Here is a 55116-nt window from a genome sequence, read left to right as displayed (position 1 = left end):
ACAATATACATAAAAATTTAAATTGGCTACTCAATTCACTGAATTACTTAAGTAGGCCTACACTCAGAAAAGTTTATACCTAAAATAATAATGTAAAATTTTTCTTGATTTTTCTGATATCACTAAACGAATGCATTTTAAAATGGTTGTATATTGGTTAAATTTACAAAAGCTCTTTTAAAGTTGCCATTTTATTCAAATAAATCAGCCAAATTTCGATATTTTTGTGAAGGGAAAAAAACAGGAATTGAGTTTTTAATCGAAGATTAACAAAATGCTATAAAACCGAAGGATTAAAATTACAAAAAAAGACTTAATTTTTATTCATGAAGATTAATTACTTTAAAGTGAGTCTTACGACATTCAATTGAAAGAATTTTCTCTTAACTGGTCGAGTTATTTAATGGTCTTTTATCTAAACTCACTTCATGATAAGCGGATTTTACACTCATTAAAATTATTAATGGGCTTAAAATATGTTACAACTTAAAGAATCAATTTAAAAGTTTCCTTCGAATATGACTCAAATGATCTATTTTATGATAATTTGATTAAAATGATGATAACTTTTGTTTTAAACAACGATTTTAATTTTGGTGTATCTTTCATATCTTCGTGACGAATGACTTTAATGCGTCTTATGACTTTAATTTTCATTAAGTACAGGTTTTGGTTGTTACAAATTTATTATTCGTTTCAATTTTTTTTGAGTATGAAAACAAACATATTAAAAGTAAAATCTAATTAGTTTAGTGTATATAAAAACGTAGATAATCAGCTTAGGAAGTTTTGCTATTTTCGTTTTCATGACATGAAGAGGCGTTACTGAGAAAATTTCAAAGACAACATACCTTCGACTCTATTTTCTTTATGTTCGATTCAAAGTTTATAACCGACATTAGGCAAGTTTTACGCGTTCAGTTAGTCATAGACTGCGTTCCATGTTTCCCGGGGTCTTTCTCGCATAACACTTTATAGGGCCATTAGTCAAACGGGTTCAGAACTTAAAACCCTTAGGCTAAGCTGTCGCAACATTATATCCCTAGATAAATGTTTGCATGTTACAACTCAGTATTATTATCTTTTGAAGTGGTTAGACTGTCAGTTATTTTTCGAAAATATTATCATTGTTTGTATAATGTATTTATTATTTAATAACTAAAATTCAAAGTTTTGATATATTTATATTCATAAAGTATATGTATTTTTCTTTTTTCGTTATTTTCGTGACGGTATAGTAATATTTTAACATGTAGATTTAAATTTAAGCTTTCCCATTGTAAAATAAAGAATATATATTATCTAATTAAGCTTATAATACATTTTAATAAATGTTTCCTTATATTTTTGGTCATAGGTTCTGTACCCTTATTGCTTTAGTGAAAATATACCTGATGGAATATAACTTATAAATTGTTTACTCAAAGCAATTATAAAGTATAAAATTCTACTTAAACTTAATTTCTTTCGACAGTAAGTTAAATCAAGTTAATTCAATTATAGAATTACACAAAAATTATAATAATTTTAAATCAAATTCCATATTTTTAAGCTTTTTATCCAATTCATATACTACGGAATATCAAATATTTTGATCTTCTCATAGATTTAATTATTAAACAATTAATAAGTCCACACCTTTTATTAGTGGCACGCTTTTATAAACATTAAATTAACATGATGTAAAAGCTAGGCTTATATACTACATAATAGCCTTAGCATATCATAAATATTAATTGATTTCAAAAAAATAAATATTAATGAATCTCTTTTCTTTTCTTAATTCATAAAAAAAAGAAATTTTTGTTTCTAATTGAATTAGCTCTTATATATTGTAGTATTTTAAAGGAAATAAATCATTTAACAATAAGTTTTCAAACATTGTTAAAAACGTTACGTATAAATAGAGTGGCATCTCTTAAACTTTCCATGTCAACTGTACACGAAGAGGGGACGAAGTTGTATGGGGAATGAAACTGTAAGTGTCCGAAAATTATAGGATATAGTGCATAGGTAAGAGTAATAGTCGTTACCTGGATCGTAAACTAGCTTCGTAAACTTGGCTATGCTATTTGTACGGCACTACCTCGCACCGATAAGCAATAACCGAACTTAGCTCGTGGGGTTTTCATCAAATACAAACTTTAAAAGTTCAAAGCCAAAAGGCACGAGTATACGTATTTGGAATAACTTATATAGACTATCTCGCTCCCTTTTCTCTCTTTGTATCTAAGAAAATATTTTGTTATAAAAAAGCACAAATAAATTGTTTAAAAATGCTCAAATTAGATTAAGGACATGCAAATTGGTTGCAGAAAAAAAATGACTCTAAACCTTATACATAACTTGTACGAACTAAATATTTGTCATGAGAGCATTTGTTTCTTTTTTAATTATTATTTTTTCTTTATTTTTAGTTTAACCAACAGCATTATTCGTTTGAAAGTGGTGGCCAATTAACTTCATAATTCTTCCGGAAAGAATCCCTTTCTTTAAAGATTTTTTAAATCTGTATTCCTCCCCCTTATATTCTTCCTACACTTCAGAATTCTTTACTTATTGTTTTATTAATATTTTTTTTTTTATTCTCTACTGAATACCTTTAGCCGGGGTTTTATGATAACCTTGCAAATCCTTAAGCATCAGGCACGCTCAATGAATATCAATTGACTTTTGGGAACTTAATTTTTTGTAGTTGTATCTCCTCATTAAAGACAATTGACCTTCATATGGTCACTGAAGAGAGACTAACTGCTACTCTAATGATCTATGTTTCGACCTGAAACAATTGCAAAAGACCAAGATAATAGATGTGTGAAAGCATCAGTTAAAAGTTACTGAACTGGCGTTTTGTATTCTAGATCTATATTAGATTGTTTTACAAATGATTTAGTCTATTAGATAATTATGCTGTTCGTTTATCAAACGAATCGAAAAGATTAATTAATTTTTAAATTAATTTTACAGCTGATACAAAGACTTTTATGTCATTAAAAATTGAAAAAATTGACATAAAAATCATTGAAAAATAGGCCTACGTTTTTTCATTTATATTGATAAATTAATCTATAAAAATTAAATATAAAGCACTAACTATTATAAATAACTTAATTGTTGATGATGTTTATAATTTTTAAAACGAATTTAGAATTTAAAACTAGATTTTCTATTAAATATCTAGAAACCTTAATTAAATTTGTATAAATAGCCTTGATTTTAATTAAATAATATTTCATTTTCTTAAAGAAATTTAACTTTATGTAATAGTTCTTTATTAAAATGTTTAAATAATCAAGAACATCATTAAACTTCATTAAGTATATTAAGTTTCAAACCTAACAAATTTAGTTTCAGATCTTTCGATGAATTAATTTATATTTAGAGTTATTTTTTTAACAGTTTCTTCCTCCTAATTTGCACATTAAACTATAGTTATCTTTCTTTTCTACAAATATTTATATTTTCATTAAAAATAAACTTAAATTAAATCAACAAATTTATATTTTTATTTTTAACTGTACTGTATGATATTAAATGCTTATTAATTAACTAAATTTAAAAATGCTTGTAGATCTAGTAAATTTAAATCCCATTTTCATAATGTGGGATCAGCGTTGCGTGACATCTAGTGATAAACACATAAACTAGAGCATGAATATTTAATTTTTTAGAATAAAATTACAGATATTGAATTAAATTAAAACAATTCTTATTAATTTTAAACTAAAACTCGATTTTTACGAATAATTCTTACATATTATCTAATTATACGTTTAAATCAAAGATAGATATAACACATGATAAGATTACTATAGATAGCATGTGATAAGCTTGTCAAATTTTTTATTTAAATATGTTAAATATATAAATTAGAATTATTTTGCTTAAATATAAGAATAAAATAAATAAATTTAAAAAAAAATTTTAATTAAAACAAAGTCTTTTAACATGAGATTTAAATATGTTTTTATTTCCTCCTTAAAAACGATGCAAATGGATTTTTTTACTTAATTTCTTCATCTAAAAATTTAAATAAAGCAATAAAAAAAACTAGATTATGGCATAAAATTAATTTCTACTTAAAGTAGAAGGAATAATGAATATAAAATCGGTTTAGAGCATTAATTAATAAAATGCTTGATAATTATTTATAGATTTATAATTCATCTGAAAGCTGTAATGTATATTAAAGTTTAATTTACCGAATTATAAATTATAAGAAGTTTTTTTAATATAAAATTTCTAATTACTCTCAAAATAAGAATTTTATGGGGGGTTTAATTTAAAATTTTTATTTTATATTCAAATTAAATGTATCAAAATTTATTTACCTTATAACTAAGTAAATTTTATCGTCTTAAAATATAAAAGTGTTATCTTTTATATTAATAATCCATTCGAACGTAGTAACTTACTTATTTTTTTGTAAGAAACTTTCATTTTTCGACAGATAAAAATCTAAACAGTTGGTGATAACAATGTACCTTAGGCATGGTAATTAATAAAATAAGTATTCTTATCGAATATTTTGTAAATTTTAATAATTGTCTTTTTGTATAATGTTCTGTTACAAGGTCAGCAAAATAGGCCAGGAGGCTGATGACATTAGTTATAATGAAAGACAAAGTATGATTACATAAGCAAATAAGACGAAAGAATGTCCTCAGTGACATCGCATCATAAGACAGATTCGGATACAATGGGAGGGTCACCCTTCCAGGCACGAAAAACTCTCATTAAGGCACACGAAGAAATGCGTCCATACTTTATTCGGTGCATATAGATTAGTTGCCTTACAGCCTAGGACATTATTGACTTTTCAACAAAAAAAAAAAAAAAAAAAAAAAAAGAGAGAGAGAGAGAGAGAAAATACAGCTGCCGTGCTCATTCCTGCCTCCAGTCATGCAAATACAAATATTTAGATTTATTCGGATAAATTAAAATCACATTTATGTTAACTTTGCATAAAGAGTTTCGATACTGGACATGCATTTATTTTTATTAAGTCGTTTTTTATTGAAACAAATTTCTTTTTTCTGACTTAATCAGCCTAACAAGTTATGGAATTTAAAAAAAAAAAAAAAAAGTGATTGTCGTGCAGTGGTTAAGTTTGATTATTCAAAATTTTATGAATTTATACAATAAAATCTCTCTTTGCAATTGTGGACGATTAGGCTACTGTGCAGAATTGCATTAGGCATTAATTACACACAATAAAGAAGAGAAATTATAATGTTTCAGACTATATTTTTCGAGAAATATGATAACATCATTAATAAAAAAATATCATGGAGATACATGGGCAGAAATAACTGAATACATAAACAAAACTTCATAACTTATTGCAACTTATAATATAAAGACAATTAAGAGATACAGAAGACGTAAAGCTGCATTTTATCCAAATAATTAAACATATAAACAATCAAGTAGAGAGAATAAAAATATGGAAATAATGAATAAGTTTTACTCATGATTTTATAATGTTTTAAATTTTTTGATTAAAACATTATTCTGAGACGGGCTGGTCACTGTGAAATTTAATTTTCAAACGATTATATTATGAAATGAACATAAAACGATTATATAAACGTAAATTTATTTAAAGATTAAATATTATAAACATAAATTATAAATATAGATGTATAATAAGAATAAAAACGAATAGATTTGGCTTTGAATCTAACTTAGCATAATTTATATCAATAATCTTTATTTTATTCGTTAGACACTATCTTACAGACTAAAAAATAAATAAAACGTAATCATTTAAAGTAAGCATTGATATAAGTTTCTCATACTCTGTTAAACATAACTCGTTTATGCTTTTTGAGAAATAAGATATTTTTAAGCTTTTATACAATATATTTTAATCAAATTTGATAATATTAATAATTTAATAACTACACTTTTTTACTCATAGACAATTCTAAGAAAGTTAATGACACCAAACGAGATTTGTAACATAGATATAACTTATATTTGAGGTTACGTTTTTACAATAATTTTACTAGTTTTAGGAAAAGCATGTATATTTTAAATGTCCTATCATAAAATATTTTCCTAAAATTTTCTACAAAGATGTTACATAAAATTCTTAATGCTTAATTTGAATATTTTATTTTTAATAAAAGTTTTCTAAATTCTGAAGAAAGTTTAACATATTTTTTCGTTTATAAATTTATATTTTTGTACATTAACAAATTAAATTATATTTTATACAATATTTAAAAATATTTAATTAAAATTTATCAAAGAAACGTTCAACTGAATAAAAAGGCAATTTGTGTTTTTAATTATAATTATACATCAAACTAATAACAACTTGTTTATTAAAATAATAATAATAATAATATATTTCTTATTGTTTATTAGACATTAAATATTAGTAGTTTAGTAAAACATTCCTTAACAAAATTCTGTTTGTAGCTATAGTAGCGATGTCTAAATTACCTTAGTGCATTATAATGTAGCTAGAGAAGATAAACTTGTTTGCTTTTAAACATTAAAAAACCGATTTCTTCTAACATAATACTTTTTAAGTCAAAAAATAATATAAACTATAAGCTACCCGATTTTAGTGTTTGTTAAACTGTCTTCCAGTAGAACCCCACGGTAGAGTGACAAATGATATGAGCATCGACCTCGCCATTTATGTCCATTGAAAGATTACAACCGCGACACTAAAGTTGACACAAAGGCATTCATTACTTTTTCTGTACGACACATCATTTAGAATAATAAATAGAATTGTGTTAATTTATCATTTTTGAAACATTTAGTAAGCTATCTCTACTATGATCTGTGATAAATTTTTCTTTTTAGAAATGTATTATGTGAAAAATAAAAAGTTGTAAATCTGCAACACAATTAATTAATTAATTAATTAATTAAATTCTTGTACAAAATTTATATCTTTAAATATAACAAATTTATACCCTTCATGTTTCTTGAAAGATTTAATTAATTAACTAAGATAATTATTAAGAAAGATGAAGGACCATAGCTAATTGTAGTTAATTTTTAATGTAAAAGTATATAAAAAATATAAATAAAAATTTTTAAATTTTATAATAATTTTATTATATTTTAATTTAGTAAAGGTAATTTTTAAATGTAAAATTAAAAGATGTTTTCATATCTTTCAATATTCTTGAGTATTCTTTGAATGTATATGTATAGGTCTACTGCATCTGTCATACATTTAAACCTATTCAACAAATAACTAATTGAACGTGGGTTAAACTCATACCAATCCAATGAAAGAAAAAAACCTATTAAACGTTAACAAAAGGAAGATCTAATCCTTTTACAGGATATATGAAAAACACGAACATCTGTTTGATGACATTTTGTATCTCAAGTCGAGTTGTAAACATACCCCCTATTCTTCTCAACGTTGTAGTTAGTTACCCAATTAAAGCATTACATTTATAAAGTTAATGAGTTAAGCTTAATTAAAAGAAAACTTTTAATAAAAAAACACAACGTCTACATTGCATCACAGATTTGTAATGCAGTGAAGTATGAGTATCTTGTAACACTTAATAAATTATTAAATATTTTAAATAAAAATATATTTTAACAAAATTTTAAGAACAAAACTGAATTAAGCGATTTATGAGACTTACCTGCCAAGTACACGAATCCAATGAGAGAAATGACATAATGAAAAATTTCTCTTGACTGACCGATCTGTCCTGGATGTCCACACGTCCAAGCTAGCCTCCGGTATTAAAGCTAAACACCCCATCAGGGGCGTTTATCGATAAAGGATTCCAGTGTATAAGCCGCAGGGAATAACACGTCGTCATGGTAACTGCAAGAGGCGGAGAAAACTTAGAAGAGATAGAATAGGATGAATTGGACGATGCGCTGTATGAACTAAATTTATGTTAATGTTGAAATATAAACTAAACATTTTATATTTTGTAAATATAACCTAAAACAAAAAATGATTTGCATTTAACTAAGGCTCTTTTAATTCGAATGTACGTTTCTAAGCAAACCTTCATTTTCATTTTTCTCATTTTCTGTATTTTGTTCATTAAATTAGGCCTATACTTAGTTATATTTATTTGAAAGATTTGTAAAGATTTTAATTTTAAAATTAATTTTATTCTTTTAATGAATTTTATTTTTCGATAAATATTGAGAAAATTCAATTTCAATGATGAAATTTAGAACGTTTTATTCGTCTTAATGAATTTATCAAAAATTTCTTAGATGACAAAATTTCATTCTGTAACTGAATGTATAAAGAAAATCTTATTTTATATAAAATGAAATTTATAAATTAGTTAACGAAATTCTCATTTCATTAAATAATAGCCTACATATTAAAATCTCTTATAAATTTATAAAAGTTTTATTCAATTAAATAAAATTACTTTAGTAATAATACCATTAAAGTAATCTTATGGATAACAACAATAATTAAACCCTTTAATCAAAAATATTCATATAGTATAATATTAAATTTAGTATTTAATAATATAGATTAAGAATTAACATCATTTTAATGTCTTCTATACGAATGTAATAAATTGCATACAATTTACGTCCGTACAGAACGTCAGGAAGATCACAAAGTATCCATGTTCGTCAATGGAAATCATTTTAAAACTTTTAATCGATAGATATGTATCAATAAATATGTTGTATTAACATATACAAACAATCGAATAGCCTCATTATGATTGTATTCAACTAATGTATACAGTGATGAAGAGGAGATCAGAACTCGTATACTAGACACGTGGACTTCGTTTGATCCACCGACATGACTCGTGGGAACTCTCTTGTCTCATTAAAAGATACCCAATTAAAGAAACGGTTGCGGCAGGTTAGTTACTATACCTTTTTTGAATTAGCTCATTTTATACCAGATTATCTTGTTTAACTCTTAATTGGGTAATATTTTAAAGAACAGGGACACGAGTCTTTTGATTGTAATTAAGATCCTTTTAACAAAATTGCAATTATTTTTGAGGTATTGATAAAATATTTTTTCGTTAAATTAGCTGTATCTACACATTAAACCAATTATAAGCTAATGGATTATTAAGTGTAACATTTTTGTGAGAGAATAGTATTGTAGTTAGACTATTTTAGAAAATTTTAAAAATTTTTATATAAATTTCTTGTAAAATTTGTGAATTTTTTAAGTTAAAGTGTCAAATTTTTGATTTTAACAAGTATTAAATTTAATAGATAAATGAAGAATCCGACTTGATCTATTTAATGGGTCATATTATAGACACGTCATTTATATGCCAAATTTAAAATTTAAAATGACAAGATTTTTATCTTTTGATAAATCTTGTTCTTTCGATCAATTTAATATTCAATTTAAAATAATCTTTATTGGCATTTTTCTACATCATTTGATAATCCCGTTGATAAGAAAATGATTTTTCTACTAAGACAATTATAATGGCCGAAACGTCAATTACAGCATTTTTGATTGGTTACAACTACATCAAAAGCTAGTCACATGACCTATTGTTAACTCGACATGCGCCCCCTGGCATTTTTTATTTGTTCTTTTTTTTATTTTTGTTTTTTCAGATAAGCGATTTTTCGCGGTCGGCAAATATAAAAGAAAATCTTTAATTTGTTCCAAATAATTTTTTTCTTTACTTTTTGACCGGTTCATTATCTAAGTCTAATCCAAATTACTTCTCTGATTAAACTATCTCAAGGTTTTAAAAATAAATTATTTTGTAGACTAAAATAAATGCCTAATTTAATGCTTAAGTCGTCATTGTCATCTCAATTACAGCTTACTCCTTATGAATTAATTCATCGAAGATAAAAATTTAATGAGTTAAATTAGATATGATAATGTTTACTAATCAAATTAACTTATTCGTAATTAGGATAATGCTTTTTTTTTTCTTAATTTTTTTTAAGTTATTCAATTCCAAACTGATTAAGCTTTACATTATCCTAATTTTTAATATTAGGAGAAGCAACTTAATGATAACTGATAGAAAAAAAAACATAAATTTTATTTAATATTATAATTTAATGTATTATTAATTGAAAATTAAATTTTCGTTCTTAATTTAGATAAATTACTAACGCTTTAATTATATATTTAAAATTATATAATAAGTAATTTAAATATAAAAATTGTATTATTATTTTTTAAATAAATTCTTAAACATTTTAAAATTATAATTATAATTTTTTGAAGGAAAAATTTTTTAGTAAGTTACATATGTAACTTGCTTTGAATAAAGAATATTATAAATTGATATTTTGTTTAATTTCTTTTCTTTTTTTTTGTAGATTAAATATTAAATATTTTGTAATTTTTTGAACAAAATTATATCGTAATATTATTTTAATATGTTTATTTAAATTTAAATAATAAATTTTGAATCATAACTTTACAATATATTCAGTATTTTCAAGTTTAAATTAAGACGTGAACAAAACAAGTTTTTCTTTATTAAAACAAATATATAGGCTATATTTAGATTTAAGTTTTACAATTAAATCGAAACGAATATTAATAAACGTATAGTCTATACAGGCCATATAATGTAGAGCTATGCTTAATGTTCATAAAAGTATTTAATCTATACAAAAAAAGTGAAAAACTTTGAAATGATATTAAAGAAAAAATAAATAATAATAAATTAAATAAATTAAATTACAATGTTGAAAAAATATAAAATGTGGTCTATAAACTATGCCTAATACAGGATAACCTACGGTAAAAAATTATACTCGAGCCATTTAATGATCATTAAAATTTTAAAAAAAGCATAGTTAAAATCATTAAAAATTCGAGGAAAAAGAAATTTTACTTCTTTTTACAATATTCAAAAACGAATATAAAAATGAATAGTATTATATTCATTAATGGCAATGTTTTGTATTATACGAAACCACTTCTTTTCTGTAATTAATCTAGTTTTATCTTTAAAAAAGAGAGAAGAAAGAAGTACAATTCTAGCAAAGATGACGAGGATTCGGTTGTAGCCTTAGGCAAACAAGAATTGAGCCAACGTAGATTACGTGTGGAAGTGTGAAGTGGACTGGCAAAGGATTTCCGCTATCTGCTAGAGTGGAAAGTAGCTGAGTATAGAGTAGAATCGATCGAAGAATATTGCCTGCTTCGAGTAACTCTTGAAATCTAATCTACATCCCACAAATAGCAGGGGTTGTTAATCGACCGCAAAACACAAGCATTTTTACAGGATTTCATCAATTTGTAGATGGATGTGATATATTAGGTCTGACTTCTTAAATTCTCTGTATAGTTTAACAGTTAAGTTACCAACTTCCTGAATTTATTTATCGATGCGTATGCTCCTGTTTGTGCTAGAAAAGTGGTAAATAAATCTTTCTCTTTAAAAATGCTAGACTTAAATATAAATATAAATACATATAAATTATATTTATATGTACTTGTATATATTAAAATGAATGAATATATATCAAAAACATGACATAGATACATACACATAAGGAAAAATATCTGCAGTAATGAGGATTTTTCAGATAGGAATGCAAACAAACAGCTCTCTAAGCACTACTTTTTTCATGTTTGCAAACTATGCAAATATATAAAAATAATTAAAATATTTTAAAAATATAACAACATATTTAATAGCTTTTCTTATTTTATTTATAGTGACGATACATACACATATATTATAGACAGTAAAAAGCCTGTTTACAATATATACAAGTTTATTAAGATTATAAATAATAAAATTTAGTAATTAAAATTTTTTAAACTATAATTAAGGTGGAATGTTGAATATAAATTTTCATGATTAAATCATAAGAATAAAAAAAATAAATTTATTGATTAATTAATTATAAAATGAGCTTAGAGAAAGAATGAATGTTAATTAACAAAAATTTAGAAATAAATATTGAAAAAATGCTTTAAAAATGTTAATTAACAGATGGTTTACATTTAAATCAACTTAAAACCAGGATCAATTATTAAGATTTTATGATAATCATCTAAGTAAGTTATTATTAACATTGATTAAGGATCATCATAAATCTAAATAGTATTTAGATAATTACCACAAAATAAAATTAAAAAAATTATGCTACAATAATTTTGTAAGTAATTAACACGCCATTTTCCGATTCATTTATTTTGAATACTCTGAGGCTCATAATATAGGCATACCCTTAAGCGAAATACCTAATTTTGTATCGTTAATATATGATCATTTGAGTGATGTTTGCGTGAATTTACACAATACAAAATCATTTAAAAGTCAATTATTATATTATTGATACCTTCGAAATGTTTTTATATCATTTTTTGTTTTTCTTATCGTGACGAACTTACTTAATTTACACCTTATAAATCACCAGTTTTAACACTCAAAATTTCGTATCTTATCTCTGTTTAACTGGATTATAAATATATTATTAATTATGAAATTTTATAGAATTAACCTTAAGTATAGGGACAAGAAGATGAAAGTATCTAACTTCAAAAAACATATAAAATAATCTTTATGTAATTTATGACTTATGTACTGTACTTACCTTTCTTTATGTATTGTACTTTGTTCTCTACGGTCATGTGATTTCTGAAGTAGATTCCTGAATACATTAAAGTACCCTTAACCATTCATTAAACTCATAGTTGCCGCCAAGAGTGACTAGCAATTGTATTAATCATAATTTTTATTTTTAGTTCCTTTTATTGTGTAAGTAACATAGTCGATCAGCTGAAAGAATAGAAGAGGACAGGTTAGAAGAATAGAAAGTTTTCTTTATTTAATTTTTTTGAAACAATTTATGTTCATATTTACCATAAAATTATAGAAAAATCTGATGATGTTACGATGGTAAAATATAAAATTTGACTAATTTAAATAGCTTTAAAAAACCGTTTTCTTCGAAACAATTAGTTTGCTTTCCCGCGCAGTTTTGAATGACAACCTACGAAATTGGTTTGGGGGATGTTAACGAGAGGTCAAAGTGGCATTCATCATTGGTATTAACTCGTGCGGAATAATATGGTGACAATGGTGTCTAGTTGGACCAGTTCTTTATTAAAAAAGAGCTAATCCTACAATTTAAGAAAGCTTCGCTTTTTGATATGTCAAAATGTCACGTACTGTAAACGAAAACATCGCTCAATCTTAATTTCCTTTATCTATGTTTCTTTTTATAGCATATTTATAAGTTAGAATATGTCCATTTTCGTAAATACCATTTGATAAATGTTTTAAAAAAGCGTTAAACTAATTGTCTTAACAAGGTTTTTTATTTAGTCTATAATGAACCTTGACCATGTCTACACTGTCGCCGTAAATATTTTGTGGATCTTGTAAGACCATATTTAATCTTATTTAGCTTATAACATTTATAAACTTATACTTACAGACACACAAATAATTTTGAAACAGATTTATTTTAATTTATACGTGATAAGAATTTGTAAATGCTACGGGGTTATTTTTACGTTTTTCTTTGTTGTATTCAGATAATTTAGCGTATATGAGTGAAGATTAAATATATATTAAATTATTTTAGTTAAATTTATGTATAATTTTTTAAAATATTAATATATCAGAGTAGATTTAAACAGGTAGTTATTATCCAATAGATAGATTATTGTATACAAGGAAATAGCTTTTTTCGGCAGATTAAACACAAAACTTATTAAATTTTAATCGAATAAGTAATCAAGTACAAAATTTCTAGACAAAATTCTAAGAATTACTTTAATAAATTTAGTGGATTTTTTGCTAAATTAAATTTTTATTATTATAAAAATAAATCCTTTCATCTGCTAGAAGCGAGTTATTCAGCCAATAACCTTATCTGTTAAAGATAATATATAGGCCCCTATATATATATATATTTTCCACGAATACATTTATCAATTTATAAAATTATTTTCTAAATCAAAAATAATTTAATCAAATTTTAGTTTCAATAACTTGTTTCTTACACTTTTCTCTTTTCAGAGCTTATCCTCAAATATTTTTATTATTATTTTTTTTTAATTTTTGTAAGCTGGTTTATGATTCTAATGGATATTTAATGATGAAATCACGTTTAAAATGCTTTTATACAGGTTATCACAATTTTTTCACATCTTTATTTTAATGCATTTTAAATGAATACTAACAAACGTATACAGTTTATCTTTCTTTTAGTAACTTTAATGGATTTCCTTTTAAAAAAAATCATTTCCGGAAACAAACCTTTACTCTATATTTTATTCTTAGATGTTTATCCTTTTGTTTAGAATAAAAAAAATTAAAAAAAGAAAGAAAAACTATTGTTTCATTGTTTGTTTGTTCTCTGATAATCCATTTGAAGTAATGTCGTTATCAGAAGTTAAAATAAAATAAACGTACTTTATGAAAGTATCATTTTAAAGTAATTTATATTTACATTTTTTCCTCCCTTATTAACTATCAAACATAATTGACTTTTAATGATTTTATCAACAGTTAAAAATTTTTTTAATGTTTATAATGATAACTATGAAGTTAACTAATTATGCTGTATTTGTTTAGTAGACGATTAATCTAAATATAAAAAATAAATAAATAATAAACTTATTAAATATTCTAAACAATTTTCCTCGTTTTATTTATTTATTTTATTAATTAACATTTTCGGAGAATATTCTTTTTTACTTTACTACCTTATTAAATTAGATTTAGATTATTATTTTTTCCATGGTTATAGTTTGAATATTGTAAATATTGTAAGAATTATACGTTTAATATATTTATAGATTATCAAATAATAGTTAAAATTAATCGATAAATCAACTTTTTAATCCTCAAAATTATTTGTTCACTAAAATATATCATAGACTATTATCGTATATAATACAATAATTTTAAAATTTTACCATTTGTATGTAGAAATCCTAAATTTCAGTTTTGCTGTTTATGGGGATAAACAATTATACTTTAGAGAAATGTCCCTAAATAGAATACGTTTTTTGAAATATGAAAAAGGAATTTAAGAAGAATTTCTATGAAATTATGTGTGATTAAATATTCTTGTTTTATATTACAAAATGGGAAAATGAAGAACTTGGAAGCATTTTTATAACATTAGATGACTTATTACTAATTTTAAATTGATGACTATTATCCAAATATATTTTTTTTCCTTCTCGGAAAGAGTAACATATGGCTTTTGTAATACATTAAGATACCTTTCCACATACTGAACTGTGATAACAGGTAACATTCAGGAAATGATTTCTAAACGGACACAAAATCAATTTAGATACTTATCAAGTCGTGAATAGGCCACCAGCATCGTTTAAGATTTATTTACATTTAAGATTCAATTTCCTTTTCTATTTTTTTACAATAAAAAAAAATAAATAAAAATCTGTAACCATTTACAAGAATTCTCAAAAAACATCTGAAAATGATTCTTAGAAGTTAATCTACGCGGATCTACCCGTAAAGAAATAAAGCAAGAAGATGAATTAGTCAGGATTTTATGAAGATTATAAAAAATAAAATAAAATAAATACAAAAACTATTTTGAAATATATGAATAAATAAGTAATTTAATATCTGCTAGTATAAAGATGTCTAAATCTATGTATAAAACTGTTTTAATTTATTTTATTATTTATCCATGCTTAGTTATTGTTGGTTAAATTGGCTATTTAAATTTTTTTTAAATTTTGAAATGTTAAGCTTTGTAAATATAAAAATATTTCAAAATCATAAAAAAATATTCAAATTAAAATGTTGCCGGGATATTTTTAACTATTAAAATTTAAGTTAAAAATAAATTTCACTTTACATTAATTCCATTAAATTCATTCCATTATGCAAAGGACTCATATACTGGCCTAATAGGTACGTTAACGTTAATTAGTTTTATTGGTTTATTCTTCGCGTGTTGTTTTTATATATTTGTGTTGTGTATTATATTTTGAATTGCTTGGAAGATGGGTTGAAGATCAAGTTTCATTAAACGCTAGACATTTTTACTTATTTAATATTTTCTATTGGAAAGCTTAAATTACTTATCAATGAGACTTATGAATCAAAAATTGGATTAAAAAAGTTGCTTAAATGTCGAATTTCAATGAATACTTCTTATCATTACAAATTTCTAATAGATAATTATTCTCCGTTGAATAATAGAAATTTGTTTACTGGAATTTAAGATTATAGTAAACATATTGATATAAATACATTTGAATTTTCACATTCGTTTCAAAAAGATAAACCCATTCGGAATTACCAAACCTTCAATTTCAATGCATATTTTAATTCTTCAGAAAGTAATTCGGTCGTAATAAAATTTTAATAATTATCTTAAATTATAAGTAACGAAATCTCTTATCATTTTTACTTAAGCTAATGGAACCATTTTAATTATTGACTCTCAATAGATATTTTTATTTTAAAACATCCTCTCAGAACTAAACTAAATAGGCCTAACTAAATATTGATATCAGTAAAGATTTTTAGTAACCAAATATTGATTTTTATTTGCTAAACATTGATTTTTCAATGTGTAGCAAGTGAAATTGTAGCTTTTCGAGTGTGTTCCTCACTAACTCATGGACATTTAATGGCCACTCCTTGTTAAACATTGTGTTTAAATGAATACGTTTCAATATACCGAAATATTTTGCTATTTTTAAATACTAAAGTATCATGTTAAGTAAACAATTTAAAAAAAAAAGTTAGTTTGAACATTTTTTAATTGCTAAATCTATCGATGAAATGTCAATATTTTTCTACAAGGTATAGACAGATACTTGGAATATTTACTCGTGCTTTTGTTGAAATGGTAGAAGATATGATAGGAAAACCTATAATTTTAATCGATTTATCATAAGCATAATTATAGCTTAATATATAGATTATATCAATAATCGATTATACGCGGTACGCGTATATGTAATTGATAGATGCGTATATAATTGGTACAAATATAAACTGTAATCCATAACAAGTAGTTTATACATGAGCGATATGTAAATAAATTTTTTAAAAATTAAATATTATAGATAAAACGCGATAAAAACAACTTCTAAGCGATAAAACTCTATTAATAATATATTTATAGCGAATTAGAAAAGTTTTAGTTGTTCCGTCGATAGCTCAGCTGGTAGAGCGGTGGACTGTAGTAGGTTGTTATCAGTTATCCATAGGTCGGTGGTTCAAATCCGCCTCGACGGAGGTGATTTTTTTTTTAAATAATAAAAATTTTAAATTTTTAAATTATTAAGATTAGAATTAAAGCGTATTTATACTTTTATTATTTTTTTTTTACGTTTCATATATTAATATAAAAATTTTATATTAAAAGATTAACAATAGTTTTTCGTATAAAAGTTATAATGTATTATAAACATTTTAAAATTAATATTAAAAATTATAAATTTATTAATTATATTTATTTATTTAATTTTAATTTGAGTTTTATTAATGTTTCTAAAAATGTTAACTGTATCGCCATCTTTTGAGCAGTTTGAGAAATATTTATTTTTTAAATTAGTTAATTAAAGTACTTTCTTTTCACCGGGTCTGATTAAAGAAAAAAGTGAACATAAATACAGATTTTTTTAAAAATTTTGAATTAAATGTTAAAGATGAGTAACGACAAAATATATTTTATCGTATTAAAATTCGTTTTTGTATGATATTTAGATTATTATATAAAAATAATAGTAATAAGTCTGACTTTAGGTATGCAGTGACATAAAATTTTCAACTTCGTAAATCATGTGTACAAATAAGTAAATTATATAAAAACATTTTCGTAATTTTACATAATTCACAGAACATGATATATATATATATATATATATATATATTCTATTAATGTGTATATGTTCGTCTAGAATGACATATAATAATATAGCAGATATTTTACTTTTTATACAAATACAATATCACACAAAACACAAAAAAATTCATAAAGATATACATAATATAATACAAAATGCACTGAATAAGTATTGTATACAATACATAGAAAAAATTTACGTGTAGCCTATACACAAGATGAAGAACGTAATATATATAAAGCTTAAATACCTTACATTTTGACGTTAATGTTAAAATTGTTCTACAAAATTGTACTTATTTTATTAATATATTCATTAATAAATGTGTAAAAATATTTTCACTTATAAAGAATATTAAATTTAGACGAAATATCATGTCATAAGCATTACGAAGTTAATGCAGTGCCATACTAGAAAAGGAAAAAAAAAAAAAAAAAAAAAAAGGATGCGACAAACACGCGAATACATTGAAAAACCGGTCTATGCAATTTTGAACATCTCAATTCTAGGATCTATTATATAAAGGCACGATTACTCACTATCAGCCTTCAGTTGTCTAAGGGTTATTGACCGTAAAATAAAGAAATAACATAATTTACAAATTTTCAACGACTCTGAATCATTCTTAAAACTCTTATAATAATGGAGTTCATTTGGGGGTATGTTTTACAAATTTTTAATAATTATTCAGAATTTTACCTTATTCTAAGTTAATTAACATTATATAGAACAATATTTAACTTTTTAAACAACATGTATCCAATTTTTCATATAGAAGTGCTTTAGATTCATTAATTTTCAATACAGTATTTTTTGTTTCTGATTAAAATTACAGTATCGAGATCTTTTAATCGATAGTGTACTTATCTATACATATAAATATATGAAATATAAGAAGAATATTTTTGAATAAATTAAGAAATTTTAGATGGATATCGTTACTTTTTTTTGTTGATTATGGACATCAAAATTAGTTGTCGGTTATTCATAAAGAAATTATAAGAAATCGATGGCATAATAAGACTGATTAGAAAAAATAATAGTAGTTAGACTATATTACGATAAACGTAGCATTTTTCAATGCCAATTTTAATGTTTTTTAAGTTTAATTTTAATTATACTTAAAGATAATGTAGAATATTTAGAACAAAATTAGTTTTAACTGACCAACCAATGGTTCGCGAACTACAACAGTTTGTTTCACTTACAAATATTAGTTTTTGTATTTTATAATATAGGCCTATTTATTTTTATTTACTTCAATTAATTTTAATTTATCTGAGATATTTAAAATACATTTTATTTTCAAATAAAGTGTATATATACCGGTATATATTTTTTTTGTATTGTTTATTTATTATAAGTTTGTAGTTCTGCTTTATTTATTTATTTATTTTACTTATAATTAGAGATATTTTGAAAACTTTAACTAATATTTTTTTGCTTATAGTTTTATTTTATTTTAAAAATATAGTTCTTAAAATTCTATTTTATTTATTATGTTCATGTTATAATCTATGTATTAATATATATACAAAAAAGAAAAGAAAAAAAGCTTTTAAACTACTGTGTGTGTGTGAATAGAATTTAAAGAACGATTCTGTTTCAGGGTTGGGCAATGCAAGCTGAGCAAAGAACAATTTAAAAAATTTTATGTTGAAGGATGACGAATGTTGAAAATTCTTCATCCTTTAATAATAAGATTTTTTAATTATTTTTTATGTTTGTGGTGCCCTACCTTAAACTAGAACCATCCCAATCTTTTATTTCTGAATGACTTACTTCAGTTCTCCAATAGGCATATCACTAATTTTAATGAAACGATTTTTATGACACTCGAGGAAAATTATTTTCTATATAAAAAACATAGACTCACCATTGAAAAAAATGTAGTTACATCTATTTGATTTTTTGAAACCTTTATGACGGATGATTCGCTTCTGTAATCCCTATACAACCACACCTATTTACATAATGTTCCAATGAAGTACGTTAACCTTTGACCACGAAAAATCATCATTCTTCAGTTATATTTCATGAAGAACAAGCTGCCATCACTGCATCGTTAATCTTGAAAGAATAATTTTTCTTGCAAACTTTCTTAGAAAATGCGATGCAAAAAATTATAATAATAATAATGTAATAGTGCAACATTCTATTCCACGACTTTAAATAATATACTCTGTATGTTAATTAATGAATCATTCTGGACTAAAATATATAATTAAAGCTACATTATGAAATGTTCGGAACTAGCCTTTATGTTTTGTGATTTATTAAACTTTAAGAAAAAAATAATAATAATATAAAAAAGCAAAATGATTTTTCATAATGTTATTTAAGTAATTTTGAAATTTTATAACTATATTTTTTTAAATTAAAAAATTTAATTACTTATATCATCATCTGTCAATCAAAACAACTAAATTTAATATAAAATTATAAATTAAATAATATACACTGAAAATATGTGATAAATGTTCTAATAATAAGGCTTAAATTTATTAAAATGTATTATGTATGCCACACGCAGCTTGTAAACATTATAATATAAAGATCACAAGCTTGAACATAAAAAATAACGTGAATTATTCTTTTTTATTTAATTATTATTAATTTTTAATATAAAATTAATATAAAAAGATATATTTTTCTGCAGAAACTGTTACATAATTTTCAGGATAGCTATACACACAACACTTGTACACTGAAAACATGTAATACAAAGCTGGAAAGAAATTATAATTTTACCGAAATTTTTACAAGAAAAATGAAAAATTTTACATTTAAAAAGTAAAATAAAATTACGAGTAATTACCATGATGCATTTTTCTGGATATTTTCTCATAAATAAAAATTTTCTAAATTTTATCATGTGTGAATTATCTGTATCTTGTATTCATTTTTTAAAAACAAAAAATAACTAAAATTGTTTGATAGTAAAATAATTTTTACAACTTAAAGCCTGTAATTTAAGTATAAAATACTTCGAGTTTATTATTTTATAGCATCTGATTTTCTTCGACTCTTTAAAATATTTTTTTTCGCAGGAAAACAAATTGTAAACGAAATGTAACGTAAACCTACATACATACATTTTTACGAATCAGTTTTATAGATCGAAATCGAGAGTGTATCTAATATTAGCGAACCAATAATCTGGTAAGATTACTGATGAAACAGCGAGTAAGGTAAAAGCCGACACGTCTAGCAACGTGTTATTAGCAAATGATGGATGCAATAATGAACGGGAAACAGTAAAACACGAACCGACGAATCTGCATCGTCCTAGAACCAATGAGTACGTCCCACTATAGGAGGGGTGGGTACGTTATCCGCGGTGTGAGAGTAGATGTAAGTATGAAATTACTGACTAATTTATCTTGGGTAATAAGAGGGTAAACACTGGCTTTACCAGCTGGCTCTACGTTCCACCATTAGGAGGCGTGCCCGTCGCATACCACGCCACTACATGCGAATACTGGAAGATGTCGCTGAGTTTGGCTCTTGTTTCTGTACGAAAAAATTCACAAATTGTTTAGTGTGTACATCAGAATGAGTAGCGTAGTTATTAGTTATTAAAGCTACCATTTAAGTGCTCTACGACGCCTGTAATGTTTCTTTCTATAGGCTATTGTAATGACCTTTCAGAAGGCAGTAGATACCTTTAAAGAAGAGACTTTTTGCTTTAGAAGAAGGTCTACTTTAGAAAAAGATTCTAAGGGTTTTTTATTTTTATGATTTTTAAAAGATAGAACTTGTCGTAATATTTTGATATTATAGAGATCACGATTGGCAAAAAATTAAAGATGCATTAAAGCATGGCACATTAGGTCTTAATCTATTTCTATACTTATAAAATACGAATTTTAAGAGTTACTTAACGAAATTAAAAGTTAAAATAAATTGGTATAATTCTTATATTTTTGATCAAAATAAAATTTTTATTTTAAATTTAAATCATCAGGAAGTGAAAAATGATAACGACATATGCTTTAGTTTCATTCAGTGTGATTTTTAACTCTTATATAAAGTCATGCTAAAATATTAGTTTAGAATATATATTATATACTAACTTAAGAAGATTTAAGCAGTAAACTTCTACTTAATTCAAAAAATAGTCTCAAATTAAAAGACACAGAAAATAAGCATTTTATATAAATATTCTTAACCGCATAAGATTCACATATACCAAATTATAGTGAATAACATAATATAATTAAATATAGAAATTTAATAAAAATTCTGTCATCGCATGTGAGAATTGAAAGATGATTAATTTCTACTTAATTTATAAAAGATATAAAGTTTTTTTTCTTTAAGATGTAAAAATTATATATATCAAATTTAATTTCATCTTCTATATCGAGAGTTATAATAATGGGGTTTAGATATAATAACAAAGATAGAGAAATGACCTACATTTGGATAATTATTGCATTTAATACACTACAGAATATTTAGATCTAAATGCTTGATAAAAAAAATTAAAAAATCATATTTTTGGACATGAATTAGTAGTTATTTAAAAACAATTTTATCAAGATTTAGTGAGAAAGAAATTTTAAAAATTATATAGATTTATTATTCCCCCTGTATTTGTGTTTTTCTAGCATGGCATTTCTGTTTTGTACTGAAACTGTATAGTTTCTAGATTTTAATAAGTCTTATAAATTTTTTCTTACATAAAATGTTAATTTAATTACATAATTATAACATTTGAATATAGATTACTTCATTGTTTTATAAAACAATATTCATTAATTAACTTTTACTGTTTTGCTATAATTAATTTTCATACACTTTGTTTTTAATTTGTATGCAATTTGAGGTAATAACTGTTTACTATATATTAATACATAAATTAGGGATAAATTCTATTAATTGTTTGCAAATATAAACAATGAACTATGCTGTAATTTACAATAGTATAATACAAGTTTCGTTTACAATTGTTTTACTTTTATGAATTAATTTTACAAAATGATAAATAATGATAATTAAATTACAATTTCACATATAAACTTATACTTTTTTAGTTTGATAGATTTTTTTCTGTTTTAAAGTAAAGGAAAAAACATGATTAAACAATAGACTAAAATCATCATTTTATACATTAAAAAAGCTCTAAATGAAACGTGTTTTTAATTTAAAATCCAATTTAAAAAACATTTTTCCAATTAAGAAAAGTTGTATATTTTCAAATGAATAAAATTTAAAAAAAATTAATTATACGCATAAATTATATCACTTAGCTGTACTTATTATATATTAAAAAATTTAAAAGAACATTGCTTCTAATGAAGTCAATAATTTATAAAAGAATTTTTAAAATCATAATAACAATGAAAATATAATTTAATAATATTTTTACATAATATTTATTTATTTGTAAATGAGAATTATGATCTATTTATTTAAAAAAATGTCATTATTAATTAAAAAAATTAACGATTAAAAAACATCAACTAAGATAAGATTAATGCTTGCTATTTTTGATTAAATGCTATTGTTATGTTGCCTTAAATTAATTAATGACTTATTCTAAGTTAGTACATTGTTCTTGTTTTTAAGCTATTGTAACTTCATTTGTTTTCTAGTTACCAGTCGTATTATTTTATTCCCACGTTATTACTTTTATAATCTCATCTACCCTCGGGCATTAAAATATGATTAATATATTCAAGTGCATAGGATATACTTCATATGTTTTTATCTCGAGTTATACTACATCCAAAGGCATCGAAAACTATAAATATAAATCTTTATCAAGTCTATTAAAATCTTAATCTTATTGAACAATCAACATAAAACGGATTAACTCTTTGAATGTCGTAACAAAATTTGCTTACAGGAATCCATTGCATGACATTGTGTCATTTGTTAGAAATTTACATAAATATCTTATAGAATAGTAACTTACAAGTTACTATCATATCAGATAATGTTATTATATTCGTTTCGTATGCCTAAATTGATGGTAAGGTACTAACCACTTTAGGAAAAAGGACGGTGAAGGTAGCGTGACGAAGTGAAAAATGGTTAAAATTGATATATAAAAATTATTATTTATGCTCATAAAAGTATTATAATGGTAATAAAAATGTAAGTAAGGTCTTATAATTATCCAAATTGCTCAAAAACAGAAACAATGTCTTGTTCGCATTAATGGCGTTAAATGCCTGCAAGTGTTTCTTCAGTATGGCCTCTAAATATTATAGTGATTTTATAAGTTAATGTTCGTTAAAATATTGAGGTCATCATTCTGATCATTAAAATTTTTTCTTTTTTTTCGGATTAAGATATTATTAACTTAAGACTATTTTTAAACGATTTAAATCATTAGACAAAAAGAAAAAATTAAGTAAAATATATAATGTCTAGAAGGCATTTAAAACGTTAAACTGGTTCAATAAGTAACAATAAAAATGTAATATTAATTATTTTAAAGTTTTATAAAATTTAAGAATGATCATTTATTAAAATATTAATATATATTGGACTGAAATAGTCGTGATTTAAATTTTAAAATAATAAATCTGTCTAAGCCCACTACTTAATTTTGTAGGTTTTTAAAAAATATTTTACTATTTTAAATAGTCAAGATATTAAGCATTTAATTTACTGTACAATAACTCATATCCTAAAATATGAGTTATGAATTAGCAATATTAATGATATAGGGCCTAATTTTTATTCATCTAATTTCGAAAAATTACTTCAACTGTACTTAATTCGCGACAGTTAAATTTCATCTGAAAGAATTTATGAGAAAAATTAAAAAATAAATTATGAAAATGCAATTCGGTTAAGGCATTATTTTATTCTCGTAATGCAAATATTTATTTGATGATCATATAATTATTTTTTAAACTGGAGAAATGACAGGAAAGTGAGATAAGATATCAATTTTCTTATACCATTCTTCTAAATTTAAAATTTTTGAATAAAAGAGAGAATAATAAATTATTTTCCTATGCCTTAACAGACAATATACATTTTATACTCAATTCTCGATAAGGCGAGTTTGCTTCTTTCAAATAACGAGTTCATCTCATCGAGGAATAACAGAAATTTATTTAAAATAATCAGTAAATACAGTTTGGCACTCTTCAACAAGTACTAAATGATTAACTTTTAGTTTAATATCATCCAATTTATTAAAAACGTTTAGAGAAACACCAGTTTTATTATATGTGCAGTAACGTAAATGCGTAACCTATTTAATTGAATTTGAACTAGTAATTAACGGAATACGATTCAGTAAGAACTTCATCTTCACAATTAACTATATCACAGTTAACATATTTTGCAACAAAGTCTTCAGTTGTTAATTCTTTATATATATAAAAAAAGTAAATTACTATCAAAATGTAGTCATCAAAAATGATTTTGGAAGTTCCAATTGCTTCTCAGATAAGTTGGTCCGATTTTTTTTCCATCGCTATAAGCAGAATTGATATTTAATCACTATATATTAGAGTAACGTAACGTAGCAGAACTGACTAATAATAATGTCCGTAATGCATTTTGTTTATTAGTTAAGATAGGAAGAAGAATTTTTGAGTTTCTTTAAATCCTAAAATAATATCATTAAATGAAAAGTCATATTGTAAAGAGAAAAGTCTGTAGCACCACAGAGTTAAGTATCAATATGACAAATATTATTAGATTAATTTATTTATATTTTACAAGATTAAAATTTATTTTGTTTATTTGATTTAATAGTTCAAAACTGTAATGAAAACTAGGAAATCTAAGATCGATTCTTAAATTGTGTTTCAGCACGACTTTTGTTATAGAACATTACATGTTATTGACAATATTATTACGTTTACGGGTCTCTTCTCTCACAGAACGAATTTAATTCCCATTACTATAGCAATTCATATTTACATTTCAGCACGTATGTACGAATCTTTTACACGCTCAGCTAACGGAAAGCAGCTTGCAGACTGAAAGAATTCCTTTAGCGAAATGCGTTGGATAAATGATGAGCTTTTATGATCCTGTGTATTATTTAATACGTACTGTGCAGTACATAAGTTCATACATATACATTCATTGCTATAAAAATTAGCGTACTAAGAAGTTGTCGTCGAATCGTTGCAAAACTTGGCATGCAGATAAGTCTCAAGTAGACACGGTCATGGTTAGAGTCATAGTGTGATGACTCATTGCGTAATGTCAGCAGAAGTCGTTAAAGTGTGTCCCCCTTGGCCTATAAAAAGCGCGTAAAACATCCTGTCTATGTTTACCTGTTGCAGAGGAACTCTGTATCACTAGAGATGCCTTCACATCGCAATCGAAGACCATATGAACAACTAACCGAGTTTGAGAGGGAAAAATCATCGGGTTGAAAGAAGCCGGATGGACATCTTGCCGAATAGCCCTAGGTCATTCTGACAACACTGTAAGAAAGTGTTGGGATCAGTGAACGAGAGAGAGCACGCATACATGGCGTCCAAGTTCAAGACGCCCTCGGCAGACCACTAGCCCGTGCACACAGCCAAACGTATGTTGTCCGCCATCTGGATATAGGTGGCCCCATCATTACAGGCCTCTGTCTGTCCCTACTATTTCGAGGCTCCTTGGTAAGGAACATTTGGTATCGTGGCAACCATTACGTGTGCTGCCATTGACAGCTACTCCACCGTCGCTTCCGTTGGTCCTCTCGACAGGATTGAAACATAGCGGAATGGAACCGGGTCATCTACAGCGACGAATTCAGAATCAGTTTGGTCACTGACAATGGTCGTGTTCGTGTCTGGAGGCTCCGTGTTGAACGTCTCAATCCTGGCTACACTTTGGAGCGGCACACCGCCCCAAGAGCTGATGTGATGATCTGGGATACCATCATATACGACAATCGGTCACCTCTAGTAGTGATCCAAGGGACCAAGACAGCCCAGCGGTATGTTAGTGACATCCACTGGGCCGTGTTGTTTTGGAAAGACTCTCAAGAGCCATTTTTTAACAGGACAATGCTCGACCACGCACAGCAAGAGTGTCACAAGACTGTTTCTACCACAATGCCACATTTTCCTGGCCTGCCTGATTCCCCGATTTGTCACCGATTGAACATTCTATTTCTTCTTTGAAACCGTGTTTTGTTGATTGTTGGACTATGAACCCAAAGTTGAGTTTTAATTAAACACTTGGCTTTATTTCCATCTTTATTTAGTTGATACGTGCCATTTGCACGTTTCGGGCATAGAGCCCCTCATCAGTGAACATTATCATATTTGATCTGCAATGCATATAAGGTTTAAACCCAGACGACACATGTATCTTATTTTTTATAAACGGAGTAATCTCTTTTACACACAATCTTGTCAAGATACAAGATATAAATATTGGCATCTGTATATACGGCACCTGTATGCCTCCATGCCTTTCCGTATCGCATCGTGTATTCACGCTAGAGGTGGCCCAACAGGGTACTAACAGGCCTTTCACATGTTGTTTTTCCTGCAATAAATGATCCTTTTGCTTTTATTCTGTAATCATTTACTTATATCACCGTTAAACTCATACGTGTACAATTTCGTTCGATTCCGACAACTCCTCGGTGCGCTAATTTTTATGGCAATGAGTTTATACGCACAAACTTATGCATACATATAGGAGTGGGGTCATTAAACATGTTTTGACTTTTGAAGATGTCAGTAGTTGAAAATCTTTGTTTTGAAATGTACAGCACATAGATATCATTGCTGTATCGTTTAATTAAATTAGAAGACAACTGTGATTAGATGTAAACGTATCATACGTGTATTAAAGCTGATTGGGTAAATGAATGTAAACAAATATGACATTTCCGTGAGATATAAAATATTTCAACTTGTAAATTATAAATTATCATTCTCAATCTCGATTTTTAAATAAAAAATTGAGATTGAGATACGAAGGCGCTATAATGGGAGTGCTTTGAAGAGCTATATTAGTGACGGCCGGATGGCCGAGCGATCAAGGTAGCAGCCTACCGCTCTGGGGGACCCAGGTTCGAATCTGGACGGGTCGATAAATTCCCAGGAATTCTTCGGGGGCGGGTCCATCTGGATATGTCGGGCCCCGTTTCTCACACTCGGGGGGGGTCTGGCCGAACCCATAATGGGTTTGCTAAAAGAGGCCTTCTTAGTGCCCACAGGGCGGAAAGAATTTTAAAAAAGAACTTTTTTTTTTTAATTCTTTCCGCCCTGTGGGCACTAAGAGGGCCTCTATTAGTAGGCCCATTATGGGTTCGGCCAGGCCCACAATGGGGCGACCGGGTGGTGAGGGACGGGGCCCGACATATCCGAACGGACCACCCCCCGAAAAATTCCTGGGGATTTTTCGACCCGTTCGGATTCGATCCCGGGTCCCCCAGAGCGGTAGGCTGCCACCTTGACCGCTCGGCCATCCGGTTTTTAAAAAAGAACTATATTAGTGAAAGTGCGTGTTTATGAAAAGAGTAAAAATGAAAAAAGAATAATAATTAAAGTTTATTACATTGTGATTTATTAGTTTGGTCTTATTATGCACAGTTACACAACAATGAAAAATAACATAATTTATAAATACAAACTATATAAATTTATAGTAAATATAATTTATAATGTTATGAAAAAGCAACAGAGGTCGCTTTCAAAAATGGTGGTCGAGAAAGGTTTGGAGTTGTTGAGATATTTACCACGTGTTTATCTAACCAATTTGAAATATGGACCTCATCCATTTGTGAAGGTAAAACAGTAGAAATTAAAAATAATTTAAGTTAATTTCGTTCCATGTACAAATTTTGTAATGAAGTTTCCTGTTTATCAAACCACAGAAAAACGTATTGGCACAGTTTAAGATAATTGAGTGCACTATTTTTTTGAGTGATTTCAGAGGAAATTTTTTTTCATTTTTCAAGGAGAAGTCTTTGAAATGATCTAAGTTCAATATCTTATTTTGATACGTTTTACTTATATATGGCTTTCTTCTGACTACTCTCGCTCTGTAACCAGCATGATGACGGATTCGATGGACAGTTTTCGGATAAACCACCTTGTTGAAATCTTCCTTTAGCATCGTTGCAACTTCAGTTGAAGATATTTTTGGCTTCTTGACTGAACAGACTATATTTCTCTCTTCTCTGTGAGTAAGCTTCCTTCAGTGACCACATCTTGGTTTATCTTTTAAGCAGTTGATTTAAAATGCTTAATTGCATTTCTTACAGTAAACCTACTCTTTTTAACTATTTTCCTAATTTCTGAATATGATTTCCTAAGACCACACAAATGTGAGATGATTTTTCTTTCTTCTATTGTTGTCTCAGTACCTCTGCTATTTATTTTGGTAATAACAACAACCAGATTGAAATAATAATAATAATTTTCATACCTGATAAGGTTAAAAGAAACATTGGATTTCATATATCCACCATACTGGGCATAAAAAATAGCATGGATAAATTTACTTAAATATCATCACTGTGCCAATACTTTTGTCCATCACTCACAGGGCAAAAAGCAGGGCTGTGGAGTCATTTAAAAATCTACTGACTCCAACTTTGCCTTACCATTCAACTCCAACCAGGGTCAGACTTATTACTAAAATAGGCTCAACAATTCTGATGTCATCACTTGACCTCAGAATAAAAGCTTCAATAAATAGAATTCTAATAAAGATAGAATGTAGAAACTTTTTTATTCCAAAGCTAAAAGACTCCTCTAAGTAATGACAGTCAATAGATAAATATGTATTCAATAATTTTTGTTTACTTTCCTACTTAACTCTTTTATATATAACAGAGAAAAGTGACCCACGAAAATTTTTACATTTAAGGACTCTGGACTTCTTGAAATGTTGAGATATGGAAAAGATTCGAGGTTTTTTTCAGTATGTATGAATGTTAATGTTTGGGGGGCACCATTTCATTCATCCTATTTGAAATCCTGTAGTAGAGACTACACGATTTCTGCATTTTCTGAGGAAAGCGCTATTGGTCACCGATGTGATTGTTTTAAGCGGGTAAAAATTGCTTCGTGGAATTGATACTTTGTAACATCTTATGCAGGAATTTTTAACAAGTGTCTTATGGTCAGGACCGATGAGAGAATGGGGATGATGGGATAAAATTTCCTGGGCCTGGGATTCATTCCACAACTTTTTTCCATCATTCCTGAGGTTTATGTAAATTTTTCTCCTGGAGGCTTAATTGTTGAGCTTAGATTAAATACAATATCTAAGGTTAAACTGATATTTCAAACACAATTTGTATTGATTTTACAACTAGATACTGACAAGTTAACCAATATTCAGTTAATAGTGTCCTATATTCCACCTGATAATAACTATGGCATTGATTTCAAGAATATTTTGTTACTTATAGAAACTACTTGTTATATGGAACTAACTTGATTTTATGTGCAGATTTTAATGGTAGAATGGGACACCCTGATTATCTGTCATTTTTTACTGGTGATGGACAAATTGCCTGAAGGATGTTAATATAAAATGAAATAGAATACATTACTTGTAAAATTTAAATTTTGTAAATTGCAAAAATATTTGAAGTTTGAATTCAAATTGAATGTAGAATGTGATAGAACAAACATTCTAAATGGAACACATATAACTGTCCTGAAGCAGGACGGTCAAGCTGTTCGAAAACGTTCATTGTTTTTAAAATATTACTGGAATAAAATTAAGGTTACTAAGGTGAGTTATACTTACTTATTGAATTTGTACATAATATTATTTGTATATGATGGTCAGATTATCAAGGTGGTAAAGACACTGTTCTGGAGATGTGTTAAAATCTGGGCAAAGTATTTCAGGTACTTATTGTGTCTATCCCTCATCACCCAGCCACCCCATAATGGTCTTGGAAAAACTGGCTCTCTTAATACCCACAGGGTAGAAAGAGTCAAAAATGAAAAATATATATTTAGATAGTATTAATGAAGACATATGTTAAGTCATGTAATAAATAGTCAATATAAAGATATACTAGTTTGCAATCGGTTATTATAGTATAAGTATTATTTTGTTGTCATTAATTGAGGTTTGTAAGGAAATTTGCATAGTAGCCAGCTAAAACTGTAGATTGGCTGCCTAAAATTTTTTCATGGGAAGAACATTGTAAGTGTAAAGTAACTTTTTATTAATCATTGAGTTATTTAGATTGGTGACTATGTACAGGAGGGTCTAATGATGTGTTCACTTGTTTATAATCGATCAGCGCCGCCGTAACTTATCCGTTACAATTCCCAGACACACACCTGTTATCAAAGAGTTGACCGTTACGATTTGACCATTACGAGATTGACGGTTGCGATTTGCACTGATCGATTATGAACAAGTGAACACATCATTAGACCCTCCTGTACTCTAACTTTATTTTGATTATAAAGAACAATATTATTACTAGTAAACCAACAAAAAGTTTTAATGCAAAAACAAACAGTTTTAACCATTTTTAATGATCATCATCAGGTTATACATTCAATAATCAAACAAAATACAGAATAAACATTTTAAACTAGATAGAGCAAAAATCACTGTTTCCATGGACCAAGTGCATTTGTGATGGAAAAAAATATAAAAATAAACGTTTATTTTATATTTTGTTTCATTATTGAATGTATAGCCTGGCGATGACTATTAAAAATGGTGAAAAATTTTTGTTTTTGCATTAAAACTTTGTTTTTTGCTGGTTTATTGGTAATAGCAGTGTTCTTTATAGTATATTTATCCAGTTTACTTATATATGTTGATTATTAATTAATTTTGATTATTATTAAATATCAGAATAAATACCGTCGAGGACAGCATGGTGGAAAAACTCGTGGTTATAGTCAGAAAGGATCGTATCAGAGACAGAATTTCCCTAGACTTGGATTTGAAGGAGATAAGCTTCCTTTCTACTTGAGAATTCCAATAGAAAATTATTATAAAAACCATCAGTAAGTTTTCCTATAGATTAAATCTAATGTAGATCTGAAATTGTAATGTAATACTGAAATTCTAAATGAAAATAATTATCTTCTAACATTAAATTATAAGTTATTTCATATTCTTGTTTTTATTTAAATAGTTTTGAAAATAATTTTTGTAGATATGAGAAAAATTTTAATTTATGAAATATATTATATAATAAGTATTTTAAAATATAAACTTAGAAATATAATGTAAGATTATTGAAACAATAATATATAAAATAAATATTCACAATTTATATTTAGAAGTTATTTACTGTATTTACTCGCATATAAGACGATCTTGTATATAGGACAAGGTGTGACTTTAAAGATCAAAATAAAGAAAATTAGATTTATTAATACAATTCTAATTTTATTTCGTTTAATCACAAATAAAATATCAAATGTATATTATCCTGCAAAAATTACTGGCATTTTAAACTTTAGGGAAAATTTTGTAAAATTGACAACATAATTTGTTCATGTAAAGCTGGACAACTGGAAACCATTTTTGCCAATTTGTAACAGTCGAATCCACTCTCCGTCAATTACACTTATGAGTTTCTCTGAATTCTGATTTCTGAAAAATCATCTGTTTTCATATGAGAATGGATTAAAACTTATATCGGGCTCCCATGTGATTTTGGAATTTCAATTTGGAATTCAGTTCAAAAGCTTTGCTTTACCTATTGCTATTTATCTTTATTCTTGATAGTGCACAAGAATGATTCAAATGACCCAGATAAAAAGTGCGAATACATGGTTCCCAAAAATTATTGCACAAATGCAAAGAATCCTTCACTTGCACATATAAGATGACCTAGATTTTTGAAGTAGTGAAAAATGAATAAAAATCTCGTCTTATATGCAAGTAAATACAGTATACTGTTTAATATACTCATAAAATAAGACTTCTGCTGAGGATGGAAAATCACTGAAAATACTTTAATTAAAACATTTTTAAAATAATTTCTAATGACTGTTTGTGCACTGCCTTTATAAAGGGTGGAATTGGATAATGAAATATTTTATCATTAGTCTTTTACTAAAAATGAAATTAATAAATGAAGCATTGAAAATCTGTTAATCAAAAACCCAGATTTGTCTATTGAAAAATGAATATTAATTCTTTCAATGGTTGATGTTCTAACATTTATTCAAAATTCAGAATTTTTTTAACTTTTAAATTATGGTTAGTGTATTTTTTGTTATAGTGATTTTTTTTTAAATTATATTTTGAAAATTTGTAAGTATTCCAATATTCTTTGTGAGTATTTCACAGGGTTCTATAAGTTCAAGCTAATCTATTCTTACATAGATTGACTTGAACTTAGAATATGTAAACTTGAATTACAGTGTATTTTGAATTTAGAGTAGTTGAAATGCTAATTGACACATATATTTGAAATCTGGATGGGGTCTATCCCAATTACTCTAGATTTCTGATGCTTCATATAATTACATATACAAATAAAAATTATCTTCAATAATACATGGCAATCCAATATGTTATAATCAATTGTGTTATAGTAATACATGCTAATCCTTTCAAGGAATACATTTTAAAGTTATCTGAGATTAGAGAAAGTGAAATTTTTAAAAGTAAATAATTTTTTTTCTTTTTTGCTTTATTTAAAATCTGTTTTCAAGATTAGACTTCAAAATTAAAATTTTACTTTTAAAAGTTTACGGAATTTGATTAAATTGTATTGTAAATTGATTTTATAGTATACAACTCTAAGGAATATTTATTTTGGATAAAATATATTATTAATTACAACCAAGCCTGAGTATTTGTTAATAATTCATTATAATTAAATTTTTTATAGTGTACGCAGACAGTATCCTCCACTTTCTTTAACCACACTTCAGTTAATGTTAGATACAAATCGTATTAATTCATCTGAACCTATTGATTTAATTACTCTTTGTAATACAAATGTGTATCATATGCATCCTAAATATCATCACTATGGTGTCCATTTGACAGATGAGGTGAGTAATATATGTTACAATATAACGACGGTTTAGAAAGTAAAACTAGTAATTTTATATAATAAAAACAATTATAATTAATTTATCCTATAGAAACATTTTGCAAAATTCTAACATATGATTTTATATAATAGTAAATTTTAAGTATTTTTGGATTTCTGACAGAGAGAGACAATTTTTTTTATACAATTTGAAATTTGTGTAATTGATATTTGTAAATTGTACATACAGTAGAGCATTGTTTATCCAAATCAATTGGAGACTGGGCTTGTTTGGATAACTGATTTTTTCGGATAACCGATTATGTACGAAAAAATATATTAACCTATCCGATGTAGAAATTTTTCTCCATTGCATGTCACTTCGTGTTGAATTTTTCTCCATTGCATGTCACTTCATGTTGAATTTTCGTCAATTTTAAGCCTAATGAAAATTTTTATAATAATAATTGAGGCTATTGTATCGTTAAAAATTATTTCTTTATTTTGTACAAACAAAATAAATATATTGAAAAATATAAAAACAAAAAAAATATATACTTTAGAAATTAATCTAGTATCAAAAATGTTCAATTCAGCACAACACAGTTCGACTGGAAAGCTCGGTTCGGTTAATTGATGTTTCGGTTGACGGCTTTCGGATAAACAACACTCTACTGTATTTATAAATTGGTCTTTAGTAAAAATTAGTAAAAGTTTAGTTTCATAAATTATCTGTTTTCTTTTCTTTTTTGAATTAGTGAATAAATTAATATTTTAGCTGCTAATGTAATTTCATCTAACAATTATGTTGAAAAACTTTAATTGGAAACATTCAGAATTAATGAAAAAATATCATACAAAAAATCAAGATTGCACATATAGACAGGCTGGGGGAAAAAATTGTAAAACTTTAGACATTTGTAAAAATTGGAAGGATTATTAGAATTAAATGTGGTTTGTGTAGTAAGTATTGTCAGCATGGGATTTTTGTTGACAGAAAAAAATTATTCCAAAAATCTCCAATAGGTAATGTTACATACAAAAGACAACAAACAGACATGCAAACAACAATGAAAATGACTTTCAATATTTCTGATTGTGGGGTATTTAAATTTCTGAGTGCTTTGATCAAGTCCTTCCAATACTGTTTGCCATGAGATAACATTCATCCATCTGGATATGCTGTACTCTGCAGGTTTGGGCATTGTTACTTGGCTAAATTGTGTTATATTCTGTGGTGGAGACCATGTTAAATACTTGTCAAATAAACACATTTTCATTGTTGTTTGCATTTCTTTCATATGTCAACATCACCTACCATTGATTTATGGAAATAATTTTTTTCCATCAACAAAAACCTTCTATATTGACAATACTTAGCACACAAACTGCATTTTATTTTCTGATAATTCTTTTATTTTTTTATGAATATTTAAAGTTTTATGGAGTTTTTGCCTATTCTGTATTTGATATGCAAATATGTGTTAGCATTCTTTCAAAGGATAGAAGGCCTAACTCTAAGGCATAGCCTTTGAAAAGGAAAAATGAAGAGTTTAGCTGAAGTGAGAAGGGTGAAGGAAAGAAAAGAATGATAGGAAAGTGTGAAAACATGAGATCTAGAGCAGCCACCATGTCCCGTCTATTTAAACAACCAGAATTACAATAGAATTACAATAAAATACAATATACTTGAGATCAGTAAACAAGCCTCAGCACTTTGAGATGGGGGAAGTCTTAAAACAGCCTATGGCTTTAAGATCCCCTTCAAGGTCATGTATATATAGCCCCTCCTATTTGGTAGGGAGGATGGAAAAACCAAGAGAATGCCCCCTTGGCTTCCAGGGGTAACAATTAGGAACAGTACACCAGATGGCTGGAAACTGAGCAACAGATACAATGCTCCTTTCAGACACAGGATGCGAGTGACAATATACTTTCCCACTTACCCAGTGAGGAGAATGAGATACCAGAATTACAATAAAAGTACAATACATACTTTGCTTTGTAGTTGTTCTTGTTGCTAACTAAGTCAAGAAGCTTACACGGCCAGTTGACTCCTGTCTTGTAAATTTCTTCCTTCAGTTTCCTCCTATTGTTGTGGTATTTCAGGCAGAAGTAGATGATATGGTGCGAGTACTCTGGTTCTCCCATGCCACAGTCACATTCCCCATTCCCCTTTCTGAGGAAGCAGTGGAGGTATGCTGCCATGTTTCCATGGCCAGTCATAAGTTGCAATAGACATTGATTTGGTGTCAGATGTCCCATGTGTTCTCTGTTGGAGAGGTGTGATCCATCCAGCCCTTCGGTGTTGAATTTGTTGTTGAGAGAGCGATTAATCTCTTTGGTAGTATAGCTGGGCTTAGTCAAATACTTGATCACTTCTGCATATGTTTGTCTCGATGAGGGTATGTTGTTTTCCGTCTGGTGGAAGTGCATTTTCCTGATAATTCCAATTGTTTGACTTAAGGAGGAGACTAGCCTGTTTGCATTCTCTCTAATTTGTAACCTTTCCTCTTTCTTTATATTGTTATTTGTAAGTTCTGGACATAGGTCCAGGATATGGCTCAGTTGATGACTGGCTTCCTTCAAAACTGTGTCTTCCAATGACTCCAAAACAACTTGTGGTTTGGGTTGTGAATAGGAATTGGAATTGCTGGATCCCTCATCCAGCAATCCAGCTGGATCCAGCGCTGTGGATCCGCAAATACTCAATTAACTTTCTAAATAATGGTGCAAAAGTCTACGTTGTCAGCATTGCCGCTTTGCTACGTGCGCTATCACTCGGTGGTGAGAGTGACGTTGCCATTCAATGCGGAATGTGCTACATCCCCCTCTCTACACTGCACTGCCCACCCTTTTGCCTCTGCTGATCTAATTGCCAGTTGACTTTCTGCTCTCGCTAAATAAAGTGTCTTCATGCTAAATAAAATAAGTAACTCCTCTCCTAGTCCTGGTGCATAATTCTAATTTACGGTCAGTTATGACATCAATGAATCACGTGATGGAACGATTTATGATTATTTGATGACCCTGAAACCAACTAGCGCAGAGGCAGAAAGGAGCTTTTCCACAGCGGGATATATATGCAATTCATTAAGAAGTAGGATGGGAGACAGCACCATCAATACCATTTGTTTCTTGAGATCCTACTTCCAGAAAGGACAAAAAAAAAAATAACAGAAGTGATTGATTTAATTTTATTTAATTCTTTAAAATATTTTATTCAAGACAAGACTAATATTTTATAACTTCTACTCTAATTCTATTAAATAAGAGTTTTTAACTTTTATTCTATAAGTGGTTAGTGGGCTAGGCTAGGCAATTTTATTGTGAAAATTAGTGAGAAACTGAGACTACCTAGTTAGTTAATTAGTTGATTAAATTAATGAGTATCAGTATCTTAGATATATGATGATATGAATGTATGTGATTCATAATTGTGATAATAATAACTAACTACTAGACTACTACTAACTACTTACTCACTACTTTACTAACTTGAATAATTAAATTAGTTATTAATAACTACAGACTGATATGTAGAGCCTATATAAGAAAACTGGTAAGACTGATAGCACTTAGCCACTGATTATCCATCCTTACATTATTATAATATATTAATATAAATTAATTAGTAGAATTACCTTTGCTATTATTTAACTTAAAGATTACATTATAATTATAATCTATCTAAACATTTAAAGTTAATTATCTCTATCTCAAGTGTTAAACCAAACCAAAGTTAAGTTTACTACCTTAATGTTTAAGAAGTTTTACTGATTTATAGTGATCAGTCTAAATAATAAAAGTTTCTTAAGTATTTAAAAAAATGTTTTATTTCTTTAAAATAAAAAACCATAAATTGCTGGATAGATAGATAGACAGATAACACTTTATTGCACCGAAAATACATCTGCGCTGGATTCATGCTGGATCCAGCTGGAATGATGTTTGTACAGCAAAAATCCAGCTGGATTGAAAACACTGCTGGATTGCAATCCCTAATTGTGAAAGAGGGTGCATTCTTTAATAACAGTTGTTCCACGTCGCCACTACTACTACTGGAGTGGGCTGCAGTTTGTAGGCATTTAGGAACGACGGTGAAAGGAAAAACAAGATGGCGGCGTCTATATCTATCTATGATATCGTGATGGCGGGAGCTATGAAGTTAAAATGTGCATTTTACTGATTCAAGTTAAAGGTTTATATCAAGCCTTATCCCCACAAACATTATTGAAATCACTGATGAACAGCTCATAAGGGTTCCTTGCTAGTAACAAAATAAGAGAGAAGGAAAGAGATATCAAAATATGTAAAAATTGTATGACACAATATTCGAACAACCTCCCATAATAAAAGGCAAAAAAGTTCTGTTCTCTTCTGTATAACAGAATACACACCTGTTCCATAATATGGACTTCCTTGTTGGCCCATTTTCGAACATTTCATTCATATCTTTTCTCATTTGAATTAACTGTAAAATGTCCTTATGGGGCCATTTTGCACCCCTCGAATCAGCCTGGGAACTGGGAATCAAAATCCCACTGTCCTGATCTTAAACTGACATTCCTGTAACATTTAAATTAAATTCACTACTGCATTTGTACTGTTCCTAGTTGAAAAAATTGAAATATTCTAGGCAATGATTTCATCAGCAAGAAATGAGTTAGATTTTACAGCTAAAACACATTCCCTGGATAGGTGTTAAAATGTATGCTGTTGCTAAAATATTAATAATCATCATTAATATACAGTGTATATATATGTATATAGCACATACATTATAATAAACACAAAATGTTAAAAATTAATCATCATTAATGTTTGATGACACTTAAGATATTTACAAGCACTTTTGGAAATAACTCTATTTTAAATTAAGATCAGTTTAATTATAAGACCAGTTTATTTTTGAATGGTTTAAAGTTATAATACTCTACAAATGTAAATATATTTTATTAAACAATTTAATGGATGGTTATTATATCATTACAACAGCTAGTCATTTAAAACAATTACAAAAATTTATTAAAACTATGCCTAATAGTGTGTTTAATGTTATTCAAACAAAGGAGGTCCAACTAAATATTAAATAAATGTATTTGACCCAAAATATGGTGTCCTTATAATTGTTACATTTAAAAATGCAGTTAATTTCAAAATTCTTGTATAAATATCTTCATTATTATTATCATCTATTTATGATAAACTTTTAACACTGTTTTGTGTTCATTATAATAAATCTAAAATTTCAAAAGAATATTACAAATTGAAGTTGAGAAATTAAAACTTAACCATTGTCCTTATAATTCTGTTATACAGTGTATAAAATTAAACTATTTATATTTCTTTCGAGTGAAATTTTGATAACTTTCAACCCTTCTTTTAACTTTTGAAAAAATAAAAGAAGTGTTCCATTTGTAAAATTTAACCATCAACTGGATTGTCTTGCCGACTGAGAATTCAAAGTAGCCACGAATAAATTAGAATAATGGCTTACTATTCGAAAACAAAAAAAAAATTGACATAACACTTACCTGTTACAACACCGTGTGAGTTAACATGCTCTTGTACATCTTCTAAACTTTCTTTCGTATAACCACATAACAGGCATTGGTAAGACACAACATGTGACGTGGAGGAAGCCATCTTGTTTTATGACAAACTACTGCTACAAACGGCTGTTTTTGCTGTTCGACGGTGCGCACTCCGACCAGAATTTAGGAACACATTCTGCAGGAATTTTTAAACAGATGTTGCTCGCGCTGAGTTATACAGAGGAATAAAAGAACGCACCCAGAGACATAATGATCCCTACAAAATAAGATGTGGATCAAAAGAATAAACAATGAAGTGGAAGCATGAAAAAAGCAGATATAAGCTTGTTCCCAGCAAAACCCAGAATAATTTATTAAACTATGGCTAAACCTTATAAATTAACCTTAAAATAAAAAATTAAAAACAAACCCATCCTAACTGCTTAAAACCTATCTTGAAATGCTGATAGAAAAATGCATAATAATTAAAACAAACAAAAAACAAAGAAATACTAGGTTCAGCAATAAATTTAAATAGATCGCTAAAGACCATTAGGAAAAAAAAAAAACTGTTACCGACCATTACAAAGTCCGTTACAGCAGTTTCCAACGGTTGAAATCCGAAAATTTTCCATAGAATGTAATAGAAACTAATTGAATCATTAATTAACCGATTAATTCTAATCATACGGCTATGAAACTTTAGAATTGGACAGATTACCACCCTACCTATGTGACACCATTTGCCGCCCTACAAATTTTAATCCCCCAACCCGCTAGACCAACCCGAAAAATAAGAAAATAAATGCTTTCTAACTCCCCTCCTAATTAATTAATAAATGCAAGTGACCTACCTAATTAATCACAACAACTTGCTGCACCTGGTGATATAACTACCGCTATGATGTCTGAAAAAAAAATAACCGCTGAGAATCCACTAAAAATGCAGAACCCAAAGAGTACGCATGTGTACAATTGACCACCCATCCATGCATGAATATGTGTTAGCAACAGATCAATCTTTAAATTTAATGAAATTCAATTTGTATTTAAGCAAAAAACTCTTACTGTAATTATCAATTACAATTAATATGTATTTGTTTAATGTTAATTATTGGCATTATAATGAATTTATTTCTGTTATTTAACATAAGACTCTAGTATCTTTAACATTTTAATTCAAGAGGATTTGTTTTTCTTTTTCATTTAATAATTTCAGAATTTTAACACCTAATCTTTCAAACCCAAAGTTTTAAATTCAAATATAAATATAAAGAATCTAGAGGAAGAAAATGAATATCATCTCAGAATACTAGTCAGAATTTTTTTTAAATTGGATTTTTCCAAAAGTTGAAATTTTGCATCAGTGAATTTCATAATAAAATTAAATATTTGAGGCAGACCATTAGCAAAACCTCTTCTATGTGGCTCACAATATTGCATTCGATCTCAAAATTTGATTGATCAATTTTTTTAAAACTTTGCCATTTTCCATTTATTACAATGAGGAATCCAGAAACGGATAATGGGGGTCCATGACTTCATTTTCAAGATATAAGGTCATAGCATGAGCTTGTGCAACAAAGCAATATCGTACAAATTGCATGACTTTTCCAGTGTCCAAGGTTGCTAGTGCATCTTTCATTGGTTTATAGAATTGAGTTCATTCTCAAAATTTGGTGGACTGATTTTGATGAAACTTTGCTATTTTCCATTAATTGTGATAAGGAATCCAAAAATGTGATGAGGGTCCACAACTTCATTTTCAATAGAGGCTACACTGGAATCAAGGTGACAATGTTCGTGTCCCTGATAAAATTGAGCACGTCTAATGGAATTTAGGAGAGAAAAATGAAAAAACAGCATTGCATATGCCTAATAGAAAATAGGTGTGAAAGACAAACCAAACACAAGAACAAAGCAATTGATGGTGATTGCTTTGTTCTTGGATTGCCTCTCTGTGTTGACAAGTGCAAGGATCATATCTCTGTACCTAGTCAATACAAGGATCACATCTCCCATGGCCGAAAGTAATAAACAGGGTTGTAGAAAGGGAGAAGCAGATGGGGTACATGCTTAGGGTTGCAAAATTGTTAAATGGGTGAACTATTGACTTCATAGAAAACTTCCACACACAAGTATGAGAAATTATATTATGAAATATGGATTTTGTTAATAAAATTGATTTTATAATTTTTAAATTTATAACAAACTAATTAAAGGCTTATTCAAAAGTTATTGTACTTAAGTTTGACCTGATGCCAAATGCTCTAGCCACATAGACTAGAGACATTTTAGACGTAGACATTTTATCTGAGACAAAGTCGTGTGATGTCCTAGTTTAAAATTATTAAAATCTTGGTTTGATATAATCAATGTCAAAAATTTCCTTTATTATTAGAGTAACTTTTTACAAAAATATGTTTTATTTTTAAAGATGAAAATTTAGTTTGCTGTCAAAAACAACACCTATATATAAATAATTAGAACCATATAAAAAATCGAAACAGTTATATTACACAATATTAATATTATTACAATCATAAATTCGTTTTATTATTATGAGGTAAACCTCTCTTATAGTTTGATATCCTGATATCCATAATATTCTTCAATATTAAGGCACTTTTCATATCATACAACCAGCTTCTGAATTCAGTCCTCATAGAAACCTGCTGCCTGATTTGTCAACCACCACTACAGCATGACATTTTGACATCATCATCGTCATCATCGTAATCATCATAGTGCTGACCGTCTAGATGCTTTTTCAAGTGGAGGAACAAGCAGTAGTCACTAGTCGCTAGACCAGGTCTATACAGAGGGTGATCAAGTTGTTCCCAGCCATATGATGTGATAAGGTCTCGGGTTCGTTGAGCCATGTGTGGATGGGCATTGTCATGAAACAAAACTTTACCGAGCTTGCCACGTCTTTTTTGTTTTGGATGACGAAATTGTAAAGTGTCTGTTTTCTCGAACTTTTGCATCAACTTTCTGCACAAAGTCTTCAGTAATGACAGATGGTCACCCATTACACTCCTTGTCATGGACATTAGTACAGCCATCTTTAAATGCTTTAACTCATTTTCTTACCATTCAATTGCTCATAATATTTTTTCTATACACCTAACTAATCTGCTGATGAATGTCAGCCGCTTTCACGTCTTTTGCATTAAAAAGCCGAATCACTGTGCATACTTCACACAATCAGCGGGATTTTCAGTTGTCTGAGGCATTTTAAACACACACAAACAAACATAAAACAAACAAATGCTTTTGTAATTGCATCTGTGGCTAGCCAACAGATGTAGGTACTCATAGCTTAGCTTTTTTTAAATTTTATTGAAGACTGATTTCCTGCTCATAAATGTAAATAATATATCTGTTTATCAATTTGCATTTTCTTCAAATCATCTGTTAATTTTTATAAGGTTATGTTATTTATGCCAAATTCAAGCTGAATACATTTGGGTTGGGTTTTTTGCATTTCTTGATATTTTAAGGTGGTCCCAATTCCAAAAAACATAAAAAAAGAGAACAAAATTATGTATGTGTCTTAGCTTGTGTTTTATTTTATACATCAGCAGCCCATAGACCAAAAACTTTGAAATTTGGCAGGAAATAATTCTATACATGGAGCATTGATGCTGTTACATTTTTGGAGATTATAAGTCAAGGGAGAGAGGAGATAGAGGGGCAGAAGGTCATATCTTGAGTGGAACCAGACTTAATAAAAATTTTACTTGTAAGAGTATTTAGCTTATTAAAAACAAATATTACTGTCATTTATAATGTTTTTAAAAATTTACTCCTACATCAAAAATAAGGCTTAACTTTCTGTTCAAATACTGGGAAAGTTCTGCAAGAGGCCTTGTCATGTTTTTTACTTTTTGATTTTAATGGATTTTTATTTTATTATATTATTGTTAAATGAGTATAATTTCAAATTTAGATATAAAATGCCATTCATCAATATTACTAATAGTAGTTTGCAATTAAATAATATATATATATATATATTTGGTTTTATTTGAATATTTAAGAAATTTTAATATATATTTTTTATGCAACATTTCATCTTTATAAGATCTGAAAGAATCTAAGAAAAAGAAATGATGAATTTATATAAAAATAAATGTTATGATTGTAGAATGTTAATTATTAATGTTTTAAATAAATAAAATTAAGAATAAATATGTTCTCCAAAATGATATACATGTTAATTATTTATTATCACAACAGTTTGAACAATAACATCAATTAAGTGTAATAATTACATTAATTAATAAGAGAACAGCAAAAAATAATTGTGGATTAATATTTCATGTATTATTCCATTATATCTTGCATGAGCTAAGTCTCAATATTCAAAAGTTTTAACAGGGACATAATTAATTATAATCAGTTTAAGAGTAATGCCAAAATAGTAGTAATTACCCAAAAATATTTATAATTGCCTAATATTGGCATTATTCATTAATTTTATTTGACATCATCCAAAAAAAAAAAAAAAAATGTTATTTTGTTATGATTTGTATTCAGAGGTGTAGCAAGGGGAGTGGCCTGCTCCAGATGTCACCCGTGCAGGGGTGACACCCGGTAGGCCTGTACCTAAAAGGAAAAAAAAAAAAGGTCAATGGCTCGCCTCCCATGGCAGTTTCTTCGCTGTGAGGAGACGGCATGAGAGCTCGCACCAGCTGAAAATCTTACTATGATTTATTCTATAAATCTAAATTCATACATTGCGACATTGCATATTCAACATAGCGTTCAAGTTGCTCGAGTGCGAAGATATTACAACTCAACAGTGTTTTATAAAAGAGTTAAAAAGGGTGACACCACGATATCCACACCGGGTGTCACCCATGCTAGCTACGCCACTGTTTGTATTATCAATTCTGTAAAAAATTGTATTATCAGACTAATATTCAATTTATATGGAATCATAAGATATCAAAAATACATAAAGAAGGAAGAGAAAATTTTCTCTTCATTCTTTATGTATTTTTCAATGTTAAATTAGTTTGCTGTCGTCTGATTAGTATTATCAGTAATTCTATATGTGTTAATTTTCTTTATTTTTAATTTAAACTTTACTGTTCTTTCTAAATTATATTATTACTATGATTTATTATCAGAAAAAATTAATGAAATAAGCATTAAATAATAAATTAATATTTTTAGGGAATGGATGATTTCTCACATAAAATTAATATAGAAGTGCAATATGTCACAGAACCAGTTATTGCTGCAATAGAAAGAAATGGTGGTGTTATCACAACAGCATATTATGATATGGAAAGTCTTGTTGCTATGGTGAATCCTCTGAAGTTTTTTAGTAGAGGTATGTAATTCATAATGTTTAATAAAAATTTAAAAAAAATACTTTTTATAAGCTAAATCCTAAAATCAAGCTGTGTTTGAAATATAGCACATTCAAATATAATGAAAAAGAATACAAAAAATATATAGAATATAATTTAATTTTTCAATGCACACATTTTTAATGCCATAAGAATTTAGAAACAACAATCTAGGGTTTAAATAATAATTTAAAATATAACTGACTGCAGATACATAAATTCTTGCACACAAATTCCTTTAAAGTCATTTATTCTAAGCACTGTAATGAAATCATTCTTCACTCTAATATTTAACACAACAGAAAACAATATAGAATATTAAATGCTTTAGAATAGTGATGAAATAGTAATATTTTAAAACATTCAGTTCATCAGGATAAGAATTCATAATTTTTTTTGTATTTGATTTTATTTCTTTCTTTCGTCTTGGAGAATCAGTTTAACACAATATGTTAATAATTGAATCACTTAATCTATGAGACAATAAAGAGATAATACCTTAAAGAAACAACATTGTCCATATTATTCACAGAAGATAATTTCAAATTCAGTTGGGAAGATACAAGATTGTTATTTACTTCTAGAAATTTGAAAATCGTTCTTGGCAGAAGCTATATATATATTTAGACATACAATGATGTAATATTCTATAAAAAAAATTTTTTTTTGTAAGTGTGGAACTATATAATTACTTTCATACAAAAAAAGTAAATTTGTAACATATTACAAAAAATATGTTACAAATGTATATTACAAATTTTAAAACTTTTGTAAACATTTCAATCAAAAGCCTTAAATTATTTTTCAGTAAGGTTTAATTTGAAAAAACTTTTTCAAATTAAACCTTACTGGAAAATAATTTAAGGCTTTTGATCAAAGTGTTTACTATATCATTTCAGTCCAATAAGTGGTGTTTTATATCTTTTAAAACTTTTGATTGCAACCATTTGAAACTTTTATTTTTCAAACTTTGAGTCCAACTGACACACTTAGTTTGTATGTTTAAGTGAAATATTTTAAAGTATGTAGTTTATTAGTAAAAAAATGTTTAATATAGTATAGATTACAATATTAATTTGTAATATATTATGTTGAGCACTTGATTTTTGGGCTGCAATTTTCAAATTGCAGACCTATACATTCCCACTGTTTTTGTCTGTCTGACTGGCCTTCATTAATCTCAAGAATGGAGTTTGGTAGATGAAAATTGAAAAAATGAGGAATTTTTTAAGGACAGCTTATGAGGTTACGTTATTGTTGTTGGAGTTATGTAATCATTTAGAGAAAATGGTATTTCTATATTTCTATTCACCGTTTTTTATGGTAAGGTATTAAATGTGCTTGTGAAATTTTGAACAAATATTTTCATTGGTACAGTCAGTGTGCAGAGGTGACAGGAACCAGACTGCTTCAAATTACTAAAATCCTAACATTGAGTTAACTTTAATAAGTCCTGTGAAACTTTTTTTCTTATCCTTGCTACAAGACAAAAGAATGAATCTAAAAAAGGTGTGGGCAGGCTTTCTTTAAAGCCTATACATAGAGAAAATACAATTATAAAAAAATAATAATTAGATTTTTGTGATTTTTTTTTTTTCTTATATGATATGACGATATCACAAGTTTATACAGCATAGTTTTAATAACTCGACATTCTGTAAAACTTGTTATATCATTTAAAAAAGTACATGTAATCTAATTTTTACCTCTATCACTTAACACTAGGATCAAATAAGTTATTGTTCTTCACTGACAACACTTGAAAATAGCATCAATTTCATGTATTAACAAAGAATATAACATGTTTTCTAGGATGCCACTGCAATCATGACATGAATGTCACTAATTTGAATGTATTCATTGAATAGCCAACATGTTTCTAAATTAAAATTTAACTACAAATAAAAATAACCATTATTGGTATGTAGTTCCAAATCAAATATTCTTTAATCGTAATAGGCATAACCTGTTACAAAGGGGGTTATGTTGTCAACAATCAGTTCTCCTCAATTAATCAATACAAATTTTTTAACATAATTGTACAAGTTATAGATTGTACTTAATGTTGCCATATGAAACATACTGTACATCGCACTTTCCGTCAAACATTTCTTTAAACACAAGAGATCAAATTTTTTCCTAATATCGTTAACCTTTTCACATACACATAACAAATGAAATTTTGAGAAGTCCATGTTACATCTTGGGCACAAATTATTAGTATACACATATAACTTATTGTCTATCAATATAACATCGCTATTGAGCCGGAGTTGAATAAAGAACCTCTTCACATTGAAAGGTAAATTAGATATCATATAGCTATTTATATTAGGAAAGGTCAATATTGTACTGTACCACTCCGGTGAAGTTCGTAACCGAATATCTTCTATATCTTGGGACAATAAATTATCCAATACATTTCGGGTTAGTTGGTTACATAGATCTTGATTGATATCTGGACAGTATATTAAAGGTTCTATTGAAGAACCAAATCTATTTACCACTTTTGTCAATTGTCCAATCCAATTCCTTTTTGAAACTTTTAGTAATGATTTACGGTACAATAAATGTACAAGCCTAGATGCAAAATAACCACTGTCCATAAGTTTTATAAGAAATTTCACACATCTTTTAATAAATAGTGCAGTGAGACTGAATTTACTTAACTCTAACCTTAAAGTGCTACCTGGCACTTTGAACTCTAATAAGAACATTCTACGGATAAATTTGTTCTGAATCACATCTAACTTCTGGTAATTAGATAAGCACCAGATAGGTGAAGCGTAGCTTATTGCATTGTAAACTATTGAGTTAAACAATTTAAACTGTACATGGATATTTTTTAAATTAGTTATCGCAAATAACTTAATTGCACCATTGATTAATCTGTCAGCCTTAACCATCGTTGCCTTGATTTGTCTGTCAAAAGATATCATGGGAGTTAAAATTATTCCAAGAAACTTAATCTCGTTTACCATTTTTAGTTCTACATTGTTGATGTGAAAGGACATGTTCCTTTTGGGCAGTCTAGACCCATTTCTAAATACCATAACATATGATTTTTTTGGATTAATATTTAATTTTAATTCCGCAAAATATTTGGTAATTGCTTGAATTTTCCTCCTCAGAGCAGCTGCTGTTGGAGCAATGATAACAATGTCATCAGCATAAGCAATGGAATGGATAACAGTCTCATCAACAGTAAATCCATCATCCTCATTAGTAAAACTATTGTTTAGATCAAAGGTATAAAAATTAAAAAGATGTGGAGACCAGGGGTCTCCCTGTAACAAACCACGTTCTATCTTGAAAGGTTTCCATTGTTTATTATCCTGTCTAATGATTGCTTCGTATTGTCCGAATAGTAAACCAACTATTTTCACCATTGAACAATCTGCTTGATATCGAGACATTTTATTTTGTAAGTCTCTGATACTTACTGAGTCGTAGGCTTTCTCTAGGTCTAGAAATAATGCAAATACTTTGTGTCTTTTCCTATATAGCTGTATTTGAACAATTGACAACAATATAAATAAGGCCAACTGCGTACCACCTTTCTTAATAAAGGCAAATTGGGTTGGGTTCTTCAAATTTCCTTGATCTATCCCCTCGTTAAATTTTGTCACCAGCACTGTTGTAAAAAGTTTTCGGAACGCTGATAGTAAGGCGATAGGACGATAATTTCCGGGGTCCGATCTATCTCCTTTTTTATATAACATATGAAATATCACCTTATTCCATTCAACAGGAACTACTCCGTTATTATAAAAACCATTGAATTGTCTGGCCAGGTAATCAAGTATTGGTAATGTTAACTTTTTGATCACTACATTAGGGATGTCGTCACTTCCGGTTGCAGTTCTGTTTTTGAGCTTCCCTATGCAGCGTTGTATTTCTTGAACATTAAACACCTTTTCCATGAGACTTATATCAACATGTGAATTATCCATAATATTTCGATTTTCCTTAGGCCGATACTCTGCAGAAAACCGTTCAAAATACTTCTGCCATATGCTATCTGATATATACACAGGCCTCCTCCTCTGGGTAACCGGTTGGCGGAACCTATTTATTATACCCCAAAACTTTTTCGGATCCTTTGTATCTATCAGACTGTTGTTTAAATCAGAAAAAAATCTTCTCTTTTTGGCTTTCAAAAAACTTCTATAGATTCTTTTATTTTCTACATATCTTTTCCAATCTGATTGGAGATTAGTTTTCCTAAAACGTGATAAACTCCTCTGTTTCCTAATCTTATAATAATAACATCTGTTGTCATACCATGACTGTTTGTATCTCTGCCGTAAATTGTCAGGGCAATAATTGACATGACAAGTTTCTAACATCACAATTAATTTTTCATAATTTCTTAACGGACCAAGTTCTCTCTCCTGATATAATATTTCATTCAACATATTAGGAATTTCTTCTGATAGTCTCCGTGTATTAAATCTTTTGCTCCTTATTAAGCTGGACACATTGTATTTCTTTGTGTTAAATTGTGACGTATTGTTATTCTCCCCATAACCCAGTAGAGCCAGCTGAACTGGGAAATGGTCTGACATCTCCAGATTAAGAACTGTCATCTTAACTTGTAATCGAAGCAATTCTTCTGAGCAAATGAAGTAATCTATTACTGATTTACCAACATGACTTATGAATGTATATTCAGCTGGGATATCTCCAGCTACCCTACCGTTTAGTATAAAGAAGTTATTATCCTGAACAAACTTTAGTAGGTGTTCGCCCGATGCGTTTATCACTTTGTCTTTAGACAATCTTTTATTATCAAGTTTTACCCTGTCGTCTTTGTTGGCTGAATCCAATCTCTCTCCAATGCGGCTATTAAAATCGCCTCCCAGCAACCATAAGTCTACGTAGTTATTCCACTGGACGATCACTGTTTGTAATTCATTATAATATTTGGAACTATTTGTGGAAGATTGAATATATATTAATAATATCCCTAGCCTTGTTGCTCCCCATAAAGCTTGAAGTCTTGAATCCAAATCTACCAAAGCCAAAATATACCATGGCATAACTTGAGAATGTATTATATAACCAAATGATTTCTTAATTAGTAACAACAACCCGCCTGTTGGTCGACCAAACTTCTGAGTCCTAAGTGCCTCGCTACATAAAACCCAGCATTCTTCTTCCAGCTCCAAATTTTCCAATTTAGTAATATTGGCCATCCATGTCTCTGTAAATCCAACAACTTCGTGTAACGATAGATATTGATATAAGGAATAATCATTCGTTTTTTTGAAAATGCCCTGAATGTTCCAGAAACTTACACTTATTTTATAAAATCCTGTGCAGGTACTACTAGTGCGTGGGCATGGAAGTTTCGCCTCAACAATCCTATTATTATTAATGGTCGATTCAAAGTTTTCAACATTATCTTCCTCATCTAATACAAGACCAAAGTTGCCAGAAGATTGTTTCCCTATAAAAAATGATCTACCAGGATAACTTCATTCGAGTTGATGTCGTAGGTAAACACGTTACCCTCTTTTATATAATAGTCGTCTCTAACAGTAATTTTGCATCCCTTAGATTTTTCTTGGGATATAATGGGTATTAGTTTTTTCCTCCTAATCCTAGACCGTTTACATAAATCGGCAGTAAACACCAAATTCCCATTCAACTTCTTAAGTCTATTTGACTTTGCTTTCCAAAATTCTCGTAAAATTGAATTTCTCTCAATTATAGAATTAAGCGTAATTTTGACTATTGATTTATTATCAGATCTTGAAATTTTAACTAAACTTTCCACGGAACAATCTGTCAGATCTAACTCATTCTTAATAAAATGGGAGATCTCATCGGCCAGCTCATTTGTCTCGAACGGGTAATTCATAATTATAATGTTGTTTAACTTTCTTTCATTAATAGACTTATCAATCTGAAATTCTAACATACCTCTCAGTTGTTTGCCCGTCCTGATATCTTGTTCTAGTGTATCCATTCTTCGAAAAACCCTATTCAACTCCTCCTTCAAGTCATTATTTTCCTTCTTCAATGATATTACTTCGGCTTTAATTGTACACAAATCAGAGTTTAGCTGGTTAAACTTTTCCTGTATCAAGTCGTAAACCGCTTTAATGGTATACTTCGACTCATCCGCTTCATGCTCTTCCACTTCCGAAGTCTTCACAAAATAGTCCTGGATATTCGCGTCCCTTATTGTCCCGGTTATTTCTTTCGAAAAGGATGCTACATCTTGATCTTCTACCACAAATTCCATTAAATTGCTCTTATCAGTATTACTCATATTACCTTTTCGGGGTCTTCCACGCCCTCGTTTTTGCATATCTTCGCACTCTGTAGCTTGAGGTGATCTAGTCAAGGGGCCTGGATTGGGTTCTATCCCAGCGATAATCAACAAACATCTAATTAGCCCAATACAAAGTCTATTCGTGTTTATCAAGATTATCTGAAAAATCATCCTTTTAATCTTAAGCATTGAAACACTCGAACTGTACTACTGAGCTCTGACAAAAAGTCACCAACAGCGCCGACTACCTCTATTGGTATGTAGTTAATATGAATATGACTTTGCACATATATTACCTTTATGAAAATTCTGCTGTTTAGATTAGCATCATCACAATCCTGTAAAACTTGTCATTTTCAATAACTTGCCATCATCTCAGTCCACATTAAGTTAAGTTTGTGAGACTGTATTGTCTATGTATGTATTATAATTTTGTTTGTTGCCAACATTTTTGTTATATATATTGTAGGTATAACATGTATTAACTAAAACTGTTTTTTTACAATTTATTTTTGAGTAATTTTATTAAACAAAGATGATTTTTTTTAAATTTTAGTTTATTTTTGAGTCAGCCGGATTTTAGGAGTTAGCAACTCTATCTTATTCCTTGATATGATCGTTAGCTTTTGAAGGTGGTGACTATCTGTCTTTACATGAGTCTTTGTTGGTAAAAATCAATTACTGTAACTAATTAAAATATTAAACATTGCTTTGAAGTTTAATGCAGACAAAACACCATTGCTATATTATATTATGGTACAGTAACTGATTACAATATATAAGCTTATGCTTGATGTTTGGAACTGTACTCAGTCATTGCCATTATTTTTACATTTGACTTATGATAGAATTTCATCATAACTTGGGGACTATTTGCAATCATCCATCTGGGAATTCTAATTTCATTTCAATGGCACCAATAGTTGATACTATTCTGGGCATTTTATATTTTCAGAAAACAGAATCATTGTTTAAATAGAATTTTGTATTTATTAATTAATTAAACTATGCTTTTAAATTTAAGCAAGATAAATGACATTCCTTTGTTATTTTAAGAAGAAACTAATAAACATAGTAATGAAGCTATCAAATTTGATGGCTTCATTACTATGTTGATTTTATTATTAATTAATAATAAAATCATCAGTTTCTTGCAGAGACTTGGCCTTTGTGGTTTGCTAACTTCTGTATAATCTCTTTCAACTGCACTTAAATATAAGTGTGAGTTATTTATGAATATGATGAAAAATAAATTATTTGTGTGACGAAAGTATGTAGTCAAACCTTGTTTATCCAGATCAAATTGGTTTGAGTTGGATTAAGAAAAACTTGGATAAACTAAAATTAGTAGGATATTGAAATAGTCTAAAATTTCATACTGAAATTACTTTTTAATAATTGAAAATAAACTTACATGCTTTACTGGCTTGAAAACAATAGGAACATTAACATTGTGAAAATTGTTTAAGCTAGACTCTCAATAAGACAGAAACTACTTATGAATTTTTTTTCTAGTCTCATATCATGTAATATACAAGTTAATGTAATTTTATCTGTATAAGCCAGAAACTGCTTAATGCGAACTTGGAAAGCAATTTTAAGTCTGCAAAAGGTAAAATAATTTGCTTAAGATGGAAGTGAGGATAAATCATGCCTGATAATGCATATTTGTGTGTTATATCAATATTTTTAGTCTTATTGTAACTTAAACAAAAATTTTTGTTGTGTAGTACAACTTTACAATATCAGTTATTACATTACTGTAATTCAGAATAGCAAGAACATCAGGAATAAAGATGAACACAGTAAGTTTGAAGTGTAACAGTTGGATTTAATAAGTAACAAAGAACAACATTTAAATGTTAAAGAACTCTGCAGAAAATTTAGTTGTTGCAAAACACAATTTTATTCTGAGAAACAAAGAAAAATCAAAGATGACTGGCTGTATGGTAAACATCATGGAAATTCCAAAAGAAAAATGAGAAAAATTGGAAATGAAACTGTTAACAGAACAGTGTATGAATTGTTTCTAAATGTGAGATCATATAATAATCCAATTTCAGAACCTATTCTACAAAAAAAGGACAGAATTATTGCACATTTGAAGAACCAATTATTCAAGATTTCTAGTAGTTTGCTTGAAAGCTTCAAAGCTTGACAAAATTACTTTCACACAAATTTGGGGAAAGCTGAAGAAGTTGACCTGACAGAAGAAGACTGGAAGCAGAAATTGACTGAATTAACTAAAGACTGTGAGCCTAAAGTTGTTGCTAATTGTGACAGAACAGGACTGTTTTTCTCAAGCACTCAAGCAAAACTTGAATTTATAAAAGGATAAATGTATCTGAAGGAAGCAACCAAAAAACAACTTACAATTCTCTTGTGTGCTTTTGCTGATGGAACAAAAGGTTATAGGAAACAATCTCAAACCCTGCTACTTCAAACACTTAAATATTCATAAACTACCTGTTACATGGCGGGCAAATAAGAAAGCATGGATGACTTTGATTATAATGGAAGAGTGGCTTAATCCTTTAAATAGAAAAATGAAAATTCAGAAAAGGCATGTTCCCTTTTTGGATAATACTGTGTGCCATCCACGATTAGATTTATTCAACATTAAATTGTTTTCTGCTGCCAAATACCACTAGCTAAATTTTAAAGTGCATTATATTATGTAAAATAAAAATAAAACCTTTAAACAGTAACAGAACTTTAACAAAAGCTCTGAATGTTTATGGCCTTCACTTTGGGTTTTTTAATGAGACAGAATTCCAAAATGCTGGCCTCAGAGTTGCTCAATTTTCTCACTTTTCTCACTTTTTTGGTCATTTTCATGTGCCTAATTAAGATGTGGGACAAATCAAAAATAATTTTAAAGCCAAACGATCTACTAAATTACTGGACTATTCGAATAGAATTTTCTGGAAGAAAATATGTGGCTCTGAGCGGGACTCAAAATCACAACTGCTGCTCAGTGTTGTTAGGTTATAGGAAACAAAAATTTATTTCATGTATGTAAAAAAAATCCTTTATGCACTTAAAAAATCCCTCTCATTACAAATTCAGAAGCCACTGTTGAGTAAAGTTATGTACTCATGCCATATTTTCATTATTCGCCAAAATCTACATCTTCCAAATTGCATTTCCTTCCACAGAGTTTAAAAATAAGCATTCTAAGCATCCCTGTATTTTTGGCTGTTTTCTAAGAAAATCACTAAAATCCTTTTGCAGGAGAAAACACTATGCAGAGGGATTAATCTCTCAAGCTGACAACACTGCTGCCACTTTTAAATTCAAAATATATAATTATTAAAATTAACACAAGATAGTAGCGTGACTTCCTACCACTAGACAAATTATTTCGTTTCTGACCATTTAGTTATCCTTGTTATAGCCCAATAATTTGGCAGATTATTTGGTTTTAATTAACAATTGGGTTATGGAGTTGTCGATTTACAAAACTATTTTTTTACTCGATTTATCTTTAAATAATTTCATAAACTTGAGTTAAATAAAATTATTTTAATGATTTCATAGCATATTGTTAATGTTAAATCACATCTATATCTTTCTAAATGTATCTTTAAATTGACTACAAGTATAATTATTCCATATAGTAACTATTATTTTCATAAAATGTGTGATTACTTTACTTGTGAAATATCCATTTTTTAATCTTTTCTTTTATGCTGATTATAATTGTGCATTAATTGAGAGACTAAAAAAGTAAACGAAAATGTAAATTCATATTTACATATAAAATTTACCAAATAAGTTAAAATATTCAAAAGCAATCACATGTAAAACGTACAACACGTGATTGCTTGTGAGAAAAATTTTCACACACTTCCCAAAAGCTTAACAATGTTGGTTTTTATTCATCTGCAGGAAAAAGTTTCTTGTTATTTCATAAATATATGAAATACAAGAATAAATATGAAATCATTAATAAAATATTATTTTACTTATATTTTTTGGAATATATTTATTTCAGATTTATTATTTTATTTTGAAATCAATATTTACACATCTCAAAGCATTAAAAAATAAACAGTTTCTGATAATGATAAATATCCGAGTATAGCCAAATTAGTGAAATCAGCATTGAAAATCCCATTCCCATGAGAGAGAGAGGGTCAGTTTTACACTGGGCACTTTCTCCTGATAGAGCATCAGTTTTGAAAAGAATGCTTAATTCACTTTTGAATGTTAAG

At 28.0% G+C, this 55116-nt stretch overlaps 1 protein-coding gene and 1 non-coding gene across 2 annotated transcripts; both read left to right on the top strand.

Annotated features, from left to right (window-relative positions):
• The first annotated feature begins 17094 nt into the window (after positions 1 to 17094).
• Positions 17095 to 17183, top strand: TRNAY-GUA (transfer RNA tyrosine (anticodon GUA)). The gene is given in 2 exon segments: positions 17095 to 17131; positions 17148 to 17183. It is a non-coding gene; the product is annotated as a tRNA-Tyr (tRNA).
• Positions 17184 to 28416: 11233 nt separating this feature from the next.
• Positions 28417 to 44605, top strand: mRpL15 (mitochondrial ribosomal protein L15). The gene is made up of 4 exons (XM_067268720.1): positions 28417 to 28516; positions 31571 to 31725; positions 33570 to 33735; positions 44438 to 44605. Exons 1-4 carry the CDS (start codon positions 28427 to 28429, stop codon positions 44603 to 44605), a joined length of 579 nt encoding a protein of 192 aa, XP_067124821.1. The 5' UTR covers positions 28417 to 28426.
• Positions 44606 to 55116: the final 10511 nt, after the last annotated feature.

Source organism: Centruroides vittatus, unplaced genomic scaffold (assembly GCF_030686945.1).
Source record: "Centruroides vittatus isolate TY-2023 unplaced genomic scaffold, ASM3068694v2 contig_3324, whole genome shotgun sequence".
Taxonomy (NCBI): Eukaryota; Metazoa; Arthropoda; class Arachnida; order Scorpiones; family Buthidae; genus Centruroides; species Centruroides vittatus.
The sequence above is the reverse complement of the archived record's forward strand: the minus strand, read 5'-3'. Positions and strand labels throughout refer to the sequence as shown.

What these genes read in the sequence shown, in the direction of transcription:
- mRpL15 (XM_067268720.1), top strand. Translation starts at nt 28,427, where the DNA reads ATGGTGGTCGAGAAAGGTTTGGAGTTGTTGAGATATTTACCACGTGTT. An exon ending in GACCTCATCCATTTGTGAAG is followed by an intron (nt 28,517 to 31,570) that starts GTAAAACAGTAG and finishes ATTAAATATCAG; the next exon opens with AATAAATACCGTCGAGGACA. An exon ending in AATTATTATAAAAACCATCA is followed by an intron (nt 31,726 to 33,569) that starts GTAAGTTTTCCT and finishes AATTTTTTATAG; the next exon opens with TGTACGCAGACAGTATCCTC.